Source organism: Cydia fagiglandana, chromosome 8 (assembly GCF_963556715.1).
Source record: "Cydia fagiglandana chromosome 8, ilCydFagi1.1, whole genome shotgun sequence".
Taxonomy (NCBI): Eukaryota; Metazoa; Arthropoda; class Insecta; order Lepidoptera; family Tortricidae; genus Cydia; species Cydia fagiglandana.
In genome coordinates, this window is record NC_085939.1 from 7,968,332 (window position 1) to 8,040,420 (window position 72,089).

The window sequence follows — 72,089 nt, forward strand, 5'->3', positions numbered from 1 at the left end:
TCTTTTAGGGATGTGAAAAGTCGATTTTAATCATGTTATATATCGATAAACGCTACACAGCGGAACGAAATAGCGATTAATTGAAGCTTCAATATCTTCGTTAAACATAAACATAATTGAAATGCTAATGGATAATGAATATATTATAATATCTTTATATATAAACGCGAGCGGCTCTGACGGTAAAACCGAATAAAATTATGCTCAATCGAAAGAGCTTGAAAAAATATCACTTTTGAATCGAGAACATGTATCCGCAAAATTCGTATTGTCGAGTATTTTGCATTTAAAAGTGAAAAAATTTCGACAAAGAATGCAAATGTTCAATTTGTTGTTTGACATTTGACAGCTCTATGGTTTCGTTCAGAAATTGTAAATATTTTTACGTCCGTCATGCATGTTGGACAGATTGCTGGTGAGAGTGTGGGTAAGCCTATTTAAAAAAAACGACTACTGTCAGTGTAAAGTTGCTAACACACTATCGCACCGCACCAAGGTCATTGTGGGACGCACCCATAAGTAAGAGGGAGAAAGAGATATCGCTTTCTCCCTTTTACTTATGGGTGCGTCCCACAATGACCTTGGTGCGGTGCGATAGTGTGTTAGCAACTTAAGATGACACTGGTGACAGATGACACACAAACATGTTACATGTATTGTGCATTGATTGAAAATGAAAATGAAATGAAAAATTATATATTTAGGTAAAGGTTTCGTTTTAACAATACAGTTAATGGAGTCTCCTAGTAAGTATAATTATACCTTTGTATATTGATTGACGGGTAAAACCAAAACTTTGTGCTTTACCAGTCTGAAATTAAGTTAAATTTTCAGTAAAGGGTCTAAATGTTTGTGACTAACCTAAGCCCTCCTACGTGTACACGCTCGACGCAGCTAGCCAACTTTATTGTCACGCGTGCAATAGAGTACCTATTAAAGGCCAAGTTCGGCCTGGCCAGCCAGGGTTCACGCTAGACAACGTCAACGATTTATTTGGGGTCGCCGTCATCGAAAACGATGAGGAGGAGGAGGACTATACTTACTAACGATGACACGGCACCGCCGCGTAAAACAAACCTATGCCGAAAATCGTGAGTATCTCTTTAACCGACATAATTGTTTCAATCTTTTATTATTGTTGTCATGTTGTTGACAAATAATTTTGTTACCTGAACAAACCTTGCCACAAACGCTGAAAAACAATGCAACGAAGGGCGGTTCGTAAAGATTTATTTACTGTATGTAACTATTGTCACGGTAAAATATTTGCCAGGTACCATCAGCAAAAATTAGCTTAGCATTCTGCATACAAATGTATATACAGGGGTACCATACCAAGCTAATAGCTTTGCCGACTGTACACAAAGTACTTGCAAATATAATATGCAGCAGATGCATACATATAATGTGATGTAAATATAAGTCATACAAATCTTGGTAAGTGCTTTTCCTAAGATTAAATCTAAATTGAACTTTAATGTGCTGTGTCCACACACATGTATCCATGAATAATAATTATTATTTTATGTAGCTACTTAATATGTATAAACTATTTCTATCACCCAAAAAAAATGTGAAATTATTCCTTGCACCATTTCACTATCCCGGGTTAGGCCGGGTTGAGCGGTTAAACCTGGAGTTAAGTTACCATGGTTACCAGTACAGTTTGACACTGTTAGGCTCAGTTGCACCATTCCACTAACCTGGGGTTAACCGGTTAAATCTGGAGTACCATGATTACCAGTACAATTTGACATTGGGTTAACGGTTTGACCGCTTAGCCCCGGGATATTGAGATGGTGCAAGTGGGCCTTCACGACAGAATAAATAATAGTACTAGATGCAGAAGACTCACTCTCTAACAAAACGTGTCTGTTACGATCAGCACAGATATGGCCGCTAGGTGGCGACAGCGCCACGCACGGCTTATGGCTTTCCCCAAAATTAGGGCGGAACGGATGTACTTTTAGCTACCTGTAGCAAAGCGACGAAATCACGGAGTGAGCCACGCCTGCCTTCACGGTTTAAATGCTTAACCCCGGGTTAGTGGGATGGTGCAAGTGGCTCTAATCCTCCCTTCCAGTTCCAGTTATACTTTTAAAATCTGTATTTATATACCCATACAATATTCATTTTTTGCAGATAGTTTCAAGTATTTTGAAGTAGCAAAGCGACGAAATCACGGAGTGAGCCACGCCTGCCTTCACGGTTTAAATGCTTAACCCCGGGTTAGTGGGATGGTGCAAGTGGCTCTAATCCTCCCTTCCAGTTCCAGTTATACTTTTAAAATCTGTATTTATATAAATAAATAAATAAAATAAAAATAAAAAGCCTTTTATTTCCTGCTATTTGATAGGTACATGATTTGTTTGGTTAGTTAGATTTGGTTAGTATTTATGTTTTTTAGTTAAATTGATTTTTGTTAGTATTTTTACTCTTAATCTAATAAACAGGAACCCCTCAGGTGAAGGCCTGTATTTATATACCCATACAATATTCATTTTATAATAGCCAGAAGACTGCCAGACAAATGTGGATTAATAAGGTTGTGGAGATAAAAAAAAATACATCCACACTACAGCATCCGAAATCTCAAAATCATTTGCTTCTATATCGAAGAGCTCTCTGGATTTTTTTGATGACTTTCCGGTATGTATAATGATAATTATATGCACAAAGTTTTGTTTCTTATGGACATGTATTTATTACATTAGGTATTTTATTTTTATTTAAGGTCACTTATCTTGACATAAATGCTGAAGGAATTAATTATGTCACTTTAAAAGGAGACGAAGAGCAGGACGGTATTATAAAACAAAGTTAAACATCACGGCCCGAAGACCACCCAAATGATGAAAATGTATTAACTAGGTTCAGTTCTTTTCAAATTTGTATTAAGGGGAGAAAATCCAAAATTAAAATTCAGATAAAAACTTTAATGTTTTAAGAAATTGTAAGTCATTTCAAGTTTTAGACATTTTGAACCAAAAAAATCTTTTGAGAAGAATGTGTGACAGATGGTAAAGCTTCGGTTTCTTCTGGGATGTGGGGATGCATAGCGAGGAATGTGTTTGTAAGAACCAATACAAATTGTCCTCCAGGACTGCGCTGAGTGAGGATAGGTAATTGAAGTAATTCTAATATTCACTCTAAAGAAACAAATCTACCTCTCTACGCATCCTTGCACATCTCTGATGGAATCATGGTCCTTGCTAATCTTTGGTGGAATACCTCATAGCCTTATTATACTTGGTTTTGTGAAAGGCTAACTTTATATGATATACTTAGTTTAATTCGTTTATTTATATGTATTTAATTGCAAAAGACTGATTGTTGTAGTAAATTGTACTATTTTTATATAAGATATATTTTTTATAAATTCAAGTAAAAATAAATAAAAATAACGTCAGCATGTCTTTTTATAAATCGTCAGGTGAATTGAGATGAAATTGTACTCACAACTTCCATACTGACATTTTAGTGCCATGATGGGTGCATGAAATTTGGGTTCCCTCCTTTGAGATGGAAAAGTGGGTTAGTCCGTTAGGGGCTATTCATAAATTTCGTCATTTCAAATAAGGGGGAGGGGGTCTGGACATCGGATGATGCTAGCATGACGTAGGAGGAAACGGGGTCATTCGAAGCATGATTTTTGGATGATGTTAGGGGGAGGGGGGGTCAAAAATTCAAAAATGGTCAAATACGATGACGTAATTTATGGACAGCCCCTTAGGTGAGAGGTACAGAACCGAAATGCAACAAGTAAGCAGGTTAGGTTAGAACTGCTGCCTTTACAGAACAGAACTACGTACGACCAGAAAAGTGGGTTAGGTTAGGTTTGAACTGCAATCCTTGAAGAACTGAACTGCTACCATAAAAATGGTTTAGGTTAGGTTAGAACTACGATCCTTACAGAACCGAACTGCTACCAGAAAAGGGGGTTAGGTTAGGTTGGAACTGCGATCCTTATAGAACCAAACTACTAACAGAAAAATTGAAAAGTGGGTTAGGCCGTTAGGGGCTATTCATAAATTACGTCATTTCAAATTAGGGGGGGGGGTCGGGACATCGGATGATGGTAGCATGACGTAGGAGGAAACGGGGTCATTCGAAGAATTTTCGAATTTTTGGATGATTTTAGGGGGGGGGGGGTCAAAAATTGACAAAAAACGATTACGTTAAGTCCGGTTAGGTTAGGTCCGGTTATTTCAATATCAGTTACTATAATCACTATAGAGGTTACTATAGCCACTATAGAAATGCAAAAAAAAACATTTTAAATCATTTTCGAACTAAACCTGCAATAAACCGGGCTCTTGAAAATGTTGGCAATGATTGTTCGGGCAAACATTATTAAGGTCAACTAATTACCCTCCTTTGCGTCGCGCAGTCGGGTAAAAAGGGGAAAGATCGAGGTTTTAATAAACGCATAAGTATAAAGTTTTCGGAGATGGGATAGCTAACCGCCGCCTTGATAAACGTAATAATTATTTAATCCAAAATGAGTATTATCTTTTATTATACCCGAGCGAAGCCGGGTTCTTATCTAGTAATAATATAATTCAATTATTGCGGAACACCTATTTTAGGAGGTATTTATGTATTTTAATTAAATATCTTTCCCTTGGTTCCCTGCTGGGGCGTGACTATAAAATTGTGATCTGATAACCACAATAAAGAATAAAAGCGTTTTTGGTCATTTTAGGTATCGTTAAGCCTTTGAAGTAAAATTAAAATTGCAAGAAATGTCGATAGTTTATCGATATGACTTTATCGACATGGCTACAGCAACGTGGGCCTCATTGTTAACCCTTATCTTGGCAAGGCTCAAAATATCTTAAATATAATCATTTTTTTAGTTTTTTGTCACCTATTGAGCATACTAGACTATTAAAAAATAAGGAAAAAAATCCAGGATTTTCCAGTTTCGGAAAATCATATGTATCATATTTGATACTATGCCAATAACTCGACAAAATAGTTACCTACTTTTTCGAATAAAAATGAAGATTTTAATAAAAATAAAACATGTAATGCAACAGAAATTAGCATTTACTGCTAATTAAACGCAATCTAAAGCATCAGATGACTATTAAACCTGTAAAAATAAATTATATCTACGAATACCTGATCACATGGGCGGAAAATTTGATCCCGTAAAGTTTCGAAAAAGTCGTCAGCAAAAAGTTGAGTAAAATATGATACGTAAACAAATAATTATAAGTAAAAAAAAAATACAATTTTTTTACTTTGGGGCCATTTTTTTGCCATACACATATTTTTCCGTGCTACGGGCTACGGCGTAGCAATAATGCTACAGCGTACGAATATATAGTTAAACAACATCTAGTAGTTAAAAAAATCAAAGTTTAATAACTAAATAATACGAAAACTAATATTAAATAATTGAAGCATGTTTTGTAACCCCACAAATATAAAAAATATATATAATCATGTAAAACTATTTTGACGATAACTTGACAATGTATTAAATATAATACAATCCTTTCGATATGTACATTTCTGAGTTCTTGGCAGTGTATCAAATATAATACATAACAGTTTCATGTAAGGTTCTGTGTATTAAATGTTTTTAAATTCGAGGGCATTGTAAATATGTATGCACTAAGAGACAGTAAAGATATCAAAATGTAGATTATGGAAAAATATATACTAACATAAGAAATAAATGCAAAACTTCCAGTACGAACTGAAATCTATTGTATCCGCGGCGCCATGTTGATTATTACTAATTAATTTACAATGACACTCGTGTCAATTATTTTTTTCTATAAGTAAGGAGAGTAGCTCGACATATTGATGGCAGAATTATTCTGTTAGGTAATAAAGTGAACCTGCTAGATTTTTTTAAGTTCCGTGTATCACGGGTGTTACGATGCCAAGATAAGGGTTAATCGTACACTAAACAAAAAGTGGTCCCACTGACAGCTCGCTTGGAAGGCATCTGTATATATTCTTATATCTATGTATAATATTCCTAAAGGCCATAACTATGGAGTGTAGAAGTAATCTCATCTCATCTCTACCTTCCATAGGCCATAACTCTATGGTTATGTAAATGTCAGCTTGACAGATCAGATACACTACATTATTGTCAGAGGCAAAGAGCATATAATCACTACGTTTTATGGTCAGAGGATGAAACGAATTGGATAATTGGGAACAACTATATTCTTTATCAATAACTAAATGAAATTAATTTTCTTTCTCGCTTAACACTGTTCGTGTATCAGAGTGAAACAAAAATAATCGTATGGTAGGTCGAGGAATGGATAAACATTTAGGCATAGCGAATGCATCGCCGGCTGCCTGTGTTGGTTTCATTTGATTGGTCGGATTTCAGTAATTTCACGATTTACGGTGTCATCTCCGGTCGTTCGTATTATACTGAAACAAGGCAGTGCAATGTGCTACTAATATAGCTTATTACTTTTCTACGCCTATGAAAAAGAAGAAGTTAAGAATGAAGGAGCAGCGCTCGGATTTATGCTCCCAATATATAAAAATATTCATTGTAGTTTCTTGCTATTGGTAAGTGATAGAACCCATAAAATCATTAAAAGTAGTTTATGTGTCTACCAAATAATGAAAGCCATTAAAACTCGAGTGTGGGTTTATGAAACGAACAAAGTGAGTTTCATAATAGCATCACACGAGTGTTTTAATACCTAATTATGTACTATTACATACACTGCTTTATCCACACACATATTTTAAACTTTCTATTATATATTCACTAACCCCATATTACCTACATTGGGACACTTTGCCCTCTGTGTGTGTAGATAAAAGTATTAAGTAAAAAAAGTATTTACTGTCAATACTTAAACTGTATTTTTCCAGGATAGTATCAATAGTCACAGTTTTTGTGAACAAAGCCCTCCTGAGCGGGCAGGCTGTGCCTCTGGAAGCGCCACTGTTCATCACATGGTTCCAATGCATCATTTCATTCATAATCTGCTCAAGTTTGAGCAAAACTGGAGGTATCCCAGGAGTATTTGCATTTCCTAAGGGCTCACCTTGGAATTGGGATGTAGTGAAAAAGGTAAAAACTTGTGTATTAATTTGTATGCTAATAGGCTTAATAATAATATTTAATTTGGCTTTTATAGAAGACGATAACATAGTCTAAATCTATAGTTTGTTTTTTTTGCATTAGAAAGAAGGTAAGAGATCTTGACATGTCTTTTAATTGAGAAACGCTTTTTAAAAATCAGTAGCAGAACAATATAAATGATTGTATTAGTTTCATAATTGATACATATTTGCCGTGAATTATGTTTAAAATGTGTTTTTCAACTAAAAGACACATCAAGATTGTTTCTTCTTCTTCTTCGTGTTAGGGGCTATATAAGGCTCCAAAGCCTATGCATCACTGCGACCATCCATGATCCTTTGTGATCGCCACCTACTATGACTTTCAATATAAAACCTGCAACTTCAAACACCTGCAAGATCTTTTTGATCATGAGAAACTTTTACTCCTTCGGGCGCAATATTTGTCCACCCAGGATTAAGTCACGAGTACGCATTGGGCAAGGGCACTCATCAAGATTGTTTATCTTTTCTATAATGCTAAAAAAAACCGGGCAAGTGCGATTCGGACTCGCGCACGAAGGGTTCCGTACCATAATGCAAAAAAAAAAAGCAAAAAAAAACGGTCACCCATCCAAGTACTGACCACTCCCGACGTTGCTTAACTTTGGTCAAAAATCACGTTTGTTGTATGGGAGCCCCATTTAAATCTTTATTTTATTCTGTTTTTTGTATTTAGTAATTTCAACTGTCTAGCTATCACGGTTCGTGAGATACAGCCTGGTGACAGACGGACGGACGGACGGACAGCGAAGTCTTAGTAATAGGGTCCCGTTTTACCCTTTGGGTACGGAACCCTAAAAATGAACTATAGTTGAAGTATTTAGTTTTAACATACTTGAAACAATATAACTCAGTTATAGTTGTATTGTTTTAAAAGTTTGATATCCACTTGAGATATTACCTAATGATGATGAATGGGTATTGTTCTCTATTGTTAAACCAAACCGCTAATTACCTGTGCAAAATGAAATGCAATAATAACAAAAGATTCTAAACAGATAACATCTTTACTGCTTGAAAAATAGTTAAATTACAATAGTAGGTACTCGATATAGAACCTATTGGAAATTCGACCACGGCTTTGAATTCCAAAAGATCCTATATCAAGTATGTACCTGCTATTGAAATTTTAACTATTCTAAACAAACAATAATTGTAACTTTAATGTATTCGACGAAATATAAAAAAAAGCTATTAATTAAGTAAAACAAATACAAAACCACATTAAATTGAATCAGTAATATTACCAATTAATTTTATTACATCTATTTTTAGATAAGAACTCAAGGTAGGTCCTTTCTTTTGCAGCAAGCTTATTTTGATTTCATTCATTGTATGCATAACATTTTTAGGGTTGCGTACCCAAAGGGTAAAACGGGACCCTATTACTAAGACTCTGCTGTCCGTCCGTCCGTCTGTCACCAGGCTGTATCTCACGAACCATGATAGCTAGACAGTTGAAATTTTCACAGATGATGTATTTCTGTTGCCGCTATAACAACAAATACTAAAAACAGAATAAAATAAAGATTTAAGTGGGGCTCCCATACAACAAACGTGATTTTTGACCGAAGTTAAGCAACGTCGGGCGGGGTCAGTACTTGGATGGGTGACCGTTTTTTTTTTGCATTATGGTACGGAACCCTTCGTGCGCGAGTCCGACTCGCAGTTGCCCGGTTTTTATATTGACATGATGACAATATACCAGATGGCTGCATTGGCAATCACCCTATTACACCTACCCTGTGGGCAAACCTTCCTTCCTTGTAAATTATTTTATCCTTACAACCAATCAATTAAGATGTATCATCATCATCATCATCATTCTAGCCTTCAGTCGCCCACTGCTGAGCATAGGCCTCTCTTCGTGTACGCCACTTATCCCGGTCCTGGGCTAGTCTCATCCAAAAGTGCCCCGCAATTTTCCGAATGTCATCCACCCAACGAGCTAACGGACGCCAGATTAAGATGTATGAGGTATATAAAGCTCTTTTTATTGATTTCCAGGTAATCCCCCTATCAATAATGTTCACACTGATGATAGCAACCAACAACCTCTGCCTCAAGTATGTGGAGGTCTCATTTTACTACATCGGGCGGTCCCTAACTACAGTATTCAATGTTTTACTGACATGGCTCTTGCTTGGGCAGACCACCTCGTCGCGGTGTATTATGTGCTGCGCCTTCATCATCTTCGGTTTCTACCTTGGTGTAGATCAGGAGAATTTGTTAGGTATAAATGACAGGGGGCCGATTTTTTAATTTCGATCGCTCGATTTCGTCATTCGAAAACCAGTGGAAAATGGGAAAACGCAAATTTTTGCGATCGAAATTTGGAATCTAGTGGTATTGACCACTCGATTTCAATTCTATTAGTAGAATTTTAATGCTTAGTAGTGGAGACATTATTTAACGAAATACACGAAATCTCCCCCGCGCAGTGCCAGTGTTATTTATACGTCATAATTTCATAGAAGTTTGACGTTTAAAATAATACGTGCACTGCGTGGGCTACCAAATCCGCTGCAGACTTTTCTTGGTCTGACTCTATCACCATGTTGACACCAAAGATAATTTAAAATAGATAAATATTGTCAAAGTAAATTATGTAGTCAATGCGTTTACTGCCATCTTTCGACACAAATGATTAACACTTTTAGAACGCCATTTGACTTTGATCCTTATTCTTTCAGTGATATGTGTTAAATTAGATAAATGTCAAAAAGTATCGCTATCTACTTGAGAGTAGGCCAAAGGTATGGCGCCATCGCTCGAAAAGCTGGCACCATTCCTTTGGCCTATGACAATATTCCTCTATTTCAAATCTCTTTGGTATAAGCGATAAGGTTTAATTTAGCCTAATAGCTGCTCTACACGATGGGCCAACGCCGGCCACTCCTAGGGACGCATTTATGCGTTAGAGGGAGCAAGTGATATTGCTATCTCATTCTACCGAATGGCTGCGTCCCTTGGAGTGGCCGGCGTTGGCCCATCGTGTAGAGGAGCCATAACCTGTAAGTTGTGTATGTAGTTATGTACAGTCAAGTGTAAACATATGGGGGCACACATCATACTCAAAAATATGTCCCATCATAGCTCTTATGTTAGCGAATTAAAAACTATGGTACTTACATATTTTTGAGAAGTTATATGCACCCACGTATGAGACCACGGACTAGCAAGCGCAGCGTGGGACGTCCACCCACAAGGTGGACAGACGACCTTGTTAAGGTCGCCGGAAGACGCTGGATGCGGGTCGCTTCCAACCGGCACGTATGGAGGTCCAAGGGGGAGGCCTATGTTCAGCAGTGGACGTCTTATGGCTGAGATGATGATGATGATGATGATATGCACCCATATTTATTACACTTGACTGTACCATTTCGAGCATAAACCGGGCTTATTTCATTTTGGTGAACATGCATAGCATGCATGCATGCTGTTTATAGTTAGGTACTCAGAAGTTCAAGGGCATGCTCATAAAAAAAGCAATATATTGGGCCCTTATTTTATAGACATAGTTCGTTTTTTTTAGCATTAGAAAGAACTTGCAAGAAGGTAAGCGATTTTGACATGTCTTTTAATTGAAAAATGCTTTATAGAAATCAAAAACGATTACTTATGAAAGCAGAAGAATATAAATGATCGTATTAGATTCATAATTGTTACATATTTGCCGTAACCACAGAATAAATAATAGTACTACCGTACAGAAAGGAAGCTTCCTACAAAACCGAAGTTTGACAGCGGTTCAGGGTCGAATCATGCTATCCCTTTCTAATACATGGCACTATCCCTTTCGGCTAATTAGGGTTGTCAAAATTCAAGTGATTATCTTATCTGTGGTCGTGCACGCAAAAGGAAGTCAAGTGGTGCCAACCCTAATAATTGCTCGGAGCAATGCTGAGCCGAGCGGAGCCGAGTTTGGCCGAAGTCAGGAGCTTCGCACCCCTGCCGTAACTTATTTTTAAAATGTGTTTTTCGATTAAAAGACACATCAAGATTGTTTACCTAATTTCTAATGCTAAAAAAAACGAAGTATAAGTTGTTCGACTCTGGATTCATTATTGCAAAAATTAAAATATATTTACTTTATTGCAATATAAATAATGAATCTTAAGATATGTCAATACATGTCAACCTTACAATCTAAAACAAAACGTATATGCACATAATAGACATTAAAAAGATAGAAATAATAATGAATATGCCGAATAATATAATACTTAATGCTAAGGACATATCTTAAATTATTAAATGCTATGTTTACCTATACTTAATGTATTGAATATATCATATTTCAATTTCAGGTTCGTTTTCTCTCATCGGTACAATATACGGAGTCGTCGGCTCACTGATGCTCTCACTATATTCAATTTACACCAAGAAAGTGTTACCGCATGTCAACCAAGAAGTATGGTTGCTTTCCTACTATAACAACGCCTATTCCATCATTCTCTTTCTCCCTCTGATGGCGATGAATGGTGAGCTGCAAGCATTAAGGAACTATACGAACTTCGGCAGCACATATTTTTGGGTGCAGATGGTCATAGGTGGCATCTGTGGATTTGCTATTGGATATGTCACATCTCTTCAAATAAAGGTAGGTTCCCATTTGAAAACCGTAATAGCCATTAGCGTGTAGGTATAATCGGACATTATAGGTAGGTATAATCGGACATTATAGGTAGGTATAATCGGATTTACTGGTGACATTTTACCATTTAATGTACAGTCCAACGCTCGCGGCATTACCAAGACAAATTTTGGGGAAACTGGGGAGACTTGGTCCGCTAAATTAAATAACTATATTAAATAAAAAAAAAAACTAAAATAATACTTCAAAATCAGAACATCAGAGCAATTGGTTCCTTTTAGGACAGTTAGGGCCCCCCCACATCTAGCGTCTTTCGAGCGTCGGCGTCTACAACTCTGGCCGCTGCTCGACGCAACTGCGCAGCGACGTCATTTTCCATAGCGCTGACCAGACGCCGACGTTCGAAAGACGCTAGATGTGGGGGGGGGGGGGCTTATTGGCACCCCTCCACATAAATAACTGCATCATATGTTGAATTGCAGGTGACATCACCCCTTACACACAACATATCGGGCACAGCCAAGGCCTGTGCCCAAACTGTCATGGCGACCCAATGGTACAGCGAGACAAAGAACACATTATGGTGGTCCTCGAACATCATAGTATTAGCCAGTAGTGCATTATACGCTCGATTCAAGCAACTTGAGATGGAGGAACATTCCAGAAAACCAGTGTCCGAAGAGAGGAAGACGTTAGTGTAATTAAATGAAGACTGATGATGTATGTTTATGTTGTAATTTTATTGCATAATTGATTCATATAATAATTTATTAAGTTAGTTAGTTGACAAGCGGACCCCAGGCTCTCATGAGCCGTGGCGAAATGCCGGGATAACGCGAGGAAGAAGAAGAAGATACAACTGCCGGCCAGTGCATTGGGCAGTTCGGCACCACGGTTTTACCAAGGAGAATTTAGACTAGAGGAATATTGTCAAAGTAAATTATGTAGTCAGTATATTTACTGCCATCTTTTGACACAAATCATTAACACTTAGAACGCCATTTGACTTTGATCCTTATTTGTGACGTCCCAAGGGTAAAGGTACCTTATTATGGCGATAGGCGCTTACGCTATTATTAACGCCACTCCAATATTATTGCGGCGTTAGTCGACGTAAGCGCCAGCCGCCATAAGGTACCTTTTGCCGTGGAACGACACATTTGTTCACTGATATGTGTTAATTAAATTTGTTAAATGTCAAAAAGTATCGCCATCTACTCGACGATAGGCCAAAGGTATGGTGCCATCTTTTCGAGCGATTTGGCGCCATACCTTTGGCCTACTCTCGACTAGATGGCCTAGGCGTTCCAAAAGTGTTACCTATATTTATGACCTACTACCTACCTATATACATAATTTACTTTGACAATATTACTCTATTTCAAATTCTCTTTGTTTTTACCATTTAGGTAACGTAAGTAATCACAAATGTTTTTATTCAGTCTTGGACCTACAGATTCCCTTAGTAATTTTGATAAATATTTCCTAATCCGGCGGTATTTAACTTTAGAAATGACATTGTGTGCTTCATATGGATCTGTGATGTGATCATAAAGTTCCAAACCATACAGTTTATTCCAGTCTTTTGTAAAAAGCGTATGATTAAACGAAACCCATTCTGTGTATCGATAGTTATTTGTTCTTATGCTATAACCCATTATTTTTATATTTTTAAGTTTCGGTTTATCCGAGTTTTTTGTCGGATACACACTTGGTCTTGGATATTGGCTTATTGCAAAATATTCTTCGTCGGTGTCATTTTCCGTTTGTGTTGCTAATTCCAGCAAGCTTTTGCCTTCGAAACATAAAATTTCATGGTTTTTAATGCACTTAGGGATGTCTTCACCCAAACCGGTAATCTCAGCTAGTGTTGGGAAAATATCGATGAGCTCTACCGGAACACTTATAGTGTTGGGCTTTGTGCCGGGTATCAGGAAAATCAAGGGAACCTTCAATGCGACGTCGAAGTTGCTGTATTTGGCCCAGAGGCCGTTTTCACCTAAAGACCAACCTGGAAAAGACAACAACGTTAGATTTTTAAAGGTAAAGATAAAGAACCATGTCATAATCATAATGAAACAATTTGTTTATCTTCTACGACAGTGGCTCGCTTAGTGAGTGATGTATGCATGTAGTAGCTATTAAAGCGATAAGGTTCTACAGTGGCCTAGATGGGGGTTTTCAGAGAAGATGGTACCATTTACTTTTTTTCTAAAAACCATCAACTTTGGGATGAGACGAAGAAAAAAAGTGTCCCCAGTATGTTGTCTACACTTGACTACCAACCATGATCACTAGTTAAAACAACAACCGTGTTCTTCAAATCGACGTGTTGCATGAGAGATCCAACCAAGTCGTCCACATAAATCGCTGCGGCGCAGTAACTCTGTATTATCTTCAACGACCACTCATGCGGCATGGTGCCGAATGGGAAAGATATGTTGAGTCGGGCTATGTCGTCTCTATGCCGGACGTCTGTCCATGGATGCCACGCTACTGTTGGTATAGTCTTTGGTAGGTTTGGATGTTTGGGTGGACGTATTTTGTCTATTGGTACTCTATCTGAAAAAAGACAGAACCTATAAACTGAAGACTGAACCTATAAAAAATATGTACTGAACGACTTCTAGAAATATAGTTAGATTAGTGTTACTAGCTAAAACACTTTACGCATACGCAGAAGAAACAGTCAGAATGGTCGAAATGCCCGAAAGCAGTAAAAGGCTTGCTACACGGTCGCCGACAAGCCCCCAGACCGCGTGGCCTTGGCCGGTCCCGGACCGTGTAGACAGTTGTTACCAACAAAATTTGACCAAAACTGACCAAGGTCAGACGGTTAGAAGGCTTGTGGGCGACCGTGTAGCAAGCCTTTAAGCAGGAGTTTTCCTAATCAGGTACCTAATAGCTAGTACCTAAAACCAAAGAGAATTGAATAGAGTGTAAATTATTTAGCCACAGTAGCAGTAGTGTCATCTTTCGACAGAAGATTAAAACTGTTAGAACGTCATTTGACTTTGATCCATATTCTTTCAAGTTATATGTGTTAATTTGTTAATATTGAATTTAACGCCATCTACTCCACAGTAGGCCAAAGGTTATGGCGCCATCGCTCGAAAAGATTGCACCATACCTTTGGCCTAGTCTCGAGTAGATGGCGTCAATTTAAATATTTAACAAATTAACACATACCTATCAATGAAAGAATAGAAGCAAAGTCAAATGGCGTTCTATTAACAGTTTTAATCTTGGATCGAAATATGTCAGTAAATTTACTGTGGCTACATAATTTACTTTGAAAATCCGCCTCTATTTCAAATTATCTGTGCTAAAACCTATAATAAAAGCAGTATGAAAAAGATCTACGTACCTAAATATTCCTGCGGAAATTTTAAAGGTATATGCGGTTTATGAAACCCCACAGCTAGCAAAAATGGACGACTTTTATTTCTTCTTTCATGTAGTATATTTACCGCGTAATCCAAGGTTTGCAAGTCAGGCAGCGTATGATCAGGTTGGCTAATAACATCAACTGGACATATAAGATTTTTTTGTAGTTTATTAGTTATTTTATCTTTGCACACGGCAGCGTCTTTATATTTATCAGTTGTAGGATGGTATGGTTCCTCTGTCCAGCTATAAGGAAAGTCATCAGAAAAATTGGAACTGGCACCTGGGTGGAATATTTTGCCAACAGAGTATGTGTCGTAGCCATTTTGCTTAAATAATTGAGGTAGCGTGGTAAAGTTGCCGACGCTGTCTCGCCAATATGAATAGAAATCGTACAGCCGTAACGAATCGGGTCGGCGCCCCGTTAATATCGAATTTCTACTCGGAGCGCAAAGAGCTTGCTGTAAATTGAAGAAAAAACCAAGTTCAGTTACCTGCAGAGATAGCTAACATATCACTGTCAGTCAAGTTTGTTAGTAAAATTATGCATCGCGCGATCAGGTACAGCCAGCTGGAGACATTCAGCCTGGAGTATGACATATTCAATTCCAGATTGCAGACTACATATACTTACCTACTTTAAAACACTTGAATGTTAAATAATAGTCAAGTGGCAGCAACTTACCTGAGCAAACGCATTTTCAAACGTTATGCCATTTGCCGCCATTTTTTCAATGGTAGGCAGTTTGACATTTTTGCCCGTTAGATGTCGCAAATCGTCAATTATAATAAGCAATACATTTTCTCTTAATTTGTTTGTGTTTAAATTGTTTCGAGCCTGAATAATAGCACATAATAATAACACGTTGAAAAAAATTGTTATTGAGGTCATGGTCGATTTCGTAGTAAACAATTTCGAATAACCTAAATAACAATACAAAATATTAGCTATACATAAATAATGCTAGTTTACCTTTTAAAGTTAATTTATAGCTCTACGGATGTAGACCTTATTAACTAGATTATACGGCTTCAACTTGAATACATTAGTTAAAAAGAAACGGCGTAATTATCACTTACTGACTTAGTTTTAATAAATGATTCACTAAAAATAATTACACGTTACACGATAAAAGGAGGCAATTAAAATGAGTAGTAATTTTTTTAATTATAACTTTCTTTAAAAATGTTAGTAAGGCATGCGAGTCTGTGGAGCCTTTAGGTTCATTTTTCGCATTTGGCAACATTATTTAAATGACAAACAAGGGCCCAACCTTTTCTGTTCTCTTTCAAGGCGCAGCAACTAGTATCATTTCTCTCTCCTCGCTCTTTTAAAAATGCCGTTTGTCAAAAAAGGACAACCATAACAGTTGACAAGGTGGACTTCAAATCAAGTGTTGCCTTTCTTGATGCGCCCAGGCTGTGTATGTGTGCGTAAAAGCGTATATGTGTGCTCTTTTAGGGATGTGAAAAGTCGATTTTAATCATGTTATATATCGATAAACGCTACACAGCGGAACGAAATAGCGATTAATTGAAGCTTCAATATCTTCGTTAAACATAAACATAATTGAAATGCTAATGGATAATGAATATATTATAATATAATAATATAATTCAATTATTGCGGAACACCTATTTTAGGAGGTATTTATGTATTTTAATTAAATATCTGAACTTTCCCTTGGTTCCCTGCTGGGGCGTGACTATAAAATTGTGATCTGACAACCACAATAAAGAATAAAAGCGTTTTTGGTCATTTTAGGTATCGTTAAGCCTTTGAAGTTAAATTAAAATTGCAAGAAATGTCGATAGTTTATCGATATGACTTTATCGACATGGCTACAGCAACGTGGGCCGCATTGTTAATCGTACACTAAACAAAAGTGGCAACAGTGACAGCTCGCTGAGACTACGTCTTTATATATTATAAGTCTATGATGACAAAAAGAGAAGACATGCGCTACCTCTACACCTCTATCCAATCGAAACGAGAAACTCACACATTCCCACTTCCAATTCTATTCTCAGTCAGCTAGTCAAACACGCACACTACGAAACGAATCAAGCTCGGGTATTGTCATTCACATCTGTTTTCATAAATTGTTGTTATAGTTTGTGTATAAACGTAATTTATTCTCAATTTATTTATTGATGAGTGTTAGAATTAATTTAAAACGGTTGTTTGAGTGATTGTGTTATCAAGTAATGTTTGTTTGGGTCCTTATTTATTTTTTTTACTTGTGACGTCATTGTTTTCAACTGCCAGTATAAACGACGCAATAACTTAAAATTTCGAAAATGGACTTAAAATGAGGATTGTTTTCGTAAACAAGGTGAGTTTTGGATAAGACGTAGAAAGATTTGCGTAAGGTGTTGTCGGGTAGGGTGTATTTGTTGTTGTAGGGTCATAGAAGGGTGGTGCAATTGCATTGATTTCCTTTGTCCTCGGACGGTATCAGTGCTATATAACTGTAGTAGTTATATTTGTAACTGGCAGCTGATCGAAGCAACAGAGTTTATCCCTTGCTTTTAAATTAAATATTCATAAACTGTTTGAGTGACATTGTTTTGTTTTTATTAATTATGTAATCCACAAAGAATGATTCACGCAAGGTGAACATTGTTTTCGTGTTCAATTGTTTTTTGTTCTATAGTTACTTTTGCGCATTTTTGTTCGGTAAAAAATGCATCAGAATTAACGGTCATAACATATTTTATACTGCAGTTTTTTTGATGACTCTAAAGCAAATGTCATTGAGGTAACTTTATTATTATACTATTTTTTTTGCTTATCTTATTCATAGCTGAGTCTTGTCTGTCAGCTTTGTGCCCTTCAAACTCAGAAGGTAACTACAACACAGTAATCTCTCTTATCTAGTAGGTAGGTATAATATAGTCAACAAGATCTTTAAACTTTTTTTATTTTGTTTATTTTGTTATATATCTATATAATCAGAATTAATTGACCATATTTTTGAATAGGGGTTTGTATTTGCATGTTGCAAATACAAACCTTCCTTCCTTTCATGTTGTGGTTTATCAAATATGAGTGTGAATTTATCTAAACTGGAGGGAAAAATTACCAATATTAAGTACCCTTCAAGCATAATGTTTCTTAAATCTTCATCTTCCAGGGATAAATAAAATAAATATTTGGGGATTATCATTAATCATACACAGATCAACTAGCTACAAACTGTGTAAAACTTGTAATATGTGTACTAGGCAACAATATTCATACTTTTATTTAAAGAGTCTGTTTGGAAAGAGAAGTCATGGAATGTATTAGGCCCCATACTTTGAGACGACTCTTCTCTTTCCGCATGTATTCCTATATGTGGCGGTCACACACTCGACGAGTGGTATGGGAAGTTGTGAGGGAAGTATGCAGGGCAGTATGGCGGCCGATGACAAGTAGCGTGGCCACACTATGTCTCTGCCTACTTCCCTAGCTATACTTCGTTTTTTTAGCATTAGAAATTAGGTAAACAATCTTGATGTGTCTTTTAATTGAAAAACACATTTTAAAAATAAGTTACGGCAAATATGTAACAATTATGAATCTAATACGATCATTTATATTCTTCTGCTTTCATAAGTAATAGTTTTATATTTTTATAAAGCGTTTTTCAATTAAAAGACATGTCAAGATCGCTTACCTTCTTGCAAGTTCTTTCTAATGCTAAAAAAAACGAACTATACTTTCCATGCCTATCATCATCAAGTATGTGACTGAGGTAATAGAACTTGGTTATAAAAGGAAATACAAAGCTGTCTATGTAACTTACAATTCATAATAGTGAACAATTTGGATAAATCATACTGAATCTTTAATCATGTAGCATGTAGCAGAAGGTTTGATCATGCCTCTGCCTCATTACCATGATTCTGTAAGGCGATATACAGGTATGTGTGACCTACCTTCACATTGGGGCCTGTTTGTAGATGTAGTGTGTGCCTGTTTACACATTGATTAGTTTATTCATACATTTGTAACTTGCGTTTAGTGGTCCACAAACACACTTATCTGTATTGACCTTTTCTCAAAAACAAGTGACTTTAAAAATTGAAATTTTCCACTAAAGAATTTAAGATGCAATGGCAATGCAATTTAACGTGAGATACTGCTAATTGGCTTAGCAGGGTAATATAAGGGTCTGGCAGTGGGGAGACACTCCTGACTTCGGTCGAAGGAGTTCGCTCCGAGCAATTATTAGGGTTGGCACCACTTGACTTCCTTGTGCGTGCACGACCACAGATAAGATAATCACTTGAATTTTTACAACCCTAAGTAGCCGAAAGGGATAGTGCCATTTATTAGAAGGGGATAGCATGATTCGACCCTGAATCGCTGTCAAACTTCGGGTTTGTAGGAAGTGTCCTTTCTGTAATGGAGTACTATTATTTCTTCTGTGGATCTGGCAAGAAAGAGGGTACTCTACCCTCGTACCGCCCAGTGTACATTAGGATGTACACTCATTTTCGATGGAATATCAACCTTAATTAAAACCAAAGTTAAAATGTCTTGTATAATTTTCGAACAAATGAAATTAAACCTAATTGAAAATACAACAAGATTCTAACTTCCTCTGCTATAATTTTGTATGGTGGTGGCACGAGGCTATTGAAAAGAGTCAATCTAAATTTTGTTCCCTAGTGATTTTGAATTTAACAACTAGTCCATGTTCGCAGGTCAGGCCACGCAATGTCGGCGGAGTCCCCGCGGCACGCGCGGGCGGGTGGGCCGCTCACCGTGCCCGCTCAGCCGCCCAGCGACCGCGGCCTCATCGACGCGGTGTCAGGCTTCATCAACGACGTCACGCTTTCCTCCTCCTCCACCGCGGACCCTAAAGACGTCATACAATGGGCTCGGTAAGTTGACATGGTCATTTACATTATAATTACTATTGTCATTAAGTCATTATGTGACTCTTGTCGGTGTAGCTCTCTCCATTCGGCTCTATCCAGGGCGCCTCCTTGATTTCCTTATACGACATTACAGCTACCTTTTATTTGTGTTCGGCCTTCCGAGCTTCCTCTCTTGCCTGCAATCTTTCCTTCTATTATGTTATTTATAAAAGCATCATGTCGTATAAGGTGACCAATCATTTTCCCTCTCCTACTCTCTATTGTCCTCAACAGTTACCCTTTTCTCTCCTATGTTTTGGTGAGATCCTAATATTTCAGCCATTTCCGGCATAGTTCCACATGCCTTTTAAAGAAGTAAGTAACTAACAGCAGAATAGTAGCCACCGTGCGAAACAAGCGAATCAGAAATAATAGATTGCTATGGTATGTGGCTAAAGAAGAGACACATTCCATATAGATTTTGTTACACCGCCTGTTGATATCTCTATTGCACTCGCATTATTATATTGCTGTCAAGCTCGCACAGTGACGTTGACCACCGGCATCATGAGCGGGACAGCAATATAACTATGCGAGTGCAATAGAGATGTCAACAGGTGGGTCAATGTACGAAAATCTATATGGAACGCGACTCTTCTTTAGACCACAAATTTGCAGCATGTTACTCCGTGAAAATGGCATGGAATGTGCAATTGTCGAAATATCGGGAACTCGCCAAAACAACTATGAATGGCAAATACTCGTTTTTCTATAGTATCGTTAGTATTTATTCGGTATGTGGATCCTTTTGAATGAGTTGAAAATGACCACGTAATATTTAATCATAACAATTATCCTGTTTTATTTTCCAGTTGGTCTCAAACCCTTAGTTCTAGGTATTCATACAAGTGAAGTTTAACGTTATGTGATTTCCATTACAAAACTTTTAAATACCTTTGGGCTATTTTTATTTGAATTCGTTGAGAAATTAAAGTTGGGGAAAAGGGCTTCTATTTTCTCATTCACCTTCGCCGCTGTTGGCACGGTTCTAACGACAATACCTTGCTATACCTATAGCAAGTTGGGTTACGTAATAATGGCAGTAACATTTAATTTTCGATGGACCTTTCTAATGGTCCTACACTGCCAGTTATATAACGTTATATAATAACACTGTATGACAGGACAACACAGTAAAAACCAAATATATGACATATACTAAAGGAAAAATGACCAAGCCGTCCGGGCCTCCAGCCGGATCGGAGCCGGTCTTCAGATTATGCGGCTATCGTGTTGACCACTAGACCACGCTCCCCAACTGACTGGCTTACAAAGAAACAGACCACCCTATATAATATATAACGTTATGTAACAACCCTTTAGTGTGGGAGAATTATAATAATCACATATAAGTAATTAGTAATTACATTAATTGTACTAATGTCTAGGTCTAAAGGAAAATTACGACCACAACATATCAATGTTATGACTTATGATTATCTCTTCGTCATGGTATTTCGCATATCAGATGTTTACATTATGAGTCATTATACATCTGCTATTGCTATACTATATACTACGATTTAATTTTTTTTATTGTTAAGCTTTTCGCAATAATTACGCATTTGTTTGAACCAATAAAACACGCTGTTTCTTTGTTCTACATAAACAAAAAAAAAGCTGAATCTCAGTATTTATCAAATGAACCTACCTATATGTATATTGAAAAGTAATGTTGGCCTATATTAATTTTAGGTTTCCTAATGGAATCCTGTGTTGAAGTTATTTGCTTACGTATATTATATTTTATCCTATGATGTCGTTTTAACGGTAATATTATATCATATAAACATAATTATGCATAGGTAGGTCTTATCAATAACTAAGATTGACAGATAATGCGTATACATCAAGGCCTTTGAACGCCACGCCTATCGTGTGAGGCGGATCATCGTGAACCTTCTCATAATGCACGAAGGTTGATATCGGGCTGCAACCGCGAGCGTCAGTTTCTTTGGCGGCCAAAAGGTTAAAATGTCGATTTAACTTGTCCTCTCTAGGCAGGGATGCGAAACTCCTTCCTTCGGGCAAACACGACTCCGTTAGGCTCGGCATTGCTCCGAGCAATTTCTAGGGTTGACACAACTTGACATTTGCGTGGACGACCACAGATAAGATAATGACTTGAATTTTGACAGCCCTAAATAGCCTAAGTATTAGAAAAGGACAACATGATTCGACCCTGAACCGCTGTCCAACTTCGGTTTTGTAGGAAGTTTCCTTTCTGTACGGTAGTACTATTATTTATTTTGTGCTCTAGGTTCGAGACAGCAGACATAAACGAGCCGGCGCCGGAAGGCGACTGCGACGCCGATATCTCCCCCCTGCTGTTGATCCTGGGCTACGGCTCCGGAGTCCAGGTCTGGTTGATCCCCCCGAGCGGGGAAGCGCAGGAGGTTCTGTCATGGCGTCAAGGCACAGGTATAGTATATTAAGTAGAAAAATACTCTTAGTTCTTTTTATTAGGGTTCCGTACCTCAAAAGGACAAAACAGAACCCTTATAGGATCACTCGTGCGTCTGTCTGTCTGTCCTTCTGTCACAGGCTATTTTCTCAGAAACTACTGGACCAATTAAGTTGAAATTTGGTAAACATATGTAAATTAGTGACCCAAGGATGAACATCTTTTTTTGTAATTTTAAAATACATAGGTTTGAAGTTATTTGAGAAAATAGCCAAAAAATTACCATCCCCCACTTTATCTCCAAAACTACTGGGTCTAAAATTTTGAAAAAAATACACATAATAGTTCTTTACCTATAGATGACAGGAAAACCTATTACAAACGTGCAGTCAAGCGTGAGTGGGACTTATGTACGGAACCCTAGAAACGCGAGTCCGACTCGCACTTGGCCGGTTTTTATCTTTTTTCTCATGTTGTCTATTATACTATCAACATGTCAAATTTCCCGTCATCCCGCAGTGAGGGTGCTCCGTATACTGCCAACCCCGCAGCACGGCGACTGTTTCACGTCGAAAAGGCCCCTCATAGCCCTGTGTGACTCCGCGAGTCCCGGACCCACGTTCTGCTCTCTCAGCTTTATATCCATAAGAGGAGGAGAGCAGGTAAGGACTTAGTTAATTCAACAAAATTATCGTCGGTAACTAATGTTCGTTTATTTTAGCATTAGAAAGAAGGTAAACAATCTTGATGTGTCTTTTAATTGAAAAATATGCTTTAAAAATAAGTCACGGCAAATATGTAACAATTATGAATCTAATACGATCATTTATATTCTTCTGCTTTCATAAGTAATATTTACTGATTAAAAAAAAGCGTTTACCAATTAAAAGACATGTCATCATCGCTTACCTTCTTTCTAATGCTAAAAAAAAACAAACTATAGAACAGCATCAATTGTTTTGTGTAATATCGTTGACACAAGTTGCTCAATGTCTTGCTTAATTATCCTATCTACCGGTCTAAAACAGTTCTACATAGTTATTTAAACACACAAGTGTGACCACACGCTAAAACAGACTCTATTCCACAGGTGAAGAGTATAAAATTCAAGAATCCAATCCTCGACGTACTGGCCAACAAGCGGTCGGTGGTCGTGGCCTTTTCTGAGAGATTCGCCGTGTTCGACGCGGGCACGTTAGAGGACAGGATGGCCATAACGACTTGCTATCCGTGCCCGTGCCCCTTGGGGGGTAGCCAGCCCATCAACCCCTTGGCGCTGGGAGACCGCTGGTTGGCGTACGCTGATAAGAAACTTCACCCTTCGAAGAGAAGCAGTGGCGGGTGTGAAGGTAAAAAACCGGATAAGTGCGAGTCGGACTCGCGCACAAAGGGTTCCGTGCCATTACGGAAAACGACAAAAAATATCACGTTTGTTGTATGGGAGCCCCACTTAAATATTTATATTATTTTGTTTTTAGTATTTGTTGTTATAGCGGCAACAGAAATACATCATCTGTGAAAATTTCAACTGTCTAGCTATCACGGTTCTCGAGTAGAATAGAATATTAGAGTACACTAACCCCAAAAGAAAACAACGAAAGTTTTAGTTACACATTTATGTACTAAAACGATTTAGCATACAATGACCATAGAACCTATTATACATTACCATATGTATAACACTCGGCTAGCGAAGGACATAACCGCCTATGATAGTATCATTAACATATATTGTTTCTGCACTAGCGCTAATTATAGCCACACACACGTTAAGCGTGACCAAACAATTGCACATTCGACTTCAAATATATGTTTACACTTTTCGCCTTATTACAAAGGAGTAAGGTGCAAAAGTGTAAACATATTTTTGACGTCGACTGCACATTTATGCGCGCCCATGCATTCAAATGTACGATTATCTATGCCGTTTGCCTATTTTGTGTGCAATTGATTGCTTAGCAAGGTCAATATATAGATAAAGTGATAAGTAGTTGCCTAATATCATTGACGTAAATGCACAGAATAAGAGAGACAGAAATAGTTATTTACGATACAAGTGCGGAAAAGAGGAAATTAAATATGGCTAATAATACATATGGCCCTTTAAACTTTTGACATACGCACTAAGTGCGTAAAATAGCACTTTTCGTGCGTATGTCAAAAGTTTCAAGGGTCATATGTACTGTAAAACGTTGTACGATACACGTGCGAATAGGTAATTCGAATTTACCTTCAATTTCGAATAACTACGAGTAGGTAACGTTTCCGCAATTGTATCGTAAATAACTATTCTTTCTTATGTCGCTTGCGAAGAGTCAAAATTCATTTACTTTGCATTTTTATACTAGGCGAAGGTGTAACGAGCTATACAGCCACTGTCCTGCACGCAGCGAAGTCTCTCAGCAAGGGCCTACGAGGCCTTGGAGAAAGTGTGGCCCACAGTTTAGCAGGCGGGCGAAGCACCTCGCAGTCGCCGTCGCCGCCCAATAGCGACGCGCAGCAGGCGGGCGTCGTCACCATCCTAGATATAGAGGTGAGTGTGACTAAAAAGAATAGGTAGTATAGAGGGGTCCTGTCATTGTAAATTTTGTAGTCACAGTAAACTTACTGCCATCTATCGACACACGACTAAAACTCAAAATGAAAACGTATAAAATTATCCAAAAAATGTATATATATGGATAAATGATTTTATTATTTTTGTATCATTTTGATCCATGTTTTTTCCTTAGAATTTATTCATCTTATACGAAGTTACATAATTATGTCTTTGGTGTGACTAAGGGCCAGTTGCACCAACCACATTTAACAGACTGATTAACGCCAAACAGCAGGGAAGTATGAAATTTCCCATACAAATAAATTTAGAGAATGCTTTTTAACAGTCACAGACGGTATGGTGCAACCGACCCTGAGAATAGTTTAAAGAAAGTGTGGCCCAAAGTTTGGCAGGAGGGCGTAAAGATCGGACAGCGGTGCCGTCATATAGCGGCCGTCTCCATACTAAATAATACGGCTAAATATGGATGTCGTAATATTTTTTATGGAGATGGCCGCTATATGACGGCACCGCTATTCTAGGAAACTAAAGCATAAGGCATTGTCAATCCGTCCTGCATGGCACAAATATAGATATAGTGTGGATTTTTATCTAAACCAGGGGTCACCAATCTTTATTAGTCCGCCGCGCTCTTGCAAGTTCTCGATAATCGAAATCTCGACGCCCTAACCTCTAGCTAGGCTATTCGACATAGATCGGTAGAGAGGAGGATTGCCTCACGGCGCCCCCTTTCACTGTCTACGGCGCACAGTTTGGGAACCCCTGCTCTAAACAATAACTTTCCTCCAGAGCAATGAATACGACGACGGGCAAGACAACGAAGACCCGTACGACCCCATCGTGGCCCACTTCCTAGCCCACTCCGAGGCCATCATCGCGTTGAAGTTCGACGCCAGCGGTATGCTGCTGGTGACCGCGGACCGCCGCGGGCACGACTTCCACGTATTCCGCATTAACCCACACCCCTGCGGCCCGAGTCTCGCCTCCGTGCACCATCTGTATATACTGCACAGGGGGGACACTACGGCTAAAGTGCAGGTAAGTTTAAACCCGAGGGTTACGGAACACACGCTCGACCCTGACACCCACCGTCATACATTTATTTTATAACTAATGTATGGCGGTCGTTGTCAGACCGTTCGTATTGTGGCCGAGGAATTGATGTCTAATGATTCCCCTTTGATGGCTTCGATCTTGGAATCCGCGGTTTATATTTTTGAGCTTATGTGACGAAACGAACTGACCAATGTTATATTTGGACATGGAATGGGAGTGTAGGTTTATTTTCGGAACGACGGTTGGAGGATGGGGGCTAGGCGAAAAAAAGTGTAAGAATTTTCCGTTACGGCCGTACTTCATTTAAACGTTTAGTTGTTCTACCTGCCTGTAAGTAGCATTTCTGAACTGATTTGTGAAGTATGAGCAGTTTCCATAATTATTATTATGTCGATGAAGAATTGAAGAGTTTTTGATTGTATTTGTTAATCAATAATGTACTAAGTTTATCAATAATAATAGGCATACTTCGTTCCAACCGGGTGTTCCACGACACTCACGCATTTATTTATTTATTTACTTATTCTTCTGTCTGTTTGTCACTTTTTGGTCTGTGTAACTAAAATGTTTATTTTATTATTAGTCCTTGCCCGGCTGTTAATCTGAACCCGTCAGTATTCTTATTCAGTTACTAACTTCCAATCTCAATTTCTGTCCTTAGGGGATAAAAAATGCCATCCAAATCTATTTAGTGCTTGAAGTGATTGAGTAGTAAACATACACGAGAGCTACACGAGCTTATTCCACCGTCCCCATTCTACCATCGGACTTTTAGACGCACGGCCGGTTTCCATCCTTACATGGTAGATATTCCACCAATTCGCACGAAGCGCTTTGCTTCTACTTTCCTTATGCGCACTGCCAAGGAATGGAATTCCCTGCCGGCGTCTATATTTCCGTGTTCTTATAACCCGTCAACCTTCAAATCAAGAGTGAACAGGCACCTTCTGGGCGAGCTCGCTCCATCGTAGGTCACGTCTACGCCTCGGCTAGTCTGTGGCCATGAGTAAGCCCATTCGTAATAAAAAAAAAAATACAAACCAATATCACTTACGGGGCTAATTGTAGGTTGTTGTGATGTCTTCGCTGTCGACGAGGTTAACGATTGCGATAATTAGCATATAATACAGTTAAATGACACCTTATTCCGGTTCTAACTGGATATATCTGGAAAGGAATGGAATGAAATGAAAAATGGAATGAATCTCAATCATTATTCTAGTGTGGATATACCGCGGAATTCCAGGCATGAATGTTTTTCTTATCTTATTACATGTTTTAATTTTCTATAGTAGGGTTGGTTCTGTCAGAGATATATATAACTCCGTATAAGATAAATAAAGTCTAAGAAAAAAACGTGCCTCGGATGTCAAGCAAAAGTCACTGTCGAATAGATGGCGCCATATACCTTTGGTCTATTGTCGTTTAGATGGCGTTGGCGACACCGTTTGATATTTAACAATTTTAACACGTATCAGTGAAAGAACATGGGTCATTGTGGAACAATAAAAATTAATAATCATATATCTGTCAGTATATGTGGGTAGATTGAAATGTAGGGTAGGTGGATCGGCATGCAAGAAAAATAATAAATCAGTCTATAATCAGCTCAGGTGGTTTCATTGTACGTTTCCCAATACTTTACATGGCGCAGCCGGAAAAAAGACTTATTTATCATTGTAAAATAATAAAAAAGTGTGAAACTCTGTGCGGACAGTAATGTGTGTCGTTATTAATAAATAGGTACTTATCGTGAGAGTGAGAATTGTTTATCGCCACTATGGAGTCAGTGCTGCTGCATCCGCCATTACCGTTCAAATTCGAGAACAATTTAGTGAACGTTACATCGGGAAATTTATGCAAAGAATGGGAGAAATGGAAAAAGGCCTTTCTAATTTATTACGAAGCTTGTGAAATAGCGAAAAAACCACAGAAGGTCCAGATTAACATTTTGCTGCATGTAATAGGTGATAAGTGCCGCGAGGTATATGACCAGTTTACCGAAGAATCAAAAACAGTAGATGAGTTGTTAAAGAAGTTTGACGGATTTTTCGAACCCAAAAAGAACCTCGCCGTAGAAAGGCATAAATTCTTCACACGGAACCAGCAGGAGTTTGAATCGATTGAACAGTATGTCTTTGAATTAAATGTGATGGCAGCAAAGTGTGACTTTAAAGATCTGTGCAGTGACCTTGTGAGGGATCGGTTAATATGTGGTATTCAGGAAACAACCTTGCGGGAACGACTTCTACGAGAAAGTGACTTGACGCTGCAAAAAGCTATAGAAATATGTAGGCTAGCCGAAATATCCCGTGCTCAAGCTGGTCATATTAAGCAGGAGAATGTGGAACATCATGTGCATGAAATTAAAAATAAGCAAACAATCGCGACAGAATGTCAAGGTCAACCGAGTTGTTGTTATAGACAAGAACGTGAGGAGACAGAGGATAAGGCGGTAAATGCGGTCAGCGCTAACGGGCGCGGGCGCCGCCGTGGATCGTGGCGAGGCGGGCGCCCCGGACAGGCACATCACGCAGCTCCCGGGCACGACAACCAGCCAACGGCGCGCGGCAGGTGGCAGCGGTCGTCACAACCCAAGAGGACTGGCGGCCATAGCTGTTCAAGATGTGGGTCTACACATAGAAGATTTCAGTGTCCGGCATATGGTCAGCTGTGTGACAGGTGCCATGGACGCAATCACTACTCGAGAATGTGTCGCGTGTACGAAATAAGAGGGGAATCCACCGATGAGGTAAATAATAAACATAATTATGATGATGAATGGTCTGTCACTTTATCCATTAATAATAAGAATATAACGTTTGAACTGGACACGGGAGCTGAGGTAAATGTTTTGCCAGAGAGGTACTTAAAATTATTAGGAATAGATAGGCAGTCCCTTAGTACAACCGGGGTAAAAATATATGGTTATTCACGAGACTTGATACCAATTGCGGGTAAATGTAATCTAAAAGTGATGCATAAAACTAATCCTTACATTTTGGAGTTTATTATAGCAGATGTTCCGTCGAGTCCAATAATTGGTAGATTTTCTTGTAGAGAAATGTGCTTAGTACGAAGGGTCCATGAGCTGTCTGTAGGTAGGTCAAATAATGCCAAGTCTGTATTAGATGAGTACTCCGACGTTTTTGAAGGTATGGGTTGTCTACCGGGAGAATACAAAATACAATTACAAGACCATGCCCAACCGGTAATTCATGCCCCTAGGAAATTACCAATTGTGTTAGTAGAACATGTTAAAAATAAATTAAGAGAAATGCAGGATCAAGGCATCATCGCAAAAGTTGAAGGACCCACCGACTGGGTAAATAGCATGACTGTTGTCAAAAAACCCAACGGAGACCTGCGAATATGCCTTGACCCGAAGGATTTAAATAAAGTAATTAAACGAGAGCATTTTAAATTGCCTACTCTAGATGAAATCACTTCAAGTCTAGCGGGGGCAAAGTACTTTAGCACTCTTGATGCTAAGCAGGGTTTTTGGCAAGTTAAGTTAAACCAAGCTAGTAGTGACCTTTGCACCTTCAATTCCCCCTTTGGTAGGTACAAATTCCTACGCATGCCGTATGGAATTTCCTCCGCGTCTGAAATCTTCCATAGAAAATTATATGAACATTTTGACGACATAGAAGGAGTAAAATTATTCATAGATGATCTATTGATTTATGCCGATCCACAAAATGATAAACATAAAATTCTAGTGATGTACTTTACTTATAATTAAATTAGAAAGCAGTCTGATTAATTAAAATTTGAATGTGATAAAAATGTATTAATAATAAAATAATAATAATAATATTTAAGTAGCGAATGTTAGAATGAATTAAAATGTAGATGGATACCTACACTTGTATGTGTAAGTTTATATCTCATCTTGTAAAATATATATGTATATATATATATTAATATACAGGTTATAATATACATCTATGTACCTATATATATAATCAATTTAATTAAGGAATCATTTAACTAAAGGAAAGAGAATGTATGAATAACGAAAATAGAAATAAAACACCTATGTAATTTCCATGTCCTAAAGTAACGTCAAGCATGTCCTAGGTAATAAATAAATTGTTATTTTTTTGTTTTCTTTCAAAGGGGAGTTGTCAGTATATGTGGGTAGATTGAAATGTAGGGTAGGTGGATCGGCATTCAAGAAAAATAATAAATCAGTCTATAATCAGCTCAGGTGGTTTCATTGTACGTTTCCCAATACTTTACAATATCCGTAAACATATTTTAATTCATTTATACATTTTCAATTTTATTTTAAGTTTTAATCGTGTGTCGATAGATGGCAGTAAATGTACCGTGACTACAAAATTTACTTTGACAGGACCCCTCTATACTATCTATTCTTTTTGGTTCTGTCTTTGGGCCGGTTCAATCTGCTCCTGCAGACATGCCCATTAGTCTTAACCTCCTAAGGCCCACCTATAGTACTTATTCAGTTCGATGAAATTTAAATCATACTCAATTGGAATAGAGTCGCATTTGTTTTGTTTCGTTCAATTTTCAAACAAACCCAAAATCAACTCTATTCCCTGCACTATAGTTTCAAATTTCAGTGGCATATTAATTTTTAATTTGTATGTCTGGGCCTTAGGAGGATATGGCTGGTATATATGACCACTGGACCCTTTATTATACAGGCCTATACTATAACTCAATGTTTTTCAGGACATCGCGATATCGCCAGACTCGCGCTGGACGGCAATCACAACGCTCCGCGGCACCACGCATGTGTTCGCGATCAGCCCGTACGGCGGCGCGTGCGGAGTGCGCACACACACACAGCCGCGCGTCGTCAACCGTCTGTCGCGCTTCCAGCGCTCCGCCGGCCTGCCCATACACGCAACGCCGCCGCGCTCCGGTAGCCCCGTGAGTACATACCATTGTAATATATACTTACACTTGGAAACCCTGACCAATGGTTGTGCTTGCGGTTGTAATTTTTATTTTAGTCAATAGCGAAAGGTGTTGTGAGTCAAGTGCAATTTGCTCATGGTCTTCCTGCAGGCGCTCTAGTGATTTTGTACGTACTTTCATCACCTGGCAGCTGGCACTACTTTTCCCCCAAATAAAACGAAATACACGAAATCGAGCGATCGAATTTCAAAAATCGCCCCCCTGGCATTGTTATATTTGAATTAAATACATAATTACAATAGCTATTATATCACATCAAACTCAGAGCTCTATAAATTCCACACCTTCAATTGATTTTACGACCCTTTTGTTGCCCATCCACTCCCGCATCCACCGCTAAACAGCTGCTAGGGGGCTATTCATAAATTACGTCATTTCAAATTAGGGGGGGGGGGGGTCTGGACATCGGATGATGGTAGCATGACGTAGGAGGAAACGGAGGTCATTCGAAGCATGATTTTTGGATGATTTGGTTAAGGGGGGGGGGGGGGGGGGAGTCAAAAATCGTCAAAAAAAACGATGACGAAATTTATAGACAGCCCTCAGGCGCCCGGATTAATTAATAATGATAGTATGGCACACTAACTAGAGGGATTTCGTTGCTCTATTAATTTCATACGTATTGCCGTGGCTAGCTCTCCGGCGTGTCCAGGAAAATATCTCCGAATATGGTAGCGTTGTTAGATTACTAATGGTCTATCGCACCAAACCGTCGTGTCTGGGCTATGTATAACGTTCGTTAAATTTTTGTATGGTAAATTTCATAGCTCCCTGCTGATTGTCTTTGATCCGCCTGTCAATTGTGATTGGTGCAACTGGCCTTTAACTTGTAGTGTAATGTTTTATTTCCACTCCGAACTGTCATTGATTATGAACTTCTTCATTCGCAGGTGAGCGAATGCCTCGGGCAGGGCGCCTGGTTCCCCAACCCGCGCTTGCCGCCGTACCCGCTGCCGTGCCTGTGCGCGCCGCTCGCGCAGCTGCGCCCCACCGCCAACCTGCCCACGCGCACCATCACCCGCACCAGCTCAGGTCACTTGATAACTATATGTATTGTATATGTTTTCACCACACCAACTGGCAAAGGCCTTGATTGTTTAAAAACCGATAGCAAAGTGGCATTTTGTTCACATGTGAGGCAAAGTAATGAAATGCAAATTTTGAGTTGTTTTCTTTTTTTTTAAATAAATAAAATATAATAAAAAGTCATTTATTGTCGCAACAAAGCTTACAGCAACAATCTAACAAAGAGAAAACAAAAAAGGTTACAGGTTACATAATAAGGTTAAAGTCCACTACGGGTTGTTGACTTTATATAAAATATAGAATATATGTAATATATGTAATTAACGAGATATACAAGGAGAAGGTAATTTTAACGTGACGTCGTGTCGTGTGTGCGTTCATATACACTCCATAGTCGCTAATCGTTCCGACACGTCGCAAAAAAAAAAGAGAACTTGATTTGACTTGACAGTCAACCACCCTATATAAGGGCAATAAGCATTAATTACAGCACAAAGCAGAATAGCGATAAGTATACATACCTACCTTTTCTTATGTTTGCTGGTTGAATTGACTTTTAAATGATGATTTTGAATCATGATTTGGTTTGTTTTTGTCTGATATATTTCGTTCGGGTTGGTGGTGAAAAATTTTTTGTTTCACTCGGGGGCAATTTTTTTTAACCCTCGTGCTTTGAAACCCTCGCAAAGCTTAAAATTCCAATTTTGAAATCTTTCGCTTACTCGGGTATCAATATTAGCACGAGCGGTTAAACAACAACTTTGTCACCGGTTGCCATTGTTCACGGTCGCGTGGTAGGTACTCTTTAAACCAAAATTCTAATTTTGGTCAGCTAATCATTGTGGACATCAAACGAGTTAGCATATTTTCATACTGTTCCTCTTTCAGGCCGGCAACGCTTGTCGTCGCTGTCGGAGGACTGCAACAGCGCGCCGCTGCCAGCTCGCGCGCGCTTCGGGCTGTCGGTGTGCAGTGCGGCAACGCCGCGCGCGCCGGCCATGCCCGCGCTGTATCTCGTCACGCACACCGGCGGCCTGCTGCACTTAGTGCTCCACGCCCGCCCTGCTAGGAGTAAGGATATTTCTGCTTACGTCTTAGTAGAATGTCAAAGAAATTATAACACTATAAATATATTGCTGTACCTACTGTTTCTCTCGCCCTGGGCAAAACAAGATTTTGCAAACATAACAGTAGCTTTCATGCGTTCTCCATAGACCGTGGTCTATAGGTGCGGGCGGCAGGCGTACACCCGCCCGCACCTTCCCCACCACCCTTAGGGCCAGTTGCACCAACTACATTTGACAGACTGATCAACGTCAGCCGGCGCGCCCCGACGCTTTACTATGATATTTCCATAAATAAAAAAATTTTGCGAGTCTTTAACGATACGAACAGTTTGGTGCAACCGACCCTTAGTCGTCCCACCCCGTCGCCCCCGTACCGCGCAGGCGAGGACTCATTTAAGCGGTCGGTCTATAAGTAAACTTGTTTGCAGGTATCCCGAAAGAAAAAGTGTGTGACGAGTCTCCGATCGAGGTGGAGGTGGAGCATGTCGCGCAGTGGGCGCTGGCGCGGCCACCACCGCCGGCACCCGACCTGCTGGCGCCGCTGCCGCCCACCAGCCCGCTGCTGCAGCCGATAGGCAACAAGGTCAGTGCGAGGGTCTCAGCTAGAGCACGTGGTACTTGGGTCGCATGTAAATTACACACTGTTCTTATTAACGGCGAACAGTTTTGCTAAAAGTTTTTCCGTTGGTCCGTTGCGACGTAATATTGTTTACAGCAAGGAAAGTTTGTCACTTCTGAACCTGAATCTAATCAAGTGACGTCATCGTACAAAACCCTTTCCAAAATCTGATGGTATGTTTTTTTTATAGTTGAGCTGTGCGGACATATGCATGAGCGAAGAGGAGCGCTGGCTGTCGCAAGTGGAGATAGTGACCCATGCCGGGCCCCACAGGAGATTGTGGATGGGGCCTCAGTTCATCTTCAAAACTTATAACACCACTGGGTAAGTTGTTCCGCAGATAAAGCAAAAAGCATATTCTAGTTTCTGGAGCCACGGTTTTTTTACCATTTGCTAAAAGTGTCTGTATTTCCAGGTCGAACTCATCTCTCTCCGAAGCGGAGGCGGTGGAGGTGGACACGAGCGCAGCGGGAAGCGTGGCGCGCTCCAACCCCGTCAACATGCCGGGTGTGCGGCCCGTGGTGCCCGTCATGGTCGACTCCGGCTCCGCCAGTGAGTTGTACACCTTACTGTCCAGAGATAAGGTTTAGATTAGCACTGTAGCAGGAGGTACTGATGTAGTCCATCGCATTTACTCAGAAATTTTCGTATTTGTCATGCTACTTCCTCAGTAAACTTAATTATTCTTTTTTTGCGAAAATTCAACCTGTCGTAGCATTTTTGAGTGGCTCATTTGTTTTTATTTGTAATGATGGGATCCAGGACAGTAGTAAAACACAGGATTGCCGAGTAAATACTGTAATTTATTGATTAAAACCTAGTATATATAAACTTGGGAATTTAGGTCATACGTGTTTAGGTGGGGAGGCTTACACGTGGGAGGTATCTAGTTCAGGTGTCCAGTAGCTTGATCTAAATTCCATTCCTTATATAGAGGAGAGTCATCTTACATGACTCTTCGTATATGGACTACATTCCTAACTTAATATGGAGGAGAGTCATATTACATGCCTCTCCTTATATGTACCGACTACAATAATAGATTATGTTACTTATACCTACATTCCAATTAGTCTACTTTGGTGTCCCACTGCCGGGCCTCTCCACGTTTTTTCCACTCGACCCTGTCTTCGGCAACAAAACTAAATATACAACACAACTATACCAACAAAAGTAGTCGAGTAAAATTTTTGGAAATTTTTAAATACCTACTTGAAAACATGTCCTCTCTTCATAGGCCAACTGGTCGCCGCAGCAATTAAAATACATACCAAAAACTTAATGATAACAATTGATGCAGGTTCCCTCGAGCACTCCCCGTCGGACAGTTTCCGGCGCAAGTCGCTGCTGGCCGACAGCGGCCGCGCGTCCGTGTGCGACGTACAGCTGCGAGAGGACCTCGCCGAGGCAATGAAGGAGGACCACGGTACGTACCCTCCCTGAGACTACCTTGTTGTACGTCGGACAGTGTCCGGCGCAAGTCGTTGTTGGCTGACAGCGGCCGCGCGTCCGTGTGCGACGTGCAGCTGTGAGAGGACCTCGCCGAGGCCATGAAGGAGGACCACGGTACGTACCCTCCCTGACACTACCTTGATGTACGTCGGACAGTGTCCGGCGCCAGTCGCTGCTGGTCAACAGCGGCCGCGCGTCCGTGTGCGACGTGCAGCTGCGAGAGGACCTCGCCGAGGCCATGAAGGAGGACCACGGTACCTACCCTCCCTGACACTACCTTGATGTACGTCGGACGGTGTCCGGCGCCAGTCGCTGCTGGTCGACAGCGGCCGCGCGTCCGTATGCGACGTGCAGCTGCGAGAGGACCTCGCCGAGGCAATGAAGGAGGATCACGGTATGTACCCTCCCTGACACTACCTTGTTGCACGTCGGACAGTGTCCGGCTCCAGTCATTGGCCAAAAGCGGCCGCGCATCCGTGTGCGACGTGCCTCGTGCGACTGTGAGAGGACCTCGCTGAGGCAATGAAGGGAGGACCACTGGACCACGGTATGTAACCTTCCAGTCGCTGCTGAACCATACCGAAACTATGACTAAGAAGATGACTGAACTAAGAGGATGACCGTAAGTACCCTTCACTAACCCATGAAAACGTTAAATATGTCTTTAGTTGGTCAAACTCCAGTTTGAGCTTGAAAGAAACACGAGTCGTTTCTAGGTAAGCTGCAGAGACAAGTGACCCCCCTGCATTGAAATTTGTTTGCAGCGGGTCAACTAACTCTGCAACTTTTTAAATATTCTAAATTAGTGTTTTCATTTTTGATGCGTTGTTTTTACATTTAACTAGTGTAGTAAAAGCCTTTATTGTACAAATGACACGGTGCACAACAACAGTCGATACCCAGCCAACAAGTTGTATTGTAAATATATTCAGTATTGTAAGAGTCGAGTGTCTTTTATTCATAACTCATAAAGGTTGAAGGAGTTAAGTTCTTCAAATTCAGATTCGTAAGATTGGACTCTTCACCAATGACATTATCATGCATGCCACTAAAGTAATTAGGTACAGTCAAGTGTAGTCTTTTCTGCACAACCCCCTACGAAAAATTGCTGGTACCGGCGGTACGATAATACTAGGCGTAGAATTGAAACTGATTGATTTTTTTAATTGCATGTAAGTACTTTCAAATGACTTTGAATTCGCAATGGTTATATATTTTTATCGTCATTGAATTGTCAAGTTAATTCACTTAAAAAGCCTGTCTTAAACATATTTTAAGGATGTGCTTATTTTATTAATATTTACTATATTTTTGACTTGCGCTAAACATGTTTTGATGCTATATGAGTTAAAATCACAATCTGCTTGCAACGGAACTATCGTCTAAGTGATAAGTGCTAAGAGTGGAGGAGAGAAGAAAGCATTGCGTCAACGCATGAACTGTACAGCCAAAGGCATCCATTTTATCCCTTGTTGGCTTCACGATTGTGAAAGATATCCCATCGGCCACGATTTATCTGTTCAACGAATAAAATCTCTCTTTTCTTGTATGGTCACCATCAAAGAGAAATATCGAACTTCTTTCATTACTAAAGTTATCATAAGTTGTGGAAATTACGTCACATACGTCTAAAATGTTGGTTTGTCAAATTGCAGTGCGCCATGGGAGTCAACTTAGTAAATTCCGCCTTAAGCAATTACTATCATTTGTTCAAATTTGATTGGATTGGAACATTTTCTTTGATGGTGACCGATGAAACTTTCTTACCTTTACATGTGTGCTGTCAACCCTGTTCCCTTGTTATTACTTTCATACGTTACTATCCATCGACTAATTCCACAAAATCGGGCAAGCGTGATAAAACTAAAACGTACACCTGACTAAACTACCACTGACTTATTTAATTCGCTTCCCCGCCTCTTGCAGGTTTTTGACCCCGAACAGATAAGTCGACGATAGTTTTCCGGCCCTGATGCTTTTTTCTAAATCTCCTCCTCGCGTGGAATAACGTGGTTGCCTTTGGTTCGTATAGGGTGGCCGCGGGAGGAGGCGCGGACGGCGCGGCGCTGGGGCGCGGGGGCGGGCGTGCGGCGCGCCGTGGACCCGCTCGGCACCGTGGTGCCGCGCGCCGAGCCCGAGCCCGGCCCCGAGCCCGCCGACCCCGACCTGTACACGCAGGCCAACGCCGACGAGGGCCGCTTCCGGCCCGTCGTGCGCGCGCCCGCCGCGCTCGGCCTGCCCCAGCACGTCATCGCGCGCCCGCTGCCGCGCGACACCACCATCCCCGTGCAGACCGTCGCGCCCGCCGGGCACCTCACCCCCCCGGACGAGCCCGTGCCGCTCAACACCGACGTGGTCATCCCCGCCGCGCTCTCTGCCGCGCCGGCCCGTGCCCGCCCCGTGCCCGTGCCCGGGCAGGACTCCGGGTTCGTGCCCGTCGAGCGCGCCGAGCGACGGACCGTTCCCCCCGTAGATGTGGTCGATGTTAGACCCGACGTAGATAAAGATCGTAAAGATCTCGAGCGAGAGAGTGATGTATGGAAGCGTGAGGACCCCCGTGTGAGCTCGGCCCCGGCCGAGCGCGAGAGCAATAAGGAATCACTGCCAAAATCGAATCGGGCCTCGGATGATATTCAACCGATCGCCCGAGCTAGAGTTAAGAAATCTCCCACCCCAAAGTCAGTTAGTGATAGAGATAGTGAAGTTAAATTTAAGGAAAAACCTAGAGATATTAAGGAACGGGAGAAGAATACCGAAGGTGCTAGTAGGGATGATTGCGAGCTCAAGGAGTCGAGAGTTCCGAAGAAGATAGAGGGCAAGCCCGATGTTGTTGTTGTTGATGATGGAAAAGTAGATAAGCGAACCGTGTCGGTTGTTAAAGAGGAAGCGCCAGTCACGAATACCGTTTCGGTTAACGTGGAGGACACTCGTCCAAAATCCAAGCATCTGGATAAAACTGAGAAATCAAAAGTAACTGAAGATAATCGCGATAAATCCAAAAAAGGCGACAAGAATGAGACTTTGACTAAAGACACTCATGATAAATCTAAAAAAGTTGACAAAGCAGATATTATTGTAAAAGGCGCAACAGAAGAAACCTGTGACAAGACTAAAAAGAATAATCAAATTGACCCTATAAAGCCACCTATGGATGAAGGCCGTGAGAAGACCAAAAAAATTGAAAATGTAAAACCAGTTACAGAAGAAGTTTCTGAAAAGTTGATAAAAGTTGAACATACGGATATTGCAAAAGCAGAAGAACAAGCTTGGGATTTGCTTTTCAACGAATCAGAAAGGCCTGCAATTTTGAACGTAACGCAACAAACAATTGCTACTGACAAATTCGATGATAAACCTAAATCCAAGAAAACTCGTAAAGGTAAAAAAGGGCAAGAAGATCTGCAAGCTAAAGAAGATGAAGATAGTTTTATAGAGATTCATGCGATTGATGAAGCTAAAACACCTTCTTGTGGCGAGCTGGTATCCATTTCCACGCCATTCGAAGACATCGATTCGACTACTTATTTGGAAAAATTAAAGAAACCTCGTTCATCCAGGAGTGTCACTTCTGAAAAAGATGACGAATCAGAGGTTAAGGCAGTTGAATGCTTCCCTGACGATGGCTACGAACTTACTTCACTTAAACTGAAGAGCAGGAAGAATTCTTCCGTATCATCTTTCATGGAGGGTTGGCCTGAACCGAGTCCTGTCAAATCGACCCCATTGCCAATAGAAAAAACACCATCAAGTCACCTGAACGTGAAACATGATGTTTTAAGTACTAGTGAAATCTCATCCACTTCGCCTAAAGACGTCCCTAAAACGAAGAAGAGCAAATCATTGTCTCCATATTCCGATGCCAGTAGAAAACATGGTGACAGATCATTCGAAGCCGAGAAAAAAGATGTTTACGTTATCGATTCTACGAATGACGAATTTCCTGAAATTAAAATTACAAGAGGCAGCAAGACCCGGAAGTCGCCTCAGCCGATGGAAAGAAAAAGCGTGGAAAAAGAGATTCTTCAAGAGAAACCAATAAAATCCTGGAGTTCCATAGCTGCTACGAGAAACGATAAAAGAGATGAACCTACTATGGCCTTGAAAAAATATGAAAGACGTGACTCTTGGGAAGAACCTCATGTAGGTGCTAGTTTAGATTATCCGAAGTCTTTCAAAGACGATCGCGTGTCCTTGCAGGATAAACTTATTGAACTCTGCAAGAGAACTGACATTATGGTTGCAGAATGTGACGCTCCAAATGAGCTTAACTTTGTTGAAGAACACCATACAGATCTGCACGATCTGCCACCGTTAGAACCCTTAGATTTCGGCTTAGACGACTACAAACTTGAAGTCATGAGAGACAGTCTGTTGGAAGTGAACGATACAAAAATTAATAGTCCGATATGCAAAATAAACATTGACGATATACTATCGTCTATTAAAGAAACCACAAGTAAAGTAATAGAATCGAGTACCTTCAATTTAGTTGATTTGGAGAAGGTGCCAGCCAGGAAGGAAAAAGGTTTTAGTGTTATCGAGAGTCATAAGATTAGGACTCAAGAGGTGAAAATAGATGATGAAAGCAAAGAAGGGGAGAGTTCGACGATGGAAAAGTCGTCGGACGACGACAATGTGTCGCCCCTGGCGTCCACCGACAGCGACAAGGAAGACAAACGGACCGCCGGTGCTGCTAGTGTGCTTCTCCCTTCCGCAAAGCAATCATCCAAATGTAAGAAATCGCGCAGAAAGAAGAAGTAACTCTAAAGTATGTGTTCAAAATCATTATAGCTTCATATTTATATTATAGTGTCGCAATGTCACTTCGTGAATATCAATATTTGATGCTAATTACATAAATACAATTAATAGGTTATGAACGGTCAAAAAACATCATAATTATTTTTAACCACTATGATTTTCAAACTTACTTTTAACATAAAATTTTCAAAAAAATTCTCTACTTATGCCACAATAATTAAAAAAGAAAAAATAAAAATACATAAAAATCATTGAAAATGACAAAAATATTGTTAACGGTTTCTTTATGAAGATAGTTAAATATAACAGCGAGCGATCTTCCGTTTTGTTCATGTTTTTTGATAAAAATGCTTAATCTGAACGTATCGTCTGAACAATTTTGTCAGAAACTATCTTCATAAAAAAATATAGTTAAGCATTACAACAGTGCTGCTACAGTACTTATTTTTTAGATTATATAATTACTTTATACATAGCGTTGTAGTGTTTGTAGTAAACTTCAATGACGGACACTACGTTAGATACTATTTTGCTTTCATTACCAACGCATGCGAATGTAATGTAACCTTCTTGGCTCTGCCATAGTTGAGTATCTGTTCGGCCAGTACGACAAGAAAGTACCTCATTATTTACCATTTAAAAAACCTTAATCATATTTTTTGCGGTATCTAATAGAATCTCGAATGTGTGCTTTTTTCAGCTATTTCGATAATATACATTATTGTATTTATTACCATATACCTCAACATACGTTGATTAACAATTCGCACTGGCCCGCTAACGCTGCGTTTTACGTTAGTGAACAACTCGCGAACGAGACGCGGGGCGGCGCGGCGCGGCGGGCCCAAGGCATTCGCGTTCGCAACGAGATCGCCCACGTAGAATACTTCTATAGGTATCAAAGGATAGATTCACCCCGCGCCGCATCGCTTCGCTTCGCGTTCGCGTATTGTTCGCTAACGTAGTACGCGTTGCTTTTAGCCCGCGAATCTGTGCACGGTGACCACTCTCACAGTCGCGACTTGCTTGTGACCAAGTCACTCGGTATGAAATACCTTTCTCTTATACACGGCTGTCTTTATGTACAAATACTTTAACTATCCAGCAAGTATTAAACTAGAGGTTTTGTTTTTATATTAAGTTTTATGTTGAATCATGACAAATATTTATTTTTTCTATCTTAGCTTTTATTTCGTGTAGATGTTTAATTAACTTATGATATTTAGTTAATAATTTTAGTATTGAATTAATAATGATTAGTGCATAATATTTATAATCATGATCACTTTCTTGAATGAAATTATTTACTTTTTGCTCATTTCTTTGGAAATAGGTTAAGTTGATGAAATAAAAGGCATATAATAATAAAAAGAAAAAAATACATACAGCGTGGCATCTAATTTTACTTCATTTAGACAAGAAACGAGAACAGGAATGTGGCCCACAACCTCCTGATAGTTCATTTTAGCTTTGGACGTAATTTCAGTTTTATTAAAGGACTTAATTTCTGTTGATAAAATATATTATGTTTCTGCTGTTGCGCGTAAATATAATAAAACTTAAGGGGGTAGCGTCATGATTTGGATGGTGTCTCATCCTTTTTTGAAATTTAAATATGCTACCTAAAATTACAACGTTCACATAACAAGGTTCGCGATTAGTGAATCTATGGCGGCCTTCAGTGACAAGCAATGTATTAAGTTGTGATGACATGTTTACACGTTAGTAAATCTAAGTGACCTAATTTAATAGGAAATATAGCAGTAACAGTTGTGGAAGGATGTGTGCTTAGCATAATGTGTGTACCATTTGAACTGAGATATCGATTAACCTTTTGTACTGTGAATTGACATTTTGTTTTTGGTTAAAAATATTATGTCCTACGAATACGAACACAACCCAATTTAACAACCAAGTGTGTAATTTAACAACCAAGTGTGTAATGAATTATTGTCTTCGACAATCTATGTGCTATGTTTTTATTAGATATAAATCAGTCCGTAATATACAATTACCGTATTGTTTGAAAAATAACAGAATATCGAAGACATTATCATTGTATGACAGTCAGGTCAGATCTTTCTCAAAGAAAAGTTTCAGTAGAAGCATACATGATGATCGCGTTTTTATCGTCTGGCCCCGTAGACAACATGCCAATCGCTAATGCTACCGCACCGAATGAAACGCAGTCATTGTCACACTAATATGGAAGTGATAGAGACACAAATCGATTCGATGGTGAAGCGTAAGCGATTGTCACCTTGCTAGGGCCGCCTGTTTTAGATCCGTGGCCTTTACGAGTAAAAGAAATATCTAAGTGCGAGAGTGAAACGCGACACGATAGACGATAAAAACGCAACCATCGCATCCCTGCTGATAATCATACAAAAATATTAGCTGAAGTTTAAAAAAAATAAAGCCGTTTCTATTGGCCCGTAAGGTATAGTTATGTGGCTGAACAGAAAAAACTGTATAAAATGGCACCACTTCAAACAGATTTGAGATTTGATGTAATGCCGTTTTTTAAAGTCTCTTGCCGACCGGCCACCTAGCTTCGAATAATCGTATAAATCATTAAGTTAATATAAAATTAAGGTAAATTTATTAATTGAGTATATGATCTAAGTATCACAAAACGTCTAAATCCCTATTAACATAATAGAAATGTATCTTTTTTTCATCCAAAAACATCATCCTTAAATGTAGGTATATTTATTGTTAAAACTTTTTAAATTTGTTATCAAGATTTGTCTAATATAGTCAAACCTACTCAATTTACACTTAATTACCTAGGAGTTTTTACGATAAGTACCTAGTTTTCGAATTTTGAAATCTATATTTGGTCTGTTTCAATGGGTGTGGTGATAACTCGCTTCTTTACGAGCCCCTATGCAAGATTTCATTTTTTTACACCAAGCGTGCGGAGTTCGCCTAGTAATTAGAAAAACGTTTTTAAATTTATTTAGATTCATAATTCCTCTATTTTAAACGTCATAAATCATAATAAAATTGTGTTGTAGTTATAATCAACACAATGGGATAGTTAGACGTATTCTGGTAATCTAAATGAACCAACATATAACCTCATTATGAGTATTATGACAATTACGAGTCATATCATACCCCTTCACATTTATGTCCCGATGTGAATGATAAATCACCACCCGAAATAACTATGTATTTCCATTGCCAAGAGGTATAACCACTAACGAATTCGAATTAGGCATATGTTTAAGGCAGCACTTTTTGGAGTATTTTTGATAAGTATGTATTTTCTTTAAATAATTTTAAATTTGATTTCATTGCTACAGCAATGCTATTGATATTTTAATGAGTTTTACTAACTCGGCCGATCTACAAAGAACGTTTTATGGTGTCATTAGGGCCGTATGAATTAATAAACAATATGTTAGTATTATATTAATATGCTAATTTTAAATTTCAAAGTACATGCAAGAAATGTCAAGGAACATAAACTATGAGTTACAAAAAAAAGAATATATTTATAACATTTTCGCTTATTTGCAAGTACAAGATATCTTTATGTACATATTGACACAGATATACTTACCATAGCTTGACCAATGTATTGTTAAGTAAGTTGCAATTGTAACTGTTGATAACTAATACATAGATACATTTTAAATATGATAGGTAAGATCACTGTGCTTAAGTAGTTAACCCTTCGATCTCGCGTCGAAAACTTGTGACAGCTCGTTTGATATAATTTTTGAATCTCCAAATAGACCTCAGCGGGATAAAAAGTCAATAACTCCTTGTTTTCATTGTATATACACGTAAAAATATTCTAATTCAGGCCAAGAGATTATATATAATTCAGTATTCAGTAGCAAATGCATACAAATAATATGTTTTAACTGAGGGCCTACCGCGAATATTTCGTGCAATGTATTCGAACGATAGAGAGACAGATAACGATATTGCGTACGTCAATGTTCGCGGTAGGCCCTCAGTTCCGGCCCTGCCCCGCTATCGCGCAGGTGAGGACTCATTTAAGCGGTCGGTCTATAATTATGCTCATCTATACGCCTCATTGGGGTGCCTGGGCAAAATAGAAACTTGAAACAAACTGATATAATATAGCAACACTTCTAAAAATATTTTCTCTTTTTTTATTGTATAGGTATAGAAAAAAACTTGTCTAATAATAAAACTCGAATTTGCTGTAGTCAGTGCTTTCGCGTGTTATCAAATTGATATTTGTAAATACGGCTGCCTTGTATCAGTATGATTTTGTTGATAATGTTATGGAGTGTTTAAAAAAATCAAATAGTGATAAATAAAATAAAAATGAGAATTCAAAAACCACAAAACTGTGTTGTGATTTTGATATCCCTTACGAAGTAGAAATACCTATAACATAAATATCCAATGCCTTTTATAAAATAATTTATACTTAGGGGAGGTAGGGATCTATTGGGCAGTCGGGAGGCTCGGGCACCCCCTTGTAAATCAAGACGATTTACAAGGGGCACGCGAGCCTCCCTACCTATATTTCAATCAAGCCATGTCATAAGGACTAAGTATCACTTATTAGAAAAAGTGATTTAAACTGTTTTCAGATTTACTTATAACTTTACTTTCCATCCAAAAACACAAAAATAAATAGGTATTAATAAAGTTGAGCGTGCTAAATCTTTGTTGTTAGGATTTTCAGGGTTCCGTACCCAAAGGGTAAAACGGGACCCTATTACTAAGACTGCTGTCCGTCCGTCCGTCCGTCCGTCCGTCCGTCCGTCTGTCACCAGGCTGTATCTCACGAACCGTGATAGCTAGACAGTTGAAATTTTCACAGATGATGTATTTCTGTTGCCGCTATAACAACAAATACTAAAAACAGAATAAAATAAAGATTTTAATGGGGCTCCCATACAACAAACGTGATTTTTGACCAAAGTTAAGCAACGTCGGGAGTGGTCAGTACTTGGATGGGTGACCGTTTTTTTTGCTTTTTTTTTTAATTATAGTACGGAACCCATCGTGCGCGAGTCCGACTCGCACTTGCCCGGTTTTTAGTTTTCACGTCGAAAAACAGAAATCTCAAAACTTTATATTACTTACCCTGAACTTGCCTTTCCCTATTTTTGTGGACTGATTAACTTGATTTAGGTACAGTCAGCAGCAGAAGTAGCTACGCGGGCGAGGTGTTCAAAATTACCTTGACACGATCTTATTCTCTTAACAATAAAGTCGCGTCAAGATCATTTTGAACAGCTGATCCGCTTAGCAACTTCTGCTGCTGATTGTACCTGACCGAATAGAATCACAGAAAGCAATATTGCTCAGTAGGTATCTACAGAACGCGCACTAGGAAAATGCATGGTTCCGTGACAGCTAATTAGGTAATATCCGAGGGCGCGAACAACTTCGTTCGTCAGTTCATGTTTTCCCATTACGGAACAATTCCGGACCGTTGGGAGGGTTGGGTAGAACCGAAGCCAACGCCTAGAGGCCCTTTTGACACTTCAATAAAATGTAAGGAGTACACCGAGCGGATGCTGTCCTTGCCCGTGTCATGGGACACACGCAGAGTAGGACCTTAGAAATCTCACCTGTGACTTGGAACAGCGCTACCTTTGTTGATTTTTACGCGTTTAACCCTTTACCAGGCTGACATATCAAAAATAACAATCGAATGTCAGACTTACACATCGAAAATAGAACACATGTTTGAAGTGCCGTATGTGGGAAATATATATCCCTTAGGGCCACTTGCACCGTTCCACTAACCCGAGGTTAAGCGCTTAAACCGTTAACTTAGTGTCAAATTGTACTGGTAACCATAGTAACCACAGTTTAACCGGTTAACCCGGGGTTAGTGGAATGGTGCAAGTGGCGCTTGGCCTGGTAAAGGGCTATAACCACATTGATGTTCTCTGTAATTCGAATTCGCCGCTATCGTATTTCAGCAATAGCGGCAACGCGTTTCGAAGCCGAGCCGGAGGAGCTGAGCTCCAGCAGCTTCAGCTCGGCGTCGCGCGCCTCGCTCGACCCGCCTTCGTCGCCCACGCCGTCATGCAGCGGCGACAACCTGCTTCACTTCCCTGGGGACTCCAGTAGCTCTGTGTAGCTTGTTGAGGTATTAATGTCATTTTGAAAAAATTGCCTTTTATAGGGCGAGGCTTTAACTCCAACCAATCTGATATTTTTAACATTTTTACCGCCGTAATTTTGCCGCGGTCTGATTGTATGACAAAACTTCGTGTCGTAACACTGGCGTCACGAGCTCGCAAGATGACAAATTCTATGGCGCCTGGCGGTTAATAAAGGTTGACTTCAAAAAAACTTATCATATTTTCTTTCGGAGGGATTATTGCCGAAAAATTTCTTTATCAATAAACGGTTGTTACAGACCCCTATTCGGTTTGAAATACCTATCGACACTCCACAGAATAGGGTTGAGGCAAAAAATAATATGATTCAAACTTTACATGTAGTAGATGTAGTAAATAGTTTTCACCACACCAGCTCGTAAAGGCTCTTTTGATTGTTCAAAAACTGGCGAGAAGATTGCATTTTATCCACAAGAGTGGAAAAGTAAATTGCTGCAAATTTTGAGTTGTTTCCTTATATTGGCTGGTAGGATTGACTCTTAAATGATTTTGAATGATAAATAACGTTCATATGATTTGGTTGGATTTTGTTTGATGTTTCAAACTTAGTATTTTCCTCGCTTCTGCTTTGGTATGGTGAACATTTTTAGGTTGGACTCCGTGGCAAAATTTGATTAACCCTCGTGCCTTGAAATCGTCGCAACGCTCAAGATTTCACTTTTCGAATTCAATATTGGAATCTTTCTTGTTCTTGTATAAACTTGTATTAAATGCGCTATTTTCAAAAGATTCATTTCCTGATCAGTTAAATTTCTCGTTACAGGAATTCGCAGACGTTCAGCAGTCAAAGATGGACCTTAAGGCGTAATATAAATTAGGTACACTGTTCGTACGCATGTTATTCCTATATGTAACGTTTAAATGAAAGTACTCGGTATCTGCGGCGTACAGTACATACGTTACAGTATGGCACATATGTTAGGACAACATACGTTATGCCTAGGACTTAAGGTACCTACGTACCTAACAGTTTCAACAGAAGCAAACTACAGAAAAAACAACATACCTAAATCATTAGATTTCATAAGAAAATGTAGACTATATAGCATCTTTTTTAACCCTGTACCAGGCTGACAGTTCAAAAATGACAGTCGAAGTCAGTCTTACTCATCGAAAATAGAACATGTTTGAAATGCCGTATGTGGGAAATATATATCCCTCAGCCTGGTAAAGGGTTAAACTACATAAATGGTAGTCTTAGATTTAGGTAGTAGTTTTTATATAAATGAAGATCTTCAATGTGTTACACATAATTCTATAATAATCTAGGTAAATAGTTAATTAATGTGTGTCATTAAAGCTACAATTATTGAATAAGTAATAGGTATGCAATTTATTAATGGGTTACCCAAAACATTTGGCCTTTACACAAATAACAAATTAAATTTGTCTTACACTAACAGAAAGTGTGTTTCGAGGGAGCATATAAAACTGATAGACATATAAGTAACATGTATTTTTGGTAAATGCTTCCTAGTTGGTTAAAAAATATGTCTCTAAAAGTATCTATTTTTTGCCTCTGCCTGAGTTAATGACAATTAGGTTTATACATATGAAGGGCTGTTTACAAAAACAACATAACTGGACTACACTGGTTGACACCTGAAATGATTGACAGTGTTCATAAAAAAGTGTCAACCGCTCTAAGCAGCTATGTTGTTTTTGTAAACATCCCTTCATATGTATAGTGCATACCTATGTATAACATTTAAATCGAAAACTAACAAATATTTTAATGTGTTTTGCCATGTTTTGCTATACATAATAGAAAGCCGACAACGGTCATGCATGTGTTATCCGACGAAAACAATCTTATGACAATGTAATTAAACTGACATATTTGTAATTCATTATCTAAATGAATTACAAATATATGAAAATACTTTTAGAAACATATTTATATACGTTTTCATCATCTTTAACCCTTCCAGACTCGTCGTCCTATACAATTGAGTGGTTTGATTTGATTAATATTCCTTTAGTTTTAATTAGTGTTCTTTACAAAAATTTGTTCACTGATGAGCACTTATGGAATCACGGTTTTGCAAATCGGTTAAATCCGTTTTTTATAATGTTCGTTGAAGAATAAAATAAAGTTTAAAGGTTGGCTCACGTTAACGCGGCCCGGCCGAGGCATCCGGCACTTCGTTTTTTACAGAAAGCATCACGTGATCTGATCACCGAGTGTCGATTGCCTGGGACCTGCGATCATATATAACTAAGGATACCGCCTTTAGGAACATTACCATTCAAATTCTGGGGCCAAATTAGCACACATACACAATTACGCCTACATTCAAATAAGACGACGCGTTTACAGAGCCTGTAATCAAAGCTGGTAAACGAAATAATAGTCATCTTTATTACACTAATGGTACATAGCTAAGTGTAGATGAAATGCATATAATGTCAATAACTACCAATCAGCGACATTAATCCGCTAATAACCTTCTTGCTGTACGTACTGGCCGCTGAGAGTTCGCGGTTCATATTTGATTAGAATATGACTTGGACAGGGATAGGTTTATGCCATACAGTGAAGAACCAGTCAAATAATTCACGTATAATAATTTAATGCAGATTAAAAGATAACTAGTTAAAATGTTGTTATGACATGACAGACTAACTCAACATGAGTAAATATATCATTGTTGTATAAATGTATTCCGCTATAATAAGTATTTTGTATATTTTATTATTAATCTGCATGGCTGTGCGAAGTCACGTTCAGGTATAGTCTGTCCGTTTTTCTAAGATCAAGTACGCCATAGTAAATGTATGGCGAACTTGATCTTAGAAATAGGACTGGCTAATATACAGTCTGCAAAATTTACATGGTACACGAATCGGGTCAAAAATATTTGAACAGGCGGAGTCACAATAAATCCCCACTTTCAGTTCAGAATATTTTATATGTATATAGCCGGTCAAGCAAGTTTGTCAGTAGAAAAAGGTGCAAAATTAAAATTTTGTATAGGACCACAGCCGTTCGCGCGCTTACATTTTCTAAATTTGCCGCTCTTATAATATTTTAAACTTTCGCGTTTTGAACACATATTAACTCACATTATACGAAACGAAACTGATTTACGTCGGTAAATCAAGGTAATTGAATATAATTCGCGTTAGACCCGTCTATAATGTGAGTTAATATGTTTGCCGCTCTTTTCTACTGACGGAAATGGCTTGAGAGAGAACCTACATAAATGTGACAGTAGAGGGTGGATTCAAATGATCAATATTTTCAGATAATGTGTGTATTTGTTAAATTAATTCAGTGAAAGCATGATAGGAAAAATGTATCTACATATAGGAGACCGGGTATGATTATCTCACGGGTTATATCTCATGAATAGAACATATTCTAGATATCTTGCCAGGCATCCACTCAATTTCATATCTCTCTAATTGGGCAGCTTTTTTCCATAGTTCTCTGCGAATAGCATCTTGTGGGAATCTGAATGGAAAGTAATGTAAAATAACAATACCAAATTTGATTATTAATTTGAAATAACTAGGTGGTTTTTTTATAGCTCCATCTCGTGAAATAAAAAAGGAAAATACAAATCTGTAAGAAGGAATTTATTACTACATTTATAATTATATAGAAAATACCTAAACCAAACACAAGTTAATAAAATAGTCTACTTCATTTAGCATAACACCATCCCCATTATCCTCGCAATTTAAAAAGTCGTATGTTGTTATGAAAGTCGTATGCAGTTGTTACGTTTTAGCTTAGCACGGTAGTATTGAAAACAAATCATCATGTTTTTTCCAAATTCTACTGAAGTTAGCTGTTTACTACAAGTGAAAAGTAATTCCACTGTCCTTGGTATGAACTAAAATAACTTCTGCACCACTTCACGTCACATGAATATATTTTTAATTACAAAAAAACGTTGTTTTTATAAATCAATTTAGCCATTTGTCACTGACTGTCATCTCGGTCGTACTGAGATTGCCAATCGAGCAGTTTGTAAGTACCGCCTATCGCGGGGTAGTTTGCGTTGGGTCATAATTGAGCGGACAGAATACTTCCATGTATAGCATTTCGCTGCCTGGGACGTGCTAACGTAAGCCAACCTTTAAACTTTATTTTATTCTTCAACGAACATTATATAGTGTGTCCATTATAAGATTTATAAGACATGACAAGATCACTAGACGTCATGTTAAGATAGCAAATCGCGCCTTTCGGGTCTGAAAGAGTTAACGAATCGTATGCATTTGTTTTACCGCAACTGTGATATGTAGTAAATGTAGAGCTTGCGTAGGTTAGGACTAAAGGCTAAATAAGTTCAGGCATACCAAATTATATCCGATCATTATTATATTTTATACATTCCAAGCTTATCAACTTCATTAACGGGATATACTTATATTTATATAAGGTGCAAACAAATTAGTCACGGATATTTTTACAGCTGATAATACTCGGTTCTCGGAGTACATTTAAGTATGAAACATCATTGGTTTTGTTATGTTTTAGTGGAGAAAACTAGGAAACAAATTTGCTACGTTAAAACACCCTGTTAATAAGATAATTAAATGAGACCTCTTTAGACATTCTAGAACCTCTTTAAACTTGACGTGACGTGACATGACAGGGTACATAATAGGGGTGATTATTTTAAAAATTAATTATAATATTTTTTTTGTTCGCTAAAAAAAAAAGATATACAAAGCGTCCTTAATTACAGTTAAAAGTTGATTGTTTTAATATAATGTAGGTATTATCTCTTAAAATATCCGTGACTAATTTGTTAGCACCTTATATAATCACGTCTTGGTTTAAGCTCATTTTATATATACACTAGCACTCTCCAGACATTGAGCGTCCAGACACGTATCGTGCACCTGCGCGGCCGTGTAACTATAATATGAATACATTAACCTTTTGGACGCCGATGACCGATATATCCGCATCACAGGTACAACGCCAAAGACCGCTTAATAGGTCAAAGACCACAGAGCAACATACCTACGTGCATATGCATAAAGTTCAATTTCAGCTTTGAAACTGACGTAGCGTCCGAGTGACTGCTTTTGTATTTGACACGGCGTCGAAAAGGTTAATAGACACTGTACAGATGGATATTATTTTGTCTGGCACGCTCAATGTCTGTAGATATAAGCCGACCTTGATACCGTCTTTAGATTATTGCGTCATACTGCTATCGTTCCCTTTTTTACCTTGACTGTCTCCTGATGGATCCTTTGGATCCTTTATTCATACACCGACACCCAATAACGTGTACCATTGTTCCTGACATAGCTACAGAAGCTGAAACGAAACGTATTTGTCAGTAGCGTGCCTAGGGTTTTGGAGTAGGGCAAGCCGAAAGATATGTTTTCGTAATAACTGTCCAATCTTCACTCTTCGGGGTCAAATGCATCTGCTAGCGTGACGAGGCGAGCTAATCATAGCGCACGTCTGCTACGGAATGAATAATGTCATTTTGTATTTTGTTTGACAAATAGCTCGAGCTTGGTTTGTCGCTTTGAACATGTTTTTCTAGAACGCCGTCATATTTTGATAGCAACGATACAAGTTCCAAAAAATTGCCCCTATTTAATGAAGTGTTTGACTCATCGTGTCCTCTAAAAGGAAGTTCTTGCTGTGCTAAATGGCACACAATATCGACTAACCTCTGAAAAACACTACGATTGTTGTCAACACGCATGTTATGTTTTGATATTTCTTCTGATAATTGTCGCGACAAAGAGGCCTCGATCCTTTGTTTCCCAAAATTGCTAAAAGAAATCACTGCACACATATGTTTACCGGAATTCATGTGCCTCTTTATTGGTCCAGATAAATTATTTAAATCGTTATAGCCAGAAGTATTCCAAACGTTAATATCGTGTGAAAAAAATATGCAACACCAGCAATACATCTTATTTGTATGGGAACAACCAACAATCCAATGAGTTTTGTAGACGGCCCTACAGAAATTTCTCTTACGTGACTGACTTGACTGAGAAATACACAAGTCGGGTGTTGGTTTTGCCGCGGAAATTAGGTCCCGTTTTTCGACAAAGGTCAAAGACTTTACCTTGTTTTGGTTGACTAAAACGTGGACGCATTTCAAACCGTCACAAGGAACCACTTCTTGATCCATTGTTAACACTTATTAAACTAAGCGCCACAACAATGAACAAATTCACATTCACTATTTAATCAAATTCACTTAAACAAACTTTCGTTACTTTCGACTCGACCACTGACTCGGCTCAACTAAATAATAATACACTTGAAGTAAACGCGAACGCGCGCTGTGCGAACTTATGCAGCTAACTTCACACAAAATCCAAGCATAAATCGTCTTATAAAATTGCTATACATACCAACAAATAGTTACATCGTTCTTTGACGGTTTGTAGGCTGATAGTGCCCAGAGCGGGACGAAAAAGCAAGCACGGTTGCAAGCCAACGAGTGCGAGTTCGAGCAGGATAGCTAGAACATCCTCCGCCTGATTTAGTTCGCGCGGACGAGGCGCCACGCCGCGGCATAATTTTGCAACACGCTCGTGCCGCGGTTCGAGGCCGCTGTGGCTTGAATTTAATAATACGGGTTCGTTTGGCGCGCGATTTTCAAAATAATCTTTATTGATCTTATCACTACGTAATTTCGGTAAGGCAATTAGTTGCCTTAGGGCAAGCCCGGCTTTTGGGCTTCTATGGAAGTCCCGCCACTGGTATTTGTATTCTAGAACCATCGTCTAATAGTTAACTGTCATTTCGTAAATCTTATAAAGCAAGGACTCTAAGCACGAAGAATCTCGTATATTGACCCGACTGTTCCTATCTCTATCGCACGCGCATATTTATATTGCCGCTCCGCTCGTAGTGTCATTGACTGCCGCCATTATGGGCGCCGCACAGTGTCATTGACCGCCGGCATCATGGGCGGAACAGCAATATAATTACGCGCGTGCGATAGAGATAGGAACAGGTGTACGAAACGAGGGTTATCTCTGCTTAGCGTCCCTGCTTTAGCAAAGACATAAGTTTTACTAATAATTAAGAGGACATTAGTTATTATATAGATACGTATTGTAGTTTTAACTGTAATCAGGGGCCGATTGCATAACAAACTACAACTAATATTACAAGCGGAACTCCTTATTTAATAAGTGAAATTAGAAAAGGAGTTCCGCTTGTAATATTAGTTGTAGTTTGTTATGCAATCGGCCCCAGGTGTCTTGAGTGTGGTAATCAACTAATCAGAATTAAGTTCCTTGACAAGCAATAAAACGTGTATGGTTGTCAGGAAGTACAAATACAAAATACGTTCAAATGTGGCATTCCATTAGAGAAGAATCCGTATGCTATAAGGACCTATTTATCAGAAATTTCAGATAAAAAGGTAGGTAGGTACTTTATGCACTTGAAGCATAACGACCCTTCTTTTGTGATGGAAAACCACAAATTAACTCATACTTTCGCATGGTATATAATAGTTTAACATTTTATACTACTTCGTATTCAGCTAATTATGTACTATGTATTCATTGTACGGTAACAGACTTTAATTGTAGGTCCATTTAGGGTTCAAACTAATTTGGTTGTCAATACTAACGGTATGAAATGTCTAATGTAAAGTGAACCCTAAATGGCTCAACAACTTAAAGTTCGTGACTGTACCTAGGTATAACCTTGTAAGGCCCACCATACAAAGTTTCCCTATTTTTAATTTGGACCTTGTTGTAGTGATATTAGGGTGACTTTCGTTTGTTTTAGAAAACAGTGAAATAAACGAAATGCAGTTTTTGAAAAGTTCGAATTAGATTAAAACAAAGTGTATATTATAATGCATATTGGGCATTACGATGATAATACGATGTAACTTGTAAGTCAGTTTTACTCGTCGGAGTGTAAAATCATATCTTCCGCCAAAAGTCTTCCTTATTAATGATTCCTTTCGCAACTAAAACTTTCCATTTGGATCAACTAACGATAAAGTTTAGTAATTTATTTCTCGCAATTTTTAAATTGGCTGCTTATTTGTAAGGCTTATATTTCATACATCCTATGCTATGAATGAATGAATGAATGATTTTATCTGTGTGTAATGATGCCATTACAGCGTATAAGCGAGCGAGCAGCAAGCTATTGGCAGGCGTGGCTCACTCCGCGATTTCGTCGCTTTAATTGCTACAGGTAGCTAAAAGTATATCCGTTCCATCCCAATTTTGGGGAAAGCCATAAGCCGCGCGTGGCGCTGTCGCCACCTAGCGGCCATATCTGTTCTGATCGTAACAGACGCGTTTTGTTAGAGAGTGAGTCTTCTGTACCTAGTACTATTATTTATTCTGTGCTATTGTCTAGAATTTATAAAGCCTAAGGAAAATTCGTACCTCGACTGTTATGGCTGAAGTAGATGGTTCCGTATATTGTGCGGTGAATCTGACTGTCAAAAGTCGATGTTTGGCAATCTCGTTGCCACAAAACTAGGGAGTGCTCCCGGTACTGGTTTTCTATACAAACACAGTACCGGAACCGGGAATTCCCGGTTCTCGCCGTACAAGCTCAGTACCGGGAGCATTCCCCACACAAAACATGTGGCGACTGTACAGCGCCATCTACAGCTGTGAACGTTGGATAACTTTTCTGTATAGAGTTGTTCACTAACTCTTTGTTATTATTCTATTATGCTCCTATCATGCTACCCTTAAAACTGAATTTCCCGCTCAAAACAATATTTTTGTACTTACCTTGCTAAAATATGAGATATAAGCTTTAGGAAGTAAGCATTTTAAAAGTTGGATTCTTGTAGATATGTATTAAGTAATTAGTTCAATTGGTGCATATGTTTTAATTGGTGTCCAGGAGAAAAAAAAGGTTATTTGTACTCGTCAATGTGCAATGAAATTTAAAAATATTAATGTTAGTATTAGTCACATGCTCTATCAGAGGCCCATTTCTCGAACTATATTAGACTAATATTATTAGTCCACGAACTGTCAAATTGTATGGGTTGCCATGACAACACACTAATAATATTAGTCCACGAACTGTCAAATTGTATGGGTTGCCATGACATCACACTAATAATATTAGACTAATATCTTTCGAGAAATGGGCCCCAGCATCTAGTGGTATCTGTATCTTTGAGATAGTTAAAAGATGGCTCTGTACTTTAATACAAGTGTTTGCTTTCATTGTGGTTTTATCCGTGTCACAGGCATCGCCAAGATCTTCGAATTTATTAAAAAAATCTGTGAAATTAACTTTCCGATAAAACGTTTATTAAGTAGCGCCATCTACAACAATGATGACTATGATAAGGCAAAGTAGCTTTATAAAGAGGATAACACTCTTTATTGTATTACTTTTCTCTGATTTCTGACTTTTTTTAACCTTTTGGCCGCCGGACCTAGTCCGCAAAGACGCTCACTCACACGCCAGAGTAAATTTTAAGTAAACAACTAATAAAAAGTTTAGGGATTGCAAATTGTGATATCGATATTTACAATTTATGGTAAAAATCTTCTCAATTTGGCTTTGTTCTCAACCAACTTTAATTTATTTCGAGAATGCCAAAACTTAACATATTTTTTACACACGACAATGTTAAAAATAAAGGTCTTTATCATTAAAAACAACCACTAAACAATATCGATTCATGACGTAATATCACCGCACTAGGCTCTACGAGAAGTCTTGTATACATGACAACGGCGCGCATGGACTGCCCGCAGTGCGGACCGACAAGGACCGTTTCCACGCGGATTAAGTAATAATAGTCTCTAGGTCAACGGCGTAAGCGCTTGTCGGTACGTAAACTTTATAAGCGTTAGGTTAGAGCCGCGCATCGTGTGTCGATAACATAAATATACCGGAACTGCGTTGGGGAAAATGGCACGTGGGTTGAATTGTCAATGAGTGAACAACAATAATATTGGAAAAGGGTGGGGATCAGAAATGTTCGGGAATGCATGTTTCACATTCGACATGTTCCTTAGAAGAGCTTGTCAGTTCCCGTATTACACCCTCCCTACCATAATAATTTTTCGTCAATTTCAAATACATAGGTAACATTCTCATAGTTAGGCGACACTGACTAGTCCGAGCGTCCGCCTGTAGGTACCATTCTTGTGCGAAGCGGTCACTGCAGGGTATCACTCCCCACTATACTGCAAAACGTAATTCAAGACCAAAAAAAGTACGACAATGTTGCCATTGCAATAATTTGTTTGTAAAATAGTAAATTCCTTTTGATAAATAATCACGCTCAGATAATTTATTGCTTAGTAATTTTACTACTACTATTTAATAAAGTACTTTTATTTATTTATTTGTACATAAATACAAGACGCGCTAGTAAAAAGTGGCAACATTTCTTACTTTTTTTGGTCTTGAATTACGTTTTGCAGTATACACTATCATCTCAAAATGAATCATTTGTTCTGCAAATAGACCACAAGGACAGATTTACTTGTCTGACTCTACTATGGACAGCTGAACAAGTTCCCTGAACTCCAGCTATAGTTATGCCTGTCTCTCTCTCGTTTCACGTATTCTAGTTACTAGTTATCACCAATTGGCATTTAACAGGTGTTAAAATGCTTAAATAAAACCAGATTGGCCACTTGATATTTAATTTGAATATTCTCTAGAGATGCACCGGATATTCGGTTACTATCCGGTATCCGGCCTATCCGGCCAGTATTATAATATCCGGCCGGATACCGGATAGTACCATTGCTTGATTTCGGAGTAAACGAATTGGATTTAAGAAACAGTCACGGTCATAATCGTACTTGTTTATTATTTTAAAACAATTTAGAGATTTCACTGACTTCGAACTCATTTCGAACCTAGAAATGTGTCCGCGCGAACGTTCACTTAGAAACAGGTCAAAACTGCAGAATGCGCACCTGAAAAACCGAAATGTAGGTGCAGCTCCGCTGGCCGAATATTCGGCGGCCGGATACCAGATATTCGGCCGATGGTCAGGCCGAATATCCGGTATCCGGCCAAACAACTATCCGTTGCACCTCTAATATTCTCATATCGAGTTAACATTCCCATCCCTAGCTGTCTTGTATACAAGACAACGGCGACGAGGAACATGAAAAACGTTGAAAACTGGAGCAATTTTTTTGATTGCCTTATTATAAAAGAATGGATTTATTTATCTGCTTTGAATGCAATTATTTTAAAAATCAAAGACCCAAAAATATTAACACGAGTGTAAAAAATACTACAATTGATGTTTTTTCTCATTTACGGAGCGGTTGAATTTGTGTCTTGTATACAAGACAGCGGCGCCAGTGTATCGTTCTATCGTTGTCTTGTATACATGCCAACGGCGGTCAAAGGGTTAAACGTTATGTATGAATCATTAGTTGAATATTAGTGCAGATAAAAAAAAAAATTGATCGTGAAATTAAATACAGACGTTTTAATTGTAACAATGTAACTTTTGTAAAGGATTAAATTTATTTGAATATTATTAGCATAGCTTAGGTTCGAAATTATCTCATTAAAAATAAATAATCAAAAATCTACTAATTATGCGAGAGTGAAGTTCCGAAATATCTAATCAATTTACGATTGTATTTAATCGTAGCCAGAATACATATTAATTTAAAAACGGTCAATCCATGATCGGTCCGATCAAGAATCGAAACGGACCATTCCATGAAACGGGAAAATACGAAGGAAAATAATTAGTATCTGGGGGTCGATTTTTGAATTTCGATCGATCGATTTCGTCACTCGAAAATCGGTGGAAAACGACGAAATGCTAATTTTTGAAATACGAGCGATCGAATTTTGGAATCTATTGGTATTGACCACTCGATTTCAATTCTATTAGTAGAATTTAAATGTCTAGTGGTGGAGATATTATTTAACAAAATACACGAAATCGAGTGGTCGAATTTCAAAAATCGGCCCCCTGCTATTGTTCTGTCCCCGTGTCATGAAGTGCTACATTTATGCATGTTTTTGTCGATACCAAAACCAACGACGGAGAGTAATTTATTTGAGGCCAAAGTTTCTGTTATAAAATATATATTTGTGTGCTTCTGCCAATTTCGTAAACGTAATGCGCACAAAAAAGGCAAAAGTACAGTCAGCAGCAGAAATTGCTAAGCGGGCGAGTTGTTCAAAAATACCTTGACGCGCGCGCTCTTATTCTCTTAACAATAAAGTCGCGTCAAGATCATTTTGAACACCTTGCCCGCTTAGCAACTATTGCTGCTGACAGTGCTTACTTTACAGGCTTTTGTTTGCGTTGCGTTTATAATGATTACTTTAGATGTTGGCATGGGTGGCGGATTTTCAAGGTACGTTAATGAACTAATGACTGAATAAAACGTGCGTTTTACAAGAGTAGACCATAATTTGTATATTTTAAATCCCGAGAGCTAAGTAAAATATTTCTATTTACTATGTATGTTACTTTGTTCACACGTAACCTCGCGGATTATTGTTATTATGCCAATGTGTACATTATTTATTGTTAATAGCTATTTTATTGCATTTTGGGCATTGACATATATCTAAGGACTGGCCTTACACTAAAAATGGTACTAGGTCAGCGGTGTCTCGCACGAATTCGAGCCAATCGTGCAGACTAACGCTACCAATCGCGCGCGTGTTGCGAGCTTATCAACTAATCGCGCGCGTGATGTAAACTCATCAACCAATCGCGTTCTTCTGGCCCCATTCTTATTACCCGTAAGGCCAGTCCTTAGGTATCTACGTCAATGATTTTGGGATATGTCAAGCCATAAAGAGGTAGTCATTGTTACGGATTGCAATTATGTGATGGTTGGATGTGATAAGGTGAAAACAATACATTATATACAATTTAAGTAGCTTTACGTGTTATGTTTATTCATATTGTACATCATTTTTCAGAATGTCTATGGATGGACCCATCGCAAAAGTCGCACAACCGTTTTCTATTATATTAGGTGGTTCATACTGGATGCGATTCGCACGTCGCTCCGATGTGCGACCGGGATGTTGCTATAATACGCGCATAGCGTTGTTTCGTTCAAACATCGGTGCGACGTGCGAATCGCATCCAGTGTGACAACCGCCTTAAATAGTCACTATAGTTCGTTTTTTTTAGCATTAGAAAGAACTTGAAAGAAGGTAAGCGATCTTGGCATGTCTTTTAATTGAAAAACGCTTTTTAAAAATCAATAACAATTACTTATGAAAGCAGAAGAATATAAATGATCGTATTAGATTCGTAATTGTTACATATTTGCCGTAACTTATTTTTAAAAGGTGTTTTTCAATTAAAAGACACATCAAGATTGTTTACCTAATTTCTAATGCTAAAAAAAACGAAGTATATTTGTACAAATCAGTACATTTTGAAAATTGCTTGGGTGTAGTAAATTATATTTTGGACAGGTTTGCGTGTAACCAAAACATAATTTATGTAAGACTAGATATAAATAACGATAATGTGTAGATGTATTTTTATACATGCTAAGCTGTATTTTACTACGTAGAGTATCTAAGGCAAACTTTGTTATTTTGTAAGACATTCATACCATCATACCAATAAAAGTATAAACATATTGATAGTTGTTTTATTTTATTATATAATCATGACGCAAAAACACCATTATAGTACATTTACGCATCTAATAACACGATAAAACATAAATTAAATAAAAAATTATAAAATAAAAACGAATGTATAATCCTCAGAGATTCTAACATATGGCTACAAAATAAGTACATTTGTTTAAGTATTAAATACTAAATACAATATTAGGACGGACATGTTACAAGGACGGTACCATTATATCGTTGGATTATACGATTTAATAAGTATAGCTGGTCAAGCAAATCTTCTCAGTAAAAAAGGCACGAAATTCTAATTTTCTATGGGACGATATCCCTTCGCGCATACATTTTTCAAATTTGCCGCCTTTTTCTACTGACAAGATCTGCTTGACCAAGTATAGCAATCTTAATACTAACAGATACATTTATTAATAATACTAGGACACTTAACAATAGTCTGAAACGGAATGTTTTAAAAATATAACCGAATGTATGATAATACTCAAGAGATTATAACATATGGCTACAAAATAAGTACATTTGTTTAAGTATAAAATACTAAATTAAATATTCGGACGGACGTGTTTCAAGGACGGTACCATTATATCATTGGATTATACGATTAAATAAGTATAGCTGGTCAAGCAAATCTTGTCAATAAAAAAAGGGGCGAAATTGAAATTTTCTATGGGACGATATCCCTTCGCGCATACATTTTTCAAATTTGCCGCCTTTTTCTACTGACAAGATCTACTTGACCAAGTATGTATAGCAATCTTAATACTAACAGATACACTTCTGAATAATACTAGGTAGGTATGTATATGACACTTAACAATAGTCTGAAACGGAATGTTTTAATAATATAAACGAATGTATGATAATACTCAAGAGATTATAACATATGGCTACAAAATAAGTACATTTGTTTAAGTATAAAATACTAAATTAAATATTTGGACGGACGTGTTGCAAGGACGGTAGCATTATATCACTGCATTATACCATTAAATAAGTAGCAATCTTAATACTAACAGATTTACGTAAGTATAATACTAAGTACGTATGTAGGTATATGACACTTAACATTATGAACACCAAACGGCGCATCCATTTGCCGTGCCACTGACGCCACGGGGGTAAAATTTAATTTTGTGAGTAAATAATGCCAACCTAAAAGTGGGGTGTTTTTCAGTAGATTTTCATCAAAAAACGATCGACGTCAAATGCCGTCTTTGGCGTCGTTGTCACGATTTTGCGCTGACGTCAATTGCCGTCTGTGGCGTTCGTAAGGTTAACAATAGTCTGAAACGGAATGTTATAAATTAAGAGGAAATGGGACAACCGGTTCTATAAATGTAATCCCCATTTTCCTTTCTGTATATTAACATTATGGAAAATATTTGTATATTAATTCGCCCCTTCGGTAGATTAATTTTTTTGATTATTAAGAATTAGGAGCCAAACATTTTTTTAAACTCCTAACTCTTATAATAATTTTATTATAAGAGGAGAAACGGTCGTCTACTACCGTCTTAAGAACTTAAAATAGTTCTTTCTCACCGTTGCCGTTGAACGGCCATACTACTGGAGTCAGTTACGGATCGCTGCCATATATGACCCAAAAATTTTTTATTAAGCTATGAGCTTCATCACATATGATCTCTGAGTAATTCTAAGCATTTCTAGCCTCGGAGGCGATAAGAAGCGTGCGTCTAGTCGAGGAGGGCGGGGTACAAAGATGGCCGAAACCCGTCATCATTAAAAAAAATCTGTTCTGGTCTTGGTGGCTACTAGGGCAAGTTTGGTATTATTTTCGTATAAACCGAAGACGTAGAATTCATTGCTGATATTTGTTTTATTCAGTTTCATAGTAATTTTGCAAGAAAAACGTAAAAAGATAAAAATTTGGGATGGAGGTTTTTGCTTTGAGAGCTAATAACTTTTGTATAGTGGCCAAAAATATCATATAAAAAATACTATAATAAAGCGTAATTCATGCAGATTCTAAACATATACACGTTGAGTAATATCCTACTGCCAAAAGATGGTGAATAAATTATTAAATGACCGCAGCGCGGGTAGTTGGACTCTCGCTAGGCGGCGTTTATCTTACAAAATGGTCGAGTACGAGTATCTACGTAGGTAACTATGCTTACTTTGTTAGATTTTATGATGACGAATAAAATTCTTTCTGTATATTTAATGTTCGCAGTTTCCAGTACACAGACATAATTCTGGTATAGGTTAAAAAAATAGACACAGGTATCCCCATGTCTAAAGAGGAGGGCGGCTCGCTTAACAAATAAGATCATGTACAACCGCAATTTCAGGTTGGGTTAGGTTAGGTTCGTTAGTTACCTTTTATGCCTCAGAGCAGAAAATAGAAGCCCCGCGGGGCTTCGTTGGTTTGTCACCAAGTCATACTTGCATAACCTATATTAGTATAACAAATATACATAGCTGTTATGATTTCTAAATGTAAGCTCTCCGCATAATAGTTATTTGTTTTACAAGGGGAAAAGTTGTTGTTTAACCGCTAGTGCTAATATTGATACCCGATCAAGCGAGAGACCAAGAAGCAGTGGTGGCCGAGTGGATATGAAGTCTGACTTTCAATCCGGAGGTCGCGGGTTCAAATCCTGGCTCGTACCAATGAGTTTTTCGGAACTTATGTACGAAATATCATTTGATATTTACCACTAGCTTTTCGGTGAAGGAAAACATCGTGAGGAAACCTGCATACATCTGCGAAGAAATTCAAAGGTGTATGTGAAGTCCCCAATCCGCATTGGGCTAGCGTGGGGACTATAGCCCAAGCCCTCTCGCGCATGACAGGAGGCCTGTGCTCAGCAGTGGGACCTATATAGGCTGAAATGATGATGAAAATGATGATCAAGCGAAAGATTTCAAAATTGAACCACGAGCGTAGTGAGTGGTTCGAAAAATGGAATCTTGAGCGTTGTAAGGGTTTCAAAGAACGAGGGTTAAACAAAATTTGCCGCCGAGTGAAACACAGAATTTTTCACCACACCAACCTGAAGCAAATATTAAATGTAAAATATCAAACAAAATCAAACCAAATCAAATCCAAATGAATGTTACGTGCAGGTTGAAGTTATTTATTAAAAACAACAAGTAAGTACCTATAAAATTACTTAAAGTGTAATAGCATGAAAATTATCGTGAAAATAAATATTTTGCCTCTTCCTAAGTAGTACAATTTCTCTCATAAATAGTGTTTTAATATTATCAGCAAAAATAAGAGCGCTATTTTATTAGAATAATTTCATTTATAATAGTTCTTTCTCGGACCCAATTTTGGACCCGGGTATATCCTTAAACTACGTTCAAAAGAGAGGTATGGGCACTGTAAATGTCATCTCGCTTTGTATGGTAGGGCACAGCACAGCGGATGTCATTCCAGATCTATCCGAGCAGAGCCCCACTGGGGAAGTACGTACTTACCTCCACCTTACAGAAAACACCGGTCAAATAACACTAGGCCCCACTCAAATCGTTGCAAGTGCATTAAAATTAAAGTGCTTAAAATTATGTCTGTATGATGAATTATGTCTGGATGAAAGTATTTTATTCGTCATCATAAAATCTAGCAAAGTAAGCATACCTACGTAGATACTCGTACTCGATCATTTTGTAAGATAAACGACGGTCCGCAAGATAAACGAAAGTCCAACTACCCGCGCTGCGGTCATTTAATATTTTTTTTACCACCTTTTTGCAGTAGGATATTACTCAACGTGTATATGTTTAGAATCTGCATGAATTACGCTTTATTATAGTATTTTTTATATGATATTTTTGGCCACTATAGAAAAGTTATCAGCTCTCAAAACAAATATCTCCATCCTAAATTTTCATCTTTTTACGTTTTTCTTGTAAAATTACTATGAAGCTGAAAAAAACAAATATCAGCAATGAATTCTACGTCTCCGGTTTATACGAAAATGATACCAAACTTGCCCTAGTAGCCACCAGGACCAGAACAGATTTTTTTGAATGATGACGGGTGGCGGCCATCTTTGTACCCCCCCTCCCCTTATTGCCTCCCAGGCTTGAAATGCTTAGAACTACTCAAAGATCATATGTGATGAAGCTCATAGCTTAATAAAAAATGTTTGGGTCAACTTCATAACTGACTCCGCTATACATTACAAGTAAATTTGATAACATGCTACAAAGATTATTTAACCGAGTCTACTCATGAAAGACACGCACCTAGGCTTATTTAGAACCTTGCTATTTAATACTTTTCATGCAATCCAAGAATATCCCTAACAAAAAAAAAAGTCAATCCTCATGTCATACACACTTGATATGCACTCTGAAGACGAGAGAGTCGTCTTTCACAAAGCCGTTCCTGACCACGTCGCTAACGACAGCGTACTCCGTGTACCCGAACCCGCGCAGCTGGATCTCGGCCGCGGGCCGCCGGAACGCGATCAGGCTCGAGTTGGACATCATGGTGTCGCGCTGAGTCAGCTCCGGTTCGTACTGGTTGACCATGGAGAAGGATATGCGACCGTTGAACGGCCATTCGAGGCACTCGTCGTACTCTGTTTTCATTAGGTGCACGTGCAATGCGAAACAGAGCGGGTTCTGTGGGGATATGTTGAGGCGGACGCAGAACCTTAAAAAATTACAATAGTTGGTCAAACCAAAATTCGTCAGTAAACAACAATTCGTCAGTAAAGAACAAAAAAACTATACTCATTCTTTTCTTTTGGGTACTAGTACAGTACCCGGCGATAAACATTGCACATCGGTATTTAGAAAGAGACAATTGGAGACGTCGAGAGAGAAAGAGATAACGCTCTGCGAAGCAGAAATTCCGATGTGCAATGTTTATCGCCGGTTACTGTATATACTAGTATAGTATGCTTTATGTGCATAAGGATCATTCTCTGATGAAAAGCCGCAAAGGTATATCACAACAAACGTTGGGGTCAAATAATATTATTGTTACTAACTGGACTAGGAAATAATATAAATCAGAATTCGAAGGGTTAATAACAGCGATTAAATCTTACACAATATGCTCAAATTACCTGTAACCATTAGGCGAAGTGTAAAACCCAGGACTGTACAGCATTTTCGAATGATCCTTCAGCATAGCGTCCAGCCTCGCTTTGAAATTGTCAATCCTCCATATATAGTTGCCCATGCAGTATCGTAGGAGCATCTCGTTGTTCTGTTTCCGTTTGGCGACGGTCAAAGCGGATAGCTGCTTCGAGATATTGCCTATTACGATGTCTTGCTCGCGATTCCTCTGCTCCAATACCACAACTCGTTCGTATAGTGCACTGAAATAAAAAATACATTAGTAAGTAAAAAGAGTTATACACCGTGTTTTTATTGAATTCCGTTAACTTCGGGGTATGGTTAAGTACGTTTAAGAGAACTAAATGGCATAGTTAATTTTGGAAAAAAAATATTTTTTTGATTTTTTTTTGGATTTCTTTTTTGTTTAAAAAGTAATTAAATGTAGCATACAACGTTGTTGTAACACGGGCATTACATTTAACTCAACCAAATAATTGAAATCTGTGACATATGAATGTCATTTCATACATCAGTCGACCGAGATTGTACTTAAGTTTAGTAGCAAATGTATGAACTCATTCTAAACACTAATCAATATGTAAACCGGCCCTAAGGCAAGTGTAGACGCTTGTAGAGGCATTATAGGAAAAAAATAAATTATTGATTATCTCCGAAATGGACTTAATTAGAACATCGGTGTCTTTGTGAAAGTTACTTGATTTAAACTCAGGAATGCACCCTTGAAATTAACGGAAATAAAAAAAAACACGGTGTATACTTGGTCAAGCAAATCTTGTCAGTAGAAAAAGGCGCGAAATTCAACTTTTCTAGGCGACGATAACCGTTCGCACCTACATTTTTCAAATTTGCCGCCTTTTTCTACTGACAAGATCTGCTTTACCCAGTATATTAAAATTCGTTTACAACATTTTTTTTTAGCCTATTAGTGTCCCACTGCTGGGCAAAGGCCTCTCCTCTGGTTCTCCATAACTCCCGATTTTGTGCTTCCTCCGGCCAGTTGTAAAGGAAGGTGTCAAAAGTCGTTTCGCCATCTCCTCCTGGGCCTACCCTGCCCACGCTTCTTTACCGGCATCCACTTGGTGGCTATGTTAGCCCACCTATCCGGATGTAAGCGATAAACGTGGCCAGCCCAGTCCAATTTGAGCCTGGCGGTTTTTTTGCCAACGTCAGCAATGCGGGTTTTGGTTACAATAATACTTTATAGAAATTAATTAGAATGAAAAAAGGTGCGAATGAAACGGATTATGGATTGTAATGCATATTAATGAATGTAGTCATGAGGATAATAAATGTAGTCACATCATTATGTATGTATGTTACCGAATGAGTGCGCTTGTGTTAGTGGGCGCAGGGGGCTTGTTCTCGCCGTCCTTGTCTGGCGCCCACAGAACCATGGCTTCCTGCTCTTTCGGGTCGATGTTCGCATTCGACATGTCGCTGGTTATCTTCATCTCTGAATAGGCGTTCACGAGGTACTGTAATAAAAAAAAATGTTATTTCCTTCTAAAGTTAAGCTACGAAAAGTCTGCAGCGATTTTGATAGCCCTCGCAGTGCCAGTGTTATTTGTACGTCATAATTTCATAGAAGTTTGACGTTTAAAATAATACGAGCAGTGCGTGGGCTATCAAATCCGCTGCAGACTTTTCTTGGTCTGACTCTATCACCTCGCTGACATATAAGATAATTTAAAATAGATAAATATTGTCAAAGTAAATTATGTAGTCAGTCCGTTTACTGCCATCTTTCGACACCAATGATTAACACTTATGTATATTAGAACGCCATTTGACTTTGATCCTTATTTTTTCACTGATATGTGTTAAATTTGTTAAATGTCTAAAAGTATCGCCATCTAGTCGAGAGTAGGCCAAAGGTATGGCGCCATCTTTTCGAGCGATGGCACCATACTTTCCAAACTATATATACAACTTTTTTAAATCTATGTTATATCATCTCAGAATCATGAGCTCTTTGATCTTGTTAGGAGAAAAAGTGCCCCAAAATGTTGATAAATTTTTCGTTCCGTCCATTCTGCTGCCGTCATACAAAGTCTATGAAAAATGGTAATGGAATGGAAAGAGTAACAGAAATTTACATTAAAAAACAGGCCAAGTGCGATTAAGACTCGCGCACGAAGTGTTAGTACATACCATTGAGCAAAAAGCGGCAAAAATATCGTTTGTATGGGAGTCCCACTTAAATATTTATATTCTGCGCCTATTTGTTTTTATAGCGGCAACAGAAATACATCATCTGTGAAAATTTTAACTGCCTAGCTACCACAGATCATGAGTTACAGCCTGGTGACAGACATATAGACGAACAGCGGAGTCTTAGTAATAGGGTCCCGTTTTTACCCTTTGGGCGCGGAACTGATAGTAGGTAGTATAGTAATGTAGCTACCAGGAAGTACTCACGCTCATATGCGTCAAGGGGTCTCTCTCAACATGCTCTTGGGCCTCCTCCCGGGTGCTGAACTGCTCCTTACACCCCACACTCTCGAAAGAGCATGGCACGCGTTGGCTGGAGGTCTCAGGCTGATTGTGCTCGCAGGAGGCTATGTGCGCGTCCAAGTCTAATGGGGTCACTTTTACTGAGCAACCTGGAAAAAAAGACAATCTTACACACAGACAAAACATCCTCCAGACTGATCATAGTCGCACTACCCCTTCTGCCACGCATACGGTAATTTTACGCCATGTTCGAGTCGAAAGTGTCTTTGTGTGACATCCGTGTCTTTGAACAGACCAATCACGGCACGGGACTTCCCGCGCACCCCCGCATTTTTGGCATCATCGGTTGCATGAAATAATTGCTCTAAACTCGGTCTAGAGGATTCCTAGTCTATGATCTTACAAAATTTGACTCGTCCCACAGTAACATGAATAAGCCTAGTGAAATGGATAAGTACTAAATACTGAAATAGTTATATTATATGAACAAATATTTAGTGATAAATACAAAAATAAATTTCCTTCAAATTCTTTACAGGCAGCCTAAAAATCATTCTTTTAAACATAGGCTTTCCATAAATTACGACCCCCCCCCCCCCTAAAATCATCCAAAAATCATGCTTCGAATGACCCCATTTCCTCCTACGTCATGCTACCACCATCCGATGTCCAGACCCCCCCCCCCCCCCGTGATTTATGAATAGCCCCATAGATATGTTTCTACTAGTCATACTAATGGGGAATCAATAAATAGAAATTCTTCTTTAATCCTGCATGTCACGTATGTATTTATACGAGTACCGGTTGTAATTGTGGCAGCAACAGAAATAAGCAGTTGCACTCCCATACAAAATTTGTAGAGGAGCGCTTATGTGTGACCTTGATTGTCTCATGTGCTAGCACATTTAACAAGCACCTATTAACCCTACGTGTTACAGAAAGCCCCCTCTGCAGAGCATGCATGGAGGCAGAGGAGACAGCCGCCCACGTCATTCTCGAATGCCCAGGGGTGGTAAAATACCGGGCACAACACCTCGGCTCACCGTGGTCTCTCCCAGAAGTCGTCGGCAACGTCAAGGGTCTGCTAGGCTTCTTGGTAGAGTTGGGTTGGCAAGAATAGTGCCGCCAACCCACCACGCAAAATAGGCGCATTAATATGACGTCGAGTTGCGGAAACCAAGCCCGCGAGAACCTAACTATCTCAGGTGCTCCATCTAGTAGTTGTCTGTTAATATAAGATAAGCTTATAAAATAGAGTCTGTGCAGAGAGATGAGTCGTGAAATGTACTTGTATGTATGGGGCCCAATACATTCCACGGCTCTTCTCTTTCCAAACAGACTTATCTACAAATAAATTAACCTCGTGCCGCCCAATGTCCATCAGGATGTACACTCAGTTTCTATGGAATGTCAACCTTAATAAAAAACACAGTAGGCAGCATTTCATTTATCTCGTAAAATTTCCGAACAAATGAAATTCAACCTAATTGAAAATACTACAAGATTCTAACTTCCTTGGCTATAATTTTGTATGGTGGGGGCACAAGGTTAAGTGAAGCTTGGCTATTTGTGAATGATAAAATGCTAATTTACCCTTCGAAGCAAAAGGACAGGACATCCTCTGTTCCTGTATTTCCCGCTTAGTATAGTTGTCAGGAAAAATGTCGACTTTCATGCTCAGGTTGATGTTATCTATAGGACAGTGTCCACTATTTCTGTAAAAAAGTTAATATGTGAATTATTCAATATATTTATTAGGGCTCAAATTTTCATGAATTGAAGGACAGTCGCCATCAGATGTATCAGAGCGGTCAAGGCGTCCACAAATATCTGAACATGCCTCTTTTCTCAAGGTGCTAGAGTTCAGATATTTTGAGCACTTCTGCCAGCGAAATATAATATATCTCATGACAACTGTATTACCTATTCCACTCCCATACAAGTTAAATGTTTAAAAAGGAGACCATTGTTTTTTTTTTAGAAAAAAACTCCTTTTTAAAATGGTTAAAATCATAGCCACAAAATTATGACACAATTTAATTTAATTTTATAACATTTAATTTCCATTTATAACATTTCAGTTGTGCAATGACAGGGACCCAACACATTTCATTTGTTTCATGATTTTCCTCTAATTTCAAACTAGTAAGAAATAAATTAAAAACTAACAAAGGAATAAACCAACCATCATCAGTACATGGGTATATATTTAAATCAATTGAACAACATCAACAAATTAATTGAAATAGTACTTACTGTAACCATGAGGTTATGCAGCTCTTGCAAAATTTGTGACCACAAGTTGTGATCACCGGGTCACGAAGCCAGTTTAGGCATACAGGACACTCGTACCTAGACTCAGGTTCTGCTACGGTGTCATTTAGAGACGATATACCCATCGGCTGTGAAAACCAAAGTAATTGTTTTAACTGGAGCACAGTAGGGACATCTTTAAATAGCTAAATTAAATGTCTTAGAATGTGCATGGAAAGTGTCTGGGGCACCATTATTTTTGATGTGTTATCATTATCACGTCACTTGCGTTTGTCATACCCATTAATGAAGGTTATCTGGAAGGGATCCCCTTTTTGGTATATGTTAGCATTTGTACTGACATCTTTTAATGTTTAGTAAATTTGTTTACCTATAATACCAACCTATACCGATATCGTGACATATATTACGAATTGAAACCACTCCTCTAACTCATAAAATAATTACTTACCGCAATTCCTTCTGAGGCGTTTTTTGTTCTTGGCATATCCATGGCTGGAGGAAAGAAGAAAATCAATCTACAGGCGATCTACTGTTACATCAGTTTTAAATCGATTTCAAATTTGAAGTTAGAACTACAAAACAAGCAAATTGAGTCACATTAAAACATGACGACATTGATAAATTAACTTAGTTTAAAATGTTGTTTCTCAATAAGCAAAAGTAATGACTACAAAAAGAACCTTACTGCTAATATAAAAAGAGGCTAATTTAGAAATGACATACACAAGAATAAGGTTATCAAAAGCAAAAGTCATAAGTAACGTCATTTTGACATTGACGTTTGAGAAGATCCGTTTTACGCTATAAATTATAATGCTTTCTTACATAATTTAAACTGTTTTTAGGGTTCCGTACCCAAAGGGTAAAACGGGACCCTATTACTAAGACTTCGCTGTCCGTCCGTCCGTCCGTCCGTCCGTCCGTCTGTCACCAGGCTGTATCTCACGAACCGTGATAGCTAGACAGTTGGAATTTTCACAGATGATGTATTTCTGTTGCCGCTATAACAACAAATACTAAAAACAGAATAAAATAAAGATTTAAGTGGGGCTCCCATACTACAAACGTGATTTTTGACCAAAGTTAAGCAACGTCGGGCGGGGTCAGTACTTGGATGGGTGACCGTTTTTTTTTATCGTTTTTTGTATTATGGTACGGAACCCTTCGTGCGCGAGTCCGACTCGCACTTGCCCGGTTTTTTATTCCAAGGACTTTAAATAAAAGTAAATGAAGTTGACCCACGAAAACACCTTTAAAAAACAATTTTAAATCGAGTTTAACCCACTAGATGGCGCTGTAAATATTTTAGCCTTGGAGCTTTTTAAATTTAGAGATATCGTTAGTATCATTCATTACTGTACCTACGTTAAATGCACATTGTTGCAAAACACCCAAGGTCATACATGAAGAGAATCTCACCCGGCGTGTAGATGTTATGTCAGACAACCGTTAGCCAAGGCATTAAATACAACTACTCCATTGTATGGTAATGAATGGGTGAGGTGATCGGCAGATATCGCCTGGGCCCTAAAAGTGTAGGTATGTTATTGGATGTGCGAGACCCGCGCGGCAGTTGAGTTCACGAACGACATAGGTACCTTGATATCTTTGTGATTGTGGATAGAGGCAACATTAGCGGTATCGACAAATGATAATTTCAGTGGTCTTGTTTGCCGACCCGTGTTAATACACAGTCAGTCAGTACATAGTCTAATGATTATGGTTAGATCTGCCGGGAGACGCTTGTACCGACGTTGATACAAAATGCTAAGATAAATTGATTGCCTGAATTCAAGTTACTTAAGATTCTAAGACCTTATTAAATGAAATATGAGTCTACTATCAACTTGACATGTATACTTGCATCTTAAAGAACTCATTTCTGCTTCGCTTATATTATTGGGAGAGAGGTCAGTTAATCTGTGGATAATGTGGTTCATACCTTATTATAATGCTGAGTATGGAGTATTTCTCCCCGTTCATGAGCTCCAAGCGTAGCTGCCAGCTCTAACCTGATCATATGCCACCACCTGTGTAGAAAGTAGATTTATGACCATGGGTCACTAAATTATCCCTAGCCTATATCATATTATAACACATATATAATATCTCAAGGCAAATGTAGAACATTGTAACATGTAGGTATATGTAGGGATAGATAGCCAGAAATTCATATTCATAGTAAGATACCACATTGTCCCGCAGGACTCAAATATACATATATATAGGTATGCAAGTCTGCATAAGATAGTCACAATTCTCTATGTCTCAGAAAGTCTCATAAGTTAAACCTTTGCACCAGATAAGGGGTGCTGTGACCTGGTCGCAACCAGTCACATCTATATACGGATCTGAAGGCACACAGTTCTATCTGTGTCGCAACCTAGCCGCGCTAGCCGCAACCAGTCGGATCCACAGCCCTAAGGTATATATATGTATCCCAGTCGCAACCAGATACATCTATATCGATCCCTTGGCACACTTAAGGAGTGTTCGCATGCCTAGCCGCGCTAGTCGCTAACCATTCAGATCCACAACGTATATGTATCCTGGCCTCAACCAGATACATCTATATATTGGCATTAGTTGGGGGTGTACTTGTCCCTCGTGAAGGGATAGTGGTGCTTAGTCGCAACTAAGCACCCCAAGCCTATTGGTGCTTCTAGACCATTTTCTAT

General features: G+C 38.7%; 4 protein-coding genes and 1 long non-coding RNA gene across 6 annotated transcripts; 3 read left to right on the forward strand and 2 right to left on the reverse strand.

Moving 5' to 3' along the window:
- Positions 1–6,115: 6,115 nt before the first annotated feature.
- Positions 6,116–12,442, forward strand: LOC134666610 (GDP-fucose transporter 1). 2 transcript variants are annotated; one of them, XM_063523826.1, is made up of 6 exons: positions 6,116–6,277; positions 6,365–6,552; positions 6,865–7,066; positions 9,127–9,352; positions 11,430–11,722; positions 12,199–12,442. In XM_063523826.1, exons 2-6 carry the CDS (start codon positions 6,464–6,466, stop codon positions 12,415–12,417), a joined length of 1,029 nt encoding a protein of 342 aa, XP_063379896.1. In that variant the 5' UTR covers positions 6,116–6,277; positions 6,365–6,463; the 3' UTR covers positions 12,418–12,442. The 2 variants fall into 2 exon arrangements, with proteins under 2 accessions (XP_063379896.1, XP_063379895.1); XM_063523825.1 differs by having other exon boundaries at positions 6,116–6,552.
- On the reverse strand, positions 12,437–15,995 carry LOC134666928 (iduronate 2-sulfatase). Its single transcript, XM_063524234.1, has 4 exons — positions 15,789–15,995; positions 15,084–15,564; positions 14,003–14,278; positions 12,437–13,727 (listed from the first exon to the last, which is right to left on the reverse strand). Exons 1-4 carry the CDS (start codon positions 15,993–15,995, stop codon positions 13,093–13,095), a joined length of 1,599 nt encoding a protein of 532 aa, XP_063380304.1. The 3' UTR covers positions 12,437–13,092.
- Positions 15,996–17,133: 1,138 nt separating this feature from the next.
- On the forward strand, positions 17,134–40,698 carry LOC134666617 (uncharacterized). The gene is given in 15 exon segments (XM_063523836.1): positions 17,134–17,439; positions 19,799–19,978; positions 22,275–22,435; positions 22,938–23,080; positions 23,509–23,767; positions 24,767–24,951; positions 25,768–26,016; positions 30,739–30,939; positions 31,878–32,019; positions 32,902–33,084; positions 33,509–33,663; positions 33,890–34,023; positions 34,115–34,251; positions 35,000–35,154; positions 37,198–40,698. Coding segments are annotated over 14 exon segments (4,986 nt in total). The 5' UTR covers positions 17,134–17,439; positions 19,799–19,811; the 3' UTR covers positions 39,913–40,698.
- A 9,992-nt stretch (positions 40,699–50,690) lies between these two features.
- Positions 50,691–59,604, forward strand: LOC134666622 (uncharacterized). The gene is made up of 2 exons (XR_010098531.1): positions 50,691–51,360; positions 52,764–59,604. It is a non-coding gene; the product is annotated as an uncharacterized LOC134666622 (long non-coding RNA).
- A 2,570-nt stretch (positions 59,605–62,174) lies between these two features.
- Positions 62,175–70,010, reverse strand: LOC134666608 (TNF receptor-associated factor 6). Its single transcript, XM_063523822.1, has 7 exons — positions 69,860–70,010; positions 69,391–69,536; positions 68,728–68,849; positions 67,099–67,283; positions 66,001–66,155; positions 64,665–64,919; positions 62,175–64,246 (listed from the first exon to the last, which is right to left on the reverse strand). Exons 1-7 carry the CDS (start codon positions 69,899–69,901, stop codon positions 63,919–63,921), a joined length of 1,233 nt encoding a protein of 410 aa, XP_063379892.1. The 5' UTR covers positions 69,902–70,010; the 3' UTR covers positions 62,175–63,918.
- Positions 70,011–72,089: the final 2,079 nt, after the last annotated feature.

Excerpts from the sequence above, each read along its gene's own strand:
- LOC134666608 (XM_063523822.1), bottom strand. The coding sequence starts at position 69,901 with ATGGATATGCCAAGAACAAAAAACGCCTCAGAAGGAATTGCG. Across the intron at positions 67,284-68,727 it reads CTGTCCTTTTGCTTCGAAGG|GTTGCTCAGTAAAAGTGACC; the intron begins GTAAATTAGCAT and ends CTTTTTTTCCAG. Across the intron at positions 66,156-67,098 it reads ACCCCTTGACGCATATGAGC|TACCTCGTGAACGCCTATTC; the intron begins GTGAGTACTTCC and ends TTTTTATTACAG.
- LOC134666610 (XM_063523825.1), top strand. The coding sequence starts at position 6,464 with ATGAAAAAGAAGAAGTTAAGAATGAAGGAGCAGCGCTCGGATTTATGC. Across the intron at positions 7,067-9,126 it reads ATTGGGATGTAGTGAAAAAG|GTAATCCCCCTATCAATAAT; the intron begins GTAAAAACTTGT and ends ATTGATTTCCAG. Across the intron at positions 9,353-11,429 it reads AGATCAGGAGAATTTGTTAG|GTTCGTTTTCTCTCATCGGT; the intron begins GTATAAATGACA and ends TTTCAATTTCAG.
- LOC134666928 (XM_063524234.1), bottom strand. The coding sequence starts at position 15,995 with ATGACCTCAATAACAATTTTTTTCAACGTGTTATTATTATGTGCTATT. Across the intron at positions 15,565-15,788 it reads TTGAAAATGCGTTTGCTCAG|CAAGCTCTTTGCGCTCCGAG; the intron begins GTAAGTTGCTGC and ends TTCAATTTACAG. Across the intron at positions 14,279-15,083 it reads ATTTCCGCAGGAATATTTAG|ATAGAGTACCAATAGACAAA; the intron begins GTACGTAGATCT and ends GTCTTTTTTCAG.